Source organism: Coenobita brevimanus, chromosome 81, assembly GCF_032717465.1.
Source record: "Coenobita brevimanus isolate Jiangsu-jjx chromosome 81, ASM3271746v2, whole genome shotgun sequence".
NCBI lineage: Eukaryota > Metazoa > Arthropoda > Malacostraca > Decapoda > Coenobitidae > Coenobita > Coenobita brevimanus.
The window spans coordinates 6,386,118-6,458,206 of NC_137034.1; the positions used below are offsets into that span (position 1 = coordinate 6,386,118).

The following is a 72,089-nucleotide window of genomic DNA, read 5'->3' on the forward strand; positions in this document are numbered from 1 at the left end:
GTTTAATAATGTATCTGCTGGTATATCCGGAAATTTGTAATGCAGGGGACTGCAGGCTGGAGTAACTGATGAGTAAGATTTGTTATGAATCTTTGCCCTTTTTAGTTTATAAGTTCACTGTATATACATTGGCTGAATTTGTTGTCTGTAAGCTTTAATAATTATAAATTCACAGGAGTGGCAGACAGAGTACTGGCAGAAATTACACAAGCTTGGTTTGTGGTCGAAGGTAGTGCATGTATGAAGATCAGTCATCCAACCATCTGCACAGATTACTCCTTAGTTTCACCCAGATCACTACTGGAGGCCCCATACAGTGCCTAACCTCACCCAAGTCTCAAGCTAATGCATATGGAGGAATATCAGATACAGGTGGGCACAATTACTTTCTCTTCACAAAGTGTTTGGTGTTGCAAAAATGATGGATAGTGGGGGGCTGTTGATGTCGTCCCAGGCTCACTTGATTGAAAACTTGGTGGACTGCAGGATGATTTAACTGGATAAGGGTAATCTCTGAACTTTTTTGTTTGTTTGTTTGTTTACTATTTTTTACACCAGCTGATTCTGTTCAGCTAACGATGCAGCGGACTGCAGGCTGGAGTAACTGATGAGTAAGATTTGTTATGAATCATTTGCCCTTTTTAGTTTATAAGTTTACTGTATATACATTGATTGACTTTATTGTCTGATGAGGTGTATGCAGAGATGCTTAAATGTAGTGGAGAGAATGAAATGAAGTGCTTGTTGGAGATATGTAAGAAGGCATGGATGAGTGAAACTGTGCCTGCAGAGTGGAAAAAGGCTGTGATTGTACCCCTGTACAAAAATAAAGGTGAACGAAGTGAGTGCAAGAATTATCGTGGCATAAGCTTACTGAGTGTGGTAAGGAAGGTATATGGAAGAATTATTATAGAGAAAGTAAGAGAGATATCAGAAGTCCTAGTGAGTGATGAACAGGGTGGCTTTAGGAGTGGCAGGGGATGTGTGGACCAAATATTTGCAGTGAGACAGATAGTAGAGAAGGCTTGTGAGAAGGACCGTAAGGTGTTTATGGCATTCATGGATCTGGAAAAAGCATATGACAAAGTGGACAGAGAAGGATTGTGGAAAGTTTTGCACATGTATGGTGTAGAGAGTAAGCTGTTAGGTACAATCAAGAGTTTTTATGATGGTAGTGAAGCATGTGTCAGGGTTAATGGGCATCTAAGTGAATGGTTCAGAATCGCTGTAGGCGTGCGACAGGGTTGTGTGATGTCCCCGTGGTTGTTCAATGTATATATGGATGGGGTGATGAGAGAAGTAAAAATATGAGCAATGGAGAGAGGGATGGGATTGGTAATGAATGGTGATGGATGGAATATCTCAAATTTGTTGTATGCTGATGATGCAGTACTGCTTGCAAGTACAAGACAAGAACTTGGTAGGCTAGTGCAGAGTTTTGCTGATGTCTGTAAGCGTCGTTCCTTGAGAGTAAATGTAGAAAAGAGTAAAGTGATGGTTATTGAGAGAGAAGGTGACTACCAGTGCAATGTAACAGTGAATGGAGAGAGACTGGAATTGGTGAGAGAGTTCAAATACCTGGGTACAGTGATAGAAAAGAGAGGAAAATGTGCAAAAGAAGTTGAAAGTAGAGTGACACAAGGAAGAAAAGTAGCTGGTGCAATGAAGGCCTTGATAAGAGACAGAGGCTTGAGTATTGCAGCTGCACGAGGCTTACATGAAGGAGTGTTAGTGCCAACTTTAACATATGGATGTGAGACTATGGTGTAGCATGAAAATGAAAAGTCAAGAGTAAGAGCAGTGGAGATGGGACTGCTGAGAAATGTATGTGGAGTACAGAGGGTGGATAGGATATGAAATAATGTGATTTGTGAAAGATGCGGAGTGAGGAAGTCGGTGGACACCAGAATTGAAGAGAGTGTACTGAGATGGTATGGTCATGTGGAGAGAATGGATAACAATTGAGTGGTGAAGAAGGTATATCTGAGCGAATTCGAAGGAGGGAGGAGGCGAGGTAGGCCAAGGAGAAGGTGGAGAGATATGGTGGATGAATGTGTGAGGAAGAGAGGTTTGGAAGTCGGTGAGGCTAGGGAACTGACAGGAGATCGAGCTGGCTGGATGAATTTTGTGGGGAGATATGCATGATTAGGGATTTTTGGCACCCCTTTTTAACTTGGCAGCGTCTGGATTGACTCTGTAGGATACGATATGTGAAGCTACAGAATGTGGTGAATGTTTTTGGCATATCCGATAGAGCCAGGATTCCTGGGGCTTGAATGATGAGTGACTGGAAGCGTGACCCATTGGATTGGGCAATTTTGGGCTGTCTGGACATTGCTACTCCTCACCCTGCCCTTGGGTGGGAAAGGAGGTCTGGATGATGATGATGATGATAAAGCTTTAATAATTATAATTTCACAGGAGTGGCAGACCGAGTACTGGCAGAAATTACACAAGCTTGGTTTGTGGTCAAAGATAGTGCATGTATGAAGATCAGTCATTCAGTCACCTGCACAGACTGCTCCTTAGTTTCACCCAAATCACTACTGGAGGCCCGATACAGTGCCTAACCTCACCCAAGTCTCAGCTAATGTATACGGAGGAATATCAGATACAGGTGGGCACAATTTATTTTCGTGAACTGTAAAAGAGTAATAATGGACATAAATTTGTTCATAAACTGACATATTCTACATTACTGAAACTCAAAGACTGTTAAAAGGCCAGTTAATTGTAAATGATCATAAGTTTGTTTATAAATTAGATGATGAATAACTTTTACTCCATGAATACAATAGAATACATGGGTAATGAAGAGTGTTAGAATTCAGTATAAGAACAACATGAAAAAGGTTAATAATCATTCTTGTGGAGGGCAGCCACATGGGTATTATATTTTGACTACTACATATTTGTAAAGTGGTTAGGATGCCCTAGTCAGTGAGTCTTATATAGGTTTAATCCCCAGGAGGTGACGTTTTGATCTTGTGATACCATCTAGGGGTGTTGACTGGCTACTTACCCTTAAATATACTAGATGGTGTTAACTTAGTCTCAGACCCATACACCTCAAAGGTGGCAGTGTGGGATTGGCTGCAAATTTGTCTGCCGCCAGATGACTACAACAAATCCTCATACGTTGCCTTTTGTCTTTTATTGCATTTAAATTCACAGTAAATTATGATAGTAATGTTAATTTTAAGTTTCATGGCTATGTTTAAAGGTGATTTGTCAGTTTTTACTAATTTACAGCATGAAGTATATGGAAAATGTGAAAATTTGGTTCACCTTCCTTGACAGGTAACAACGATCATCTTTATTTAGGTTAGGGAAACCTTTGTCCTCTCAGTGGTCAACCTCAGAAACTGACACTGAAAGCTACAAACTAACTCTTAGTGCCAGTTAAGTGTGTAAGTAGGGGAGCATCTGCATTGGATGGAATTATTAATAGTTAATGTAAATGGAAAAAGGTCTTGGTAATGTCACTGCTGTTGCTCTGACATGATATGTACCTGCTTTTTCCTCAAGTTTGAATTTTATAGTAGTTTTCTGCAGCATTGTATGTTAGATTCCTTATTGTGTTAGTGATATTAGGTTAGGGAACTCAAATCGTTTCGCTGAACATTCTGTTGACAGCTTATGTATTGTGTTTTCTGTATTTTCGGGTGTCTGCTTGAAAGAGTGTAAATATAAAGTGATTATTATGATAGTTTGTATGTTAGTTATTTGATAGTGGATAATTGCAATACTATATATGATAGTGCTATGATGATGGTGTTGACAGTGGTATGGTGAGGGTGTTGATGATAGGTACATGATGGTGATAATTTTATTTTGGTGATTTTGATGTGGTGGTACTGACAGTGTTTGGTACTGACACAATATCAGTGATGATAAACTATGTTGCAGGAATGACAGAAGAGTAGATGACATCCATGAGATTCAGCTTTGCATCTGATTGACCGTCCCACCTGTTCCATGGACCATTCTTCCTTGCTGTTTAACCATCACAAGTCCTGCCCCATGGAGAGAGAGTCAAGGTATGGTAAATTCTTCACTTAACACTATGGTGTAGCTAGGAAATTGACGAGATAGAGCTGGCTGGATGAATGTTGTAAGTGCATGATCAGCAATTTGGCACCTCTTTTCAACGTAACAGCGTCCGGATTGACTCAATCGGATACGTTTATGTGAAGCTACAGAACGTGATAAATGTTTTTGGCGTATTGGATAGCGCTAGGATTCTGGGGGCTTGAATGATGAGTGAATGGAAGTGTGGCCCATTGGATTGGGCAAATTTGGGCTGTCTGGACATTGCTACTCCTTACCCTGCCCTAGGGTGGGAAAGGAGGTCTGGATGATGATGAACACTGTGGTTTATTTTTAGCTCATACAGAACTGGGCTACTCCTAATCGTGGTTGCTGTGTCATTGTTGGCAAGGATAACTCAAGTAGTCTCCATACATAAGGAAAGGTGAGGTTTGTTAATACACTGTAACACTGAATTTGTGTTAATTGGAACCAAGCCTAAAGTTAGATACATGATAATGAACCCAGACATTCTAGCACACTTCCCCTTTGTATGCTTAAAAAGAGAAACAAGTTATATAAGTGTTAGAGAAATAAAGAATGGTATTTTATGTGTTACAGTATTTTTAGAGATTGTCATGTTTTCTGTATAAGCCTACAGTACATAAAAACTGCCTGTATCATTTTTTTCTCAACCTCATGCTCATGTATGATTATTTTACTTCTGTATGCATGATTTTGTGTCCTTTTTGTACCTCATAGTGACTGCCTTTCTCTTCTGTAGGTAATGTGTCAAGTGGCAACATCTTGGTGTTGGAGCCTATGTGTCGCCACTGGTGAGTGTTGTGTTTTTTATTTATTGGGTCATACTCTGTGGCTTTGGAAATTTGTAACATGTCCTCCTAAGTGACTTACTCTGCACTTAAGACTTCATCAGTCTGTTGTGTGATATGATGGCTGTGGAGATCTGTAACTCAGGGGAGAGTTATTCTGCACATTGCACTTTAATATATTTGTTAATGATGCAGAGTTTATCCATATTACGTGTAACTTTGATAAGAAAAGTTAAGTCCTTTCTGAGTTATTCTGCACATTTCACCCTGGTATCCCATGATGTGTTATTAATGCAAACTGTTTCCATAGTATGGTGATAGAATTAACTGAGAAAGCTAAGGTCTTCCCAAGTAGTTTATTCTGTGTATTATACCTGAATGTCCTCTTGTATTTTAATGATGCAAGCTGTGATACAAGAGAAAGTTTATAGAATATTCATAATTAATTGGTAAGCCCCCTATGCCACTTGAGTATAGCCTATTAACCCCAAAACTGCAAGCCATATACAGTACAATGATACAGGTGGTTTCCTAGTTCGCTAATGGTTAGATTTGACAGGACGTGTAAGTCTGAAACAGGAACCTTGTGGACTGCAGGCTTAGGCTACCCTTCTCCTGCAGTCCTTCCTCCTTTTGGGGGATAGTAATGGAGTTGAAGGACAGTTGCACTGTACAGTATAACTATGTAGTGGAGCTGTGTGGTTATATCAGTGCCACTATAACAGATGTTTCTCTCCAGCACCATGGTTTGCCGTACAGTGATCGTGCATAAATAAGAGAATTTGTAGGTAGTGCAGAACTGAAACCCTGATTTTTTTTTTTTTCATTGGTCATGGTATAATAGAGCACATGAGATAATTGTAATATTTCAGAATCCTAATTGATCCTGCTGAATATAGTCTTCCTTGGAAATGAACAGATATGTTTTGTGACTGGCTTATAATAGTACAGAAGTAATTACGTACTAAGCTATAATAAGAAACAGTAATGCCAACATGCAAAGATAATAATGACAGGATAATGTCTTAATTTGACATAAACAAGCCTTACCATAGCTTTTACATTAGAAGAATATTAGTTTTGATTATTGCCATGATTTGAACTAAAAACTAATGCTGCAGTTTTTGGGTTAAATTTGTACATTGAACATGAATGGTTCTTTATGTTCGTGCATTGAATATTGATGTTTTTTTGTGGACAGTACAGTCAGTGGCAGAAATTTACTTCATCTCTCCCTTTATAATACAACACTGAGATCCTGTATGACATTTGGCAGGACGGACTGCTGTATAGTAATATTTTTTAATGACCTTGTGGAGTGGATGGAGGATGACAGCTGGGTGTAGAGGGTGAGAGGTGTGAATGTTGAGGGAAGAGTTGCTAGAGGCAGACCAAAAAAGGCTATGGAGACAAGGTCATAGAATGTGGCCTCAGGGATAAGGGACTGAATTGAGAGGCTTAAAGTAAATTTCTTGCGTGTTAATTAACTGCAGAGTTTAAAGTTAATAGTTACTGACTGGCTTGAAATAAGAACTTTGCTTATAACAAACAAGCTGCCCCATAACAGGGATGGTTCAAGTGAATTTGTGCTTTTGGCTGTACAGTACATTTTATTGCTATATACAGGGTGATTCTGTAGTCAGGTTACACAGGTAAGAGTATATATTATGAATACAGGCCCCTCATCTTTGGACAAGCAGTCAAGCCACTGCGAATGGGTAAGGTGAATACTGATCTTCAGATTATCTCAGGTTTGTATTCTTGTCAGGATACGAGGTTTGTGTAACACCTCATCCATAAAAAGATATATTTTGCATAGTACACCGGTATGCTTGTATGTTGTGCAGTATATATCAACACCATATAAATACAATATCCTACAGTAAGTGATTGCATAAATACTAGTATGTGTGTTCTCAGCAAAATCCACGTATACCATAGTCGTTTAAAATCTCCTCTTGGTCCTATGTTTTCATCCTCCTTCCTCACAAGCACAAATAATATCAGTCTAGCTTCAGGTTGAAAAACAAGTGACATACACGTCATCATTGGGGAGGCGGTGGCTCAATCGGTAGAGAGGTGGCCTGCAGTCCTTACGGACCGAGGTTCGAATCCCGGCTGGGGCAGGGAACAGTTTAAGGATTTGAATTTCATTAAATCAGGCTTTACTGATCTACAAGAAGACCCGCCGACATGTCGTAAAAATACCTCCGCTAATACCAATACACCAGTCCTGTATGAGACAGCCCTAGCATGTATTCAATATGGACGGTAGGTGTTAGCGCCGAAGTGGTGACATGTAGAGGTGTATGGTATGTAGGAGGACTGCTGGGCCTTGATAGCAGGCTGTGAAGCCTATGCCCAGAGTCGGACACATTAAAAAAAAAAAAAAAAAAAAAAAATCTAATATTTTGTTGCCCCATAAGGAGCGTAGGAGCCCGGGGCTAGGCAAGTTGGTCCTGACGCTTAAGATGGGTGACCATCCTTACTCATCCCTGAGTGGCATTATGTGAGCAGTAAACCCCAACCACCCCTTGGATAAAAACCTGCACTGGCTCAATCTTACTGGAGCTCCTTAAGTACCCACTAAACCACCAGGTGCCATAATTTGATTATATGGTTACCACCCAGCATTGTAAATGGTTTCTTGGTGTACAGAAAACTATTACAAGCCACATGATTTCCTGTACACCAGGAAACCATTTACTGCACCGGGTGGTAACCATATAACCAAATTATGGTGCCAGATGGTTCAGTGGGTAATTTAGGTGCTCCAATCGGATTGAGCCAGTGCAGGTTTGTATCCAGCAAGAGGTTGGGACATATTGCTCACATAATGCCACTCAGGGGTAAGTGAGGCTGGTCACTCTTAAATGTCAGGACCAACTTGCCTAGCCTGGGGCTCCTACACACGTCATGGGGCAACACAGGATTAGATGATGATGTGTATGTCACTTGTATTTTCAACAAGAAGCTAGATTGAGATTATTTGTACTTGTGAGGAAGGAGGATGAAAACACAAGACAAAGAGAAAAATTTAAGTGACCATGGAATATGTGGATTTTGGTGAGAGAACATCAAGGGAATGGTATTCAAAACACAAATTGTTGCTAATACCGAGGAAGAGGGAAGGTAGACAGATGGCTAACCCGTGGATTGCGAGCCACAGCTCATGCTGGGACGTGTCGCGTAGCAAGCCACAGCTCGGGCTGTGCTGGCTGTGCTTCACCGCTAACTACTCCATTAGGGTGTGTCATTTTGGAGTAAAATTTCATTTTCGAATTTTCTATTGATCCTTAGCAATTAAGGTGTATGATCTGATGATTTGGAATATAGCATTTTTGTGGCACAAAACCACCGTTTAGCTGACTGAAATTGAGATTGAAAATTTCTCAGATATAACTGAGATTGGTGGTAAGGCTTTCCTTTATAATAACACAAATGGCAGACAATAATACATTTTGCTGTTAAGGCTTTCTTTTGAAATAACACAAATGGCAGACAATAATACATTTCGCTGTTATTTCTAACTAAGTTTATACGTTCACTAAGCAAACAAAGAAAAACGACATCACTCAGTGTCGAGTGTTTTTCAACCCAATCAACGATATCATCACAATTGCTTCGGTTGCGTGACATGAGGCTACAACTAACGACCTGACTGAGTATATAGTCTTTTCTTCTTTGCTGAGAATAGATGTGTTGTGCTGCTTCCATCATCATCTTCACACATCTTTCAATGGATTGGGTATGTGAAGGCCAAGAAGGGACTTCATCGACTGGATGATGAACTGTTTGATCTCTTTGACGTCCAGATAGCGAGTCAATGGAGGTTCAGCTTAATCTTTGTCAAATTGGACAAGGTCTGATAATTCAGTGGCATTGGGATTTATCTTGTCTGTCTCATGTGACCTTTTTCTGACGCTGAACCTCTCCTCTTGATCTTTGTTCTCTTGAATGTGCGGTATCATATTGACCGCCATTTTTCGCTCTGTTTGGTCTGTGCTACACAGCATCGCCTGTAACACCATCTCTGAATGGGAGTACCAGGCAGATCTGAGAACTGTCGGCGTAACAACTTCGACCACGTCTTTCAGTTGTGATTTGAACAAGTTGAGCTGATTCAGAACGTGTTTTGGTGCATCCACCCATTTGGGATGTTTTGATGAAAAACCAGTTGGGTATATAGACACAGCGAATGTGACAATCTTCAGCTTCTCGTAGGTTTCACCTTCGAGTTCGTGTTGCGAAATCCATAGACGGCAAAATCTCAATGCTGTTGTCAACCATCGACTGTGATTGACAGGACCAATCTCCAGAAGTGCCAGTTTTATTGGAACTTTGCCTCCTTGTATTGCACCAACAATGTTGTACAAATAGAACGGGTCCATGCTAAGATCTTCTGCAATATCCTCGTTGATTTCAGGAAGAGGGCAACCAACATCAGTCCCAGGGAAGTCTTTTTTTATTGGCAAATCTGTGACTGTGTCTAGCATCTGTCCAAAAGGGCCAGACCAACAGTTGTTGCTGAGTGTTTTATCCATCGATGTAACAAGACTTCCGAAACTCAGCTCCCTCATATGTATATCACATACACCCCATGCCAAATTTTGCCCAAGCTCTAGTTCAACATGGTGAATGACACCACCTTGATGACTGGTGTTGGTGGCAGTGCTGTCGCCTCTGATAGCCAAGTGTGTTTGATCAGCACCTCTTTCAACCACTCCACAAACTTATCGGTGATCAGTTCAGCTGGACGCTTTGCTCCGTCAGACGTCCCTGGTGTGAAATGGTATAGATAATTACTGCCAGGCTCTTGACAGACCATGTAATGAGTTTCTTTGATGACACTTGGGAATTTTCTGTCACTGCCATCGATCTGTAAAAGCACGTTTCTTTGATCGATCCTTCCATGAACAAGTATTTTATTTTTATTTTTTATGTATCAGACTCTGGGCATAGGCTTCACAGCCTGCTCTCAAGGCCCAGTAGTTCTACATACCATACACCTCTACATGTCACCACTTTGGCGCTAACACCCACCGTCCATACTGAATACATGCTAGGGCTGTCTCAGACAGGAATGGTGTATTGGTATTAGCGGGGGTATTTTTACGACATGTCGGGGGGTCTCCTGGTAGATCAGTACAGTCTGATATCATGAAATTCAAATCCTTAAACTGTTCCCTGCCCCAGCGGGGATTTGAACCTGGGTCCGATATGACTGTAGGCCACCTCTCTACTGATTGAGCCACCGACTCCCCGTATGCCAGTGATACCTTCTTCTACAATCGGTTTCTTGTTCTCATTCTTGAACAGTTTCATCAACTTGACTTGCACCCTTTTCATTTTATTGTGATCAGTTATCTTAGATGTGTGCAGCCGTGGCTCAGTGGGTTAGAGCGCTTTGCTTTGACTGAAGGGTCAAAGGATCGAATCCACCCAAGGGTCATTGGTAGACATCAGGAAGGGCATTCGGTCATAAAATGCTACACGCTCCGGTCCAAAAGTCCTCTACCCAGGGGCAATGCCTTAGCCCTTTGGGGATACCTGGCATAAAACCAAATTATTTATTTTTATTTTTTTAGTTAGATGTATCGTTTTCCCTACTCAAACCTGCGTCGATCAACGTGGCAGTAGCTGTTTCTGCTGTTTCTCGCAAACCAGTATGATGTCTAAGACTGGCTAGAGTGGTATTTGGTATGTCCATGGTGTTGTAGATTTTGGATTCTGACTGGCTACCTGTATTTTCCAGAACTCCGTTGTCATCGATCTCACTGGAGCTGGCCTTCGATGTTTCCATATAGGTTTCACGTTTTTCTGCCCCATCAGAAGCTCCCAGTCTTTTTCCTTGTGCATGATGGCGAAGTGTTTGACGCAGTTGCCTCTTTGTTTCCACCAAATCTACGGGGCCAATCTGATGGGTGCCCTCACTACCTACTTTCAGTTGCTGCTGTCGAATGAATGGTAGCTCACTGATAGGGATCTTCAGGTCTCTCTTGCATTTGCATCTTAATAAGCACACCTGATTCACACGAGTGACAACCAGTCTCGCAGCAGCTGGTCATCAGGCATTGGCAGCTCAGAATATCTACCAGGGTGTTGAGCCTGGATATAAACACTCTTCATTGCCTTACTCGCTCTTCCATGAGCCACCTTAACAGTGTCATCCCAAATCCGTTTCATCTTTGCTTGAATTCTTCTCTCACTATTCACAGTAGGAGGTACAAACAGGGCATGTGCATTATGCCACTGATCCATCAAGGAAGGAACATTATCATGGTTTATGAGATGAGTGATGGGCTGATTCCTGTGGTCTTGAGTGCTCATGAGTTTCTTCAGTAGGGCGTATCATAGAAAGTCTGGCAGTTGGAATCTCGGCGGGTGGAAGTTCTCTCCCTGTTCCCACTAGTTCACTTAAATGACATTGAACAGTGCTTCTAGTCTTCATAACTTTGCGACTCACCTTCAGTTTAGAAAATCAAACTACCGTACTATCTGTAACATGACATGCACTGGAATTCACTGCTCAGTGGCATATTTCACTTCATTGTCACGTGTTCAGCATGCTGAACACGTGGTGGTAGGTGACATGGAAGTTCATCTACTGCGTGTGTGAAATACTTGTGCATTCACACAATCATGTAAGACACACTGCACACATACATTAAACATACAGTGGCAAAAACACATTAACATAATCATCCGACCTAGCAGATCGGATGTGTTTTGAAGCTTTCCTTCCAGTGAGATGTTCATAACACTCATGCAAAGGTTGTCAGTTCACAAAATTCTCCAGATGTTTAGCAGAATAAATGATACACGGTATTTTTTAATTTATACTGAGCCGAAACTGTTTTGAATTCAGGTTCCTTATTTGATTCTGTTTTCTACATTAATATCACATCATTTAAAGTATGGGGCTATGGGCTATCCTACTGTAGCACTTTCTCAAATTTGACACACCCTGCTACTCCACCCCTATGCAAACATATGCATGGTGCTACACAAAGATGGAGAGAGAGATTTTCATTTTCACTAGACGATGCCCTGGATGTCTATCGTCAAGTTTAATATAAAAACTAAGATTTTTTTATTGTTTATTTTTTTCATTTTTCACTACCTTACGTAAACTTATTCATGGCCCTAGGCAAAGACGGAGAGAGATTATTTTTTTCACCAGATGATGCCCTGGATGTTTATCTTCAAGTTTATAAGAAACACTTTTTTTTTTTTTTTCTCACTCCACGGGGTGGGATAAGAAAAGGTGATTGCACAATCCACGGGTTAAAACAATGAGTATGTCTGAAGCAGGAGGAATCGCTGTGATGATTTATGAATTGATATTCAAAGCTATGAATTGTTGCTATCACAGAAGGCAAGTGAAGTTAGACTGAAATTCTTTGTGAAATGAAGAGAGTTGAAACTAGAAATTGCGCATTTTGCTGAGAAAACAGATTGAAAAAATTTACTGAACAAGGATGTGTAAAATAATAAAAATTGCTGTCACTTAAGAACCATACATAATTTACAGATGGAGGTTGCTTGTCAGTGTTGATTTTGCTGCTGAGGAAATGGATTGAGACATTTTAAAAATGTTGATGCATGAAATGTGGATAATGCTGTTCTCATTGAGGAAGCAGATTGAGATACTTTGTGAAATGGGGATACTTGAAATGCAGAAAATACAGCCATCACCAAGGAAGAAAGAGAAGCAAGATTAAGATGATATTCAAAGCAATAGGAATTGCTGTGATTGTTACTGAAGTAACATTTGCTGTGATTGTTAATGAAGTAACATTTGAAACAGGAATTAATAATATGGTACACAAGATTATATTTTTGAAATGGTAGGAGTACTGCAGGCAGAGTACAAATGTTTGAAATTGTTTTCAGAGTGAGGATATTCAAAGCAGGAATTGCTGCAGTTGCTTATGAATCTATTTTCAAAGCAGTAGGAAGTCCTGCAGGTGTTTATGAAATGTATAATCTAAATAAGGAATTTCTGTGATGGTTTATGAAAGAATCCAAAATGTTTTAGTACATAATGCTGTGATTGGTTACTAAATGATATTCCAAACTAGGCACTGGTGCTGTCATTGAAAAGTCTAGAGAAGTTGGACTGAGACTACTGTACTTGTGAAGCGAATGAAATTGAAACTTTAGGCATTGCTGTTGTCGCTGATGAGACAGATTGAGATGCTTTACAAAATATGGATGTTTGAAAGAAGAATTACCATGCAGATGAAGCAGGAGGAGCTAGATAGAGACAGTTTTGACATTTGAGAAAGGAGATCCAGTGTGCAAGGCTAGGAGAGCATTGATGAGGTGGAGAGAATGATATTTGAAAGTATGAATTGCTAAAAAAATTGAAGGAGCAGGAAAATGTAGGTCAAGGGGGTTGGACATGTAATTTAGGTGATTCATTGAGTAGGGAGAGGAGAGCAACAGTGAGGTAGAGAGAAGGATATACAGTATGAAACAGAAAAAATTACTAAAGTAGGGAAGGTAGCAAGAAAAACGGGATTGAGATGGTTTGGACAAGTGCTGAGGAAAAGATCCACTGAGCAAGTCTTGGAGAGAATCAGTGAGGGGGAGAAGATGCAGGAAAAGACAACAGATGGGAAGGAACCAAATAAATTGATACTGCAGAGGAAGCAAGAGATTCTGGATTAAGATGGTATGGACATGAAGTTGGGAAAACCTGTTGAAAGGCTTTGAGAGAACCAGCGAGGAGATAATGGATGATCTGAAGAAAAAGAATAAAAAGTGGATTTGAGAAAGATGCATCTGATAGATCAGTGCAGTGAATAGGTTATCATGGTGTTGTGGCCTGAGGCTCATCTCAACATGAACCCCAGTGGACTGCAGGTGGAGGTTTCCTTGAGCATTTGTCTCTGAGTTAGATTACCCCCCAAATATTTACTATATTAGGCATTGCTGCTGTTGCTGAGATGGCTTGAGAAGTTACATTGAAGTTGCATGTGAATTGAGGACAGTTGAAACCTTGGGAATTGCTGCCATTTCTGAGGAAACATTGAGATGTCATTCAAAATAAGGATATCAGAGAGGAATTGCTAGAGAAGCAGGAGAAACTAAATTGAGACAGTTCTGACATTTGAGGAAGAAGATCCAGTGAGGAAGGTGTGGAAAGTGTCGATGAGGTGGAGAGAACGAATGATATTTGAAATTCTGAAAAGCTGATGTAAGAAGCTAGAATGGTTGTGATGGTTAGACATGTAATTAGGAAGGAGATCCATTGAACTGGTGTTTAAGGCATCAGTGAGGTAGAGAGAAAGATATACAGTATGGAACAATAGGTATTGCTGGTCATTAAGGTAGCAAGATAAATTGGATTGAGATATTTTGGACATGTGATGAGGAAGAAGATCCAGTTAGCAAGGTTTAGTGATAATGAGAAGGAGGAGATAGAGGAAAAGATAATTAATGAGGTAGGGAAGAGTGGAAATGAATTATTTAAGAGGAGCCTGTGGAGTCACATGGAGAGACAGGCTGACAAATGAGGATATAAAGGAGCGTTGTGGTGTGGATGTGGATGTGATAGGAAGCGTTAGGAGGAACACACTGAGGTGGTTTGGCCATGTGGAGAGGATGGAGGGTGAGAATCTGACAAGGAGAGTGTACGTGAGTGAGGTGGAGGGGGGGAGAGGGAGGGAGAGGCCGAGGATGAGATGGAGGGATTGAGTGGAGAGGTATACGAGGGAGGGGGATGTGAGTTCGGAGCAGAGCAATGAAATGGCGGGGGACAGGACGACGTAGAGGCAATCTGTTTGTGGCCACCCCATATGGGATTGAGGCATCTGGCAATAGATAGATAATAGATAGAAAAGAGTATGAAACTGTCAGTTGCTGTCAATGAGGATGCAAGAGATGACAGACAGATGGTTTGGTCATGGAGTTGGCAATGAGATCCATTGAGAAAGGCTTAGAGAGAATCAGTGAGGGGGAGATAACAGATGACCTGAAGGAAAATGAAAAGTGATCATGAGAAAGGTGGAACTGATAGAGTTGAACACATGGAATAGGTTTTCATGGTGGTGTGTCCCTAGGCTCATTTGAACATAAACCTCACTGGATTGCAGGTGGAAGTTGCCCTCATCCTGCAGTCCACAATCCCATCCTCTTTTTGGGGGGTCAGGAGGGGGTTGAGAAACATACGGCATATTACATCTGCCACAGTATGAAGACATCCTCCTGGGCACGTTGAGATTTGTGATTTTTTATGAAATGATAGAATACTGTAATAAAAACAGTAGGAAGTGATGCAATTGATTATGAAATGAGGATAGTCAAAGCAGAAAATGCTGTAGCTTCTTATAAAATAATATTAAAAAGAGGAACAAGGATTGCAGTTGTTCATCAAATGGGTATATTCAGAACTAGGAATTCTTACATTTGTTTGTGAAATTAGTTTTTAGAACAGTAGGGATTCCTGTGAATGCTTTTAAAATTATATTCAAAACAGAATTGCCACAGTGATTTATGAAAAGAGGATATTCAAAACAGTATGGATTGCTGCAGCTGTACCAAATAAAGACAGTCTGAGGAAACCACCCTGAGATTTGTGATTTTGTATGAAACAATAAAACACTGTACTTGAAACATATGCAGTGATGCAGTTATGAAATGATTGTAAAAGCAGGATGTGCTATAGTTTTTTATAAAATAATATTAAAAGAGGAAGAACTATTGCAAACTGAGATTTTCACCAAATGGATATGTTCAGAACAGGAGGAATTCCAGCATTTGTTTGTGAAATTATTTCCAAAGCTGTGGGGATTCCTGTGAATGTAAAATGATATTCAAAGCGGAATTGCTGCAATGATTTACAAAAAGAGGATATGCAAAACAGTACAGATTGCAGCAATTATTTACTAGATAAATATATTCAAAACAAGGCATTGTTGCTGTTGCTGAGATGGCTAGAGAAGTTACACTGGAACTGCTAGTGAATTGAGGATATTGAAACCATGGAAATTGCTGCCATTGCCGAGGAAACATTTAGATGACTTTCAAGATGAGGATGTCTGAGGGTAATTACTGGAGAAGTCACAGGAACTTGATTTGAGAGATTTCACATTTTAGGAAGGAGATCTTGTGATTATTGTGTGGAACACGTTGATGAGGTCAGAGAGAACGAATGATATTTGAAATTCTGAAAAGTGAAGCCACTAATGAAGCGAAAAAGATTGAGATGGTTGGATGTGTAATTAGGAAGGAGATCCATTGAACTGGCGTTCAAAGCATCAATGACGTAGAGAGAAGGATATGTAGAATGAAGCGGTAGGAATTGCTCGTCATTAAGCTAATAAGAAAAACTGGATTGAGATGTTTTGGACATGTGGTGAGGAAGGAGATGCTGTTAGCAAGGCATAGAGATAATTAGAGAGGAGGAGAAGATAAAGGAAAGGACAATAGTTAGGTAGAGAAAAGAATATGAAGCTGTCAGTTGCCGTCACTGAGGACACAGGAGATGCCAGACTAAGATGATATGGACATGGTGTTGCGAAGGAGATTCACTAAGGAAGGCTTAGAGAGAATCAGTGAGGGAGAGATAATGGATGGCTTGAAGAAAAAGAATAAAAAATGAACATGAGAAATGTGGAATTGATAGGGACAACCATGCAGAATAGGTTTTCATGGTGGTGTAGCCCTAGGCTTATCTGAACATAAATCCCACTGAACTGCATGTGGAAGTTGCCCTCATCTTGCAGTCCACCATCCTATCCCCCTTTTGGGGGTTAAGAAGGGAATTGAGCGAAGATTAGATAAACGCACAGTGGAGCTGCATGTTATATCTGCCACAACATGAAGACAGCATCCCACTGAAGCATCTTGAGAACTAATTAAATGACATGTTTATGATAGTTTGAAAAAGAAGGATTATATAAAAAAACTGAGTAGAGACCAGAGAAAGAGTCATATCAGAATGTTAACCATAAAATGATAATAGGGCAAGTGGTTTTAGAAAGCATTATGGCAGGGATCTGTATAGTATTAGCAGTTAAGGGAGATAATGTTATATTGTATGACCATGAAATACAGTGCAGACTCTGGAATAGTAATGTACATTGTATTGTAAAGAATTTGTTGATAAATCCATGCAAATGTGGATGTTCAGGAGCAATGTGGTGTTGTTGTGAATGTGTTGGAAATTGTTAGAAGTTCCCTAAGATGGGATAGTAATGTGAGAATGAAAAAATTTATTTGGAATGCATGTGAGATGGATAAGGGATGGGAGACCAAGGATGAGGTGGAGAGATGGTAAAGAGCCTTTTTATATATGTAGAAATGCCCTGAGAAGACAGTTTAGATAATGAAGAGAATGAAAAGGAGTGTTTGAGGTGGAGAAGTGGATACAGGATAAGTGCTGGTGTGAGGCAGAGGGAAGGTAGTGTGGTTGCTTCAAAGTGATAAGTACCGTAGATGAGGATTGGTGTAGTTAGGAGAGGAAGTAGGGAAGGATTAGTTTGGGAGGTCTTAGGAAGGATTAGTTTGAGGGAATACAACTGGGTAAACAGTAGTGTGGAAGACAACTGGGTATGGATTAGTGTGGAGGAAGACTGCTAGGTAAGTTGTGAAGGAAGACTGCTTGGTAAGATGTGGAGGAAGATTGCTGGGTAAGGATTAGTGTGGAGGAAGACTGCTGGGTAAGGACTAGTTTGGAGGAAGAGCCTGGTAAGGGTTAATTAGGAGGGGATTGTCTTAGGAAAGTCATAGGAAGATATTTGTTTGATGGAAGAGTTGGATATGAGAAAAGGATTCTGGGAAGGAATTGCAAGTAGGGAGGGGAAATTTGCAGTTTCAGGCAGTCAGGTCATTCTGATAGTCTTCTAACTAACAGCTAACTGGTTTGTTTTCACCTGATGGAGTTTGGTCATATATATAATACAGGTTTGTGGTTTCATGGAATTTAATTACTTGTGGTTTGAGATTAAGTATCCTTGTTTAATAATAAAATTAACCCTCCAGTCTAGTGCTTTTTTTTTCTTTATATAATGTATATAAAACTGGAAGGGATGAACGATCTTCATCAGGTTGAAACAAGCCTCCTGTAATCTGTATTAACTTAACTAACAAAACTAACACTCTAACTAACCTAAGTGAATGACATGAATGTCTGAAACTTCAATAATACCATAAAAGAATTATACTTTATTTGAGAAAGTTATTTCACAATCGAAGTATAGTTCCTCCCTTTTTGTGAATGGACACTGATAGCTGTAGCTGTCTCCCCAAGCTTATTGGAACATGACCCCAGTGGACTGCAGGTTGAAATCACCCCTCTCCCGTTGTCCACTGTCCTCCTTTAGGGGGATATGAAGGGAGTAAGTAATGTTAGGGTTCTGGTTGTTGTTATCCCAAGGTCATCTTAACATGGTCCCAGTGGACACATACTGAAGTTTTCCTTCTCTTGCAGTCCACCATTCTCCTTTTGGGGGATAAAGAGGATTGAGGGACAGTTGAATAACTGGCTGGTTGTATCAGTGCCACCACTTGAAGGCATCTCTCTTGAGCATCACTGTGATAGTGAAAATAATACTCATTTTCTTGGAGAAGATTGTGTAGGAAAAATAGTGGGGTAGGGTAGGCTTGTTTAGGAGAGGAAAATGAGGAAGGAAAGGTAGGGAAGAAGACTAGGAAAAGATAAGTTGAGAATAAGTGGGAAATTAAGAAGTTTTGATTCGGAGGATGACTCGGAAAGAATAGATTGGGAAAAGGTGGAGAGACTTAGTAGGGAGGGATATAGGAAATGAGTTGACTGTAGAAGGTTGGAAATAGATAACAAGCTAGTCGAGAAGAATTGGTTGAAAATGGAGACAAGAAGGAATAAATAGAGGGCAAATGAGAGTAGGATTGCTGATTTTGTGGCCCGAGGCTTGTTTGAACACAAAGATGGTGAACTACAGGCAGAACAGTTCCCTTCTCCAGGCATTGGATCGACCTGGTTAGTGTTGGTGCCACCTTGTGAAGGTGGGGGAGTGAGAGGAGGATCTTTGGGAAACAAAATGAGAAGGATTGCAGTGATTAAACGAGGAGGATTGTCTTGAAAAGATGATAAGTATTAGGGAGGGTAAAAGTATTTGTGAATGGAGATTAACTGAATGAAGGACTGGAGAGAGGGTAAGTGGTAAGAGAATTGGTGGCTGTGTGATTCTGGGCTCATTTGAATGTTGATCTGGTGATCTGCAGGCTGACAGGAGGATTGATAGGGAAAGGTGACAAGAGAATTGGTGCCTGTGTGACTTCAGGCTCATTTGAATGTTGATCTGGTGAAGTGCAGACTGATATGAGGAGGATTGATAGGGAAAGGTGGGGGGGGGGGGAGTGCATAAGAGAGAGGAACTGGTGAGAAAGGAAATGAGCAGATTTTGATGTGAGTAAATAAGAAAGACTGATTAAAGAGGATAATAAATATTGGGGAGGGTAATGGGAAGGATTGTTCTTGTGTTCCCATGCTCATTTTAATGTGACCCTGGTGAAGTTGCTCTTCCCCGCGGCAGTCCGTTATCCTTATCCTCCTTGTCGGGGATAGAGAGGGAGTTGTGAGGGACATTATAACTGAGCAGTGGATTAACTCAATTATGTTTGTGCCACCATGATAAGAGAGAAGGCTTAGCAGAGAAGGTAAATAGATGAATTCTAGGGAAAGGAGACAAGAAGGACCAGAGAGTGGGTAAATGAGATAATTGGCAGGAAAAAAGAAAACTGATGAGTAAGTTAGATTACAGGTCGAGAAAGGAGACAAAAAGGATTGGCGAGTGCACAAGCAAGATGATTGTATAGGGAAGACAAAACGAACTGGAGAGGGTAAATAAAATGATTGTTTTTGTTCCCATACTCATTTGAATGTGACCCTGGTGAGAATTCGCCATCTTTATCCTCATTTCAGTGGATAGGATTGGAGTTGAGTAACATTTGCATAACCGGGCAGTGGATGTATACAAAAATTGCCAAACATTTTAAAGGCAGAAGAAATTCTGGTACAGAGGGTAAGCAAGAAAATGACAATAGGAATGGAATCCAAAGTGATTGGAGAGAGGGAAAATGAGAGGACTGGTAGAGAAAAGAGAGAAAAAGGATTGGAAAGTGAGTAAGCAAGAGAAGGACTGATTGGGGACAGACCAGGAAAAGATGTATGGGTGTTTTGTGTGCTTTTAATTAAATCATTATGGGTACATATTTACTTAAAGTTGTGTTGCTTGATTTACAGTTTGAATAAAGCCGGCCTATTTACTATGGCGATTATTAAAAACAACTATCATACCTCATATGTTCGGTAATGAAATGATAACCATTCCCGTGGCAGCTGATTTGTTCGTTGTGTAATGTGCGTCAGATTATCAAGGGTTTGCTGCCAGTGTTTTCGTACGGATGAGGTAAATGTTTTTTGAAAATGTGACAGCTGAACAACTTTATGAGAAGTCTAATGTTGACCTACCATGTTAAGTTTGGACCTATTTAGGAATGCACTTAATATGTGTAATTTAATGCAGGAGGCATATTTTATTCGATTAGGGGATTGGGCTATAGATAGACATTTTATTCGACCTCATTTTCATTACACGGTAAGTTACTGTATAAGTTAACTTTTACCCAAAATCAAGATGAGATATTGCTAAATGTGCTGAGAAAATTAGTTTAGAATACAGGTTAGTTGTTACTTAAGTAGATTACTGGTAGTAAGATGTACACATAAAGTTAATATGAAAGACATAGTACTGTATTGTATACTGTAACAGTGGATAAGCTATGATGAAAGGATAATTTTGGAAAGATCTCCACCGTACCATGCCAGCATTGTCTTTGGTTATTGAATTCTGAGATTTTGGTTCTAGATTTTTCACAGTAAACTTAGGATAATATCTGGGGAGTTTGCAGTACTGTCTCACAGTTGCAAAGATAGTAATAAAGGGAAAAAAATAAAAGAAATATGAAATTAAGAAAATGTCAGTCATGGACCTCACTTGTAACCATTTTGATAACTGAGAGTAAGAGTTGTAAAGAAGAAGAAAAAAAAATCGGCAGCTCCACATATATAGTAAACAGTTAACTTTTGTGTCCAGATGCTGTTCACACCTCAGAACCCATACTTTTAAAGTGTGTTCACTGTTTTGTTTTCATGGAGGACAGTCATGAATAATTAAAAAGGATGAAAAGAGACTGGATATACAAACAGAATTTACCTGAAATATGCCCACATCTCACATATCACCATTGTCAGTCCAAAAACAGTGATCGTACGCTGGTAACGCTGGACATTGGACAATCAGTAGTTTCCCCAAGTCATTTGTAAAGAACATGAATTCCTACTGTTTGTATTAGTTCATTGTATTACTACATTTGGCACTGAAAAGAACATGAGATGGAAGGATGGAATGGAGAGATATATATATGAGAGAGGAATTTGAAGGAATGCAGCCAGGCCACAGCTAGTATACCACCATTGTCAGTCAGAAAACAGTGACTGTATACTGACGTTGAACAGTCAGCAGTTTTCCCCGGTCATTTGTGAAGAACATGAATTCCTTTTGCTTGTATCAGTTCATTGTATTACTGTACAACATTTGACAAAGAAAATGGCATGAAATGGAAGAATAGAGTGGAGAGGTATGTGAGAGTGAGGAAGTTGAAGGAAGGTGGCCATAGGACAGTGGACAGGGTAACATGAAGGCCACCTATTATAGGATGAAGGTATTTGGTAATAGATCGACTGAAAACAGCATGGTTTACAAAGCATAGTTTTTAAAATAAATGTTATAGAAGTGTTACTGGAGTCTGTAGATATACAGTATATCCTTAGTATATTGCGCTAATTCAAACGCTACTCAGTGCACAAAATTGAATAATGATTTAAGTCAGGAGGATCTCCATTTAAGTCACTGGTTCTTGTTTTACGCACTTTTGTATTCATGATTACATGCAAGATAACAGTAGATATGCTGTGTAATAGGTAGTAAAATGATGAAAATCTCCAAGTTATAGTGAATGAACCATGAGAATATAGGAAAATCTCAATTTTAAGAGAAATACTGAATACAAGTGTTAATCAGAATAGACTGTGAGAGAAGGACACTGGTGGTGCATTGTACTGTACTGTACAGTATATATGGTGCTTCTTCATGCAGTAACTAACATGTAAATGCTGATAATGAAAAATGTGAATATGGAAAAGAAATACAAGTAGTGTAAGAAAGGAGCCACAATGTTGCAGTGTATTCATTATATGATGCTTCAAAATGCAGAAAGTAGTGTCTGTGTGAATAATTTAAAATGGGATAAAGTAAGTGCAAATACTCAATTTCAGTCCAAGAAAGGAATCACTAGTGTATATACAATGGTCATATATGTGAAGCTATTGGGAAATGATAAATGTAGAAATGTGGAAATTATAAGTATAGTGTATGGACATGGAAATTATAAGTATAGTGTATGGAACTAGTGTGGTAAATATATATTGTGTGTCTGTATGCAGGAACTGTATAGTATGAAACTAGTGCAGTGAATATATATTGTGCATCTGTATGTAGAATAGTGTAAATAATACTAAATATGGAAAATAAGTGTAAACCAGTATAAATGTAATGTAAAAAAGGAGCCACTAGTGTATGCGGATAATGATGCCGCTGTGTGAATAAAACCTAACAGTGACTGCAGTAGAAATATAAAAAATAAGTGTATGTGGCAGGGTATATAAAAAAGCAGTTGTTGGTCAGTGTGATCATAGTTTAAGAAAAACATCATTGATGTATCAGTAAGTATTTTTGTGCTTCTGTATAGCAGACTTCTTTTCCCTGGCTTTGGTCATCTGTAAGGTTAGGGCCTAAAAAAGTGTGTAGTTGGATGAAAGTTTAACAGTGGGATGGAAACTCCCAGTGCTGCAAGATTTTCAAATGAGGAAATGGCCAACTGTGTAAATTTTATGGGTCAAGAAGAAAATTAAAAGTGAAGGACACTAAAAGCAGTAAAATGTGTGAAAATGGCAAACACATTTTCTTGGAGCAAGAGAAGGCAAAGGCCATATTAATTAGAATGGTCCTCAAAGGGTCAACCTATCAACCCTGACTGATAGAGACTGCATATGCCCAGAAATGACAGCGGATCAACAGTGGAAAACATCTTTGAAATGCAAAATAGAACCAATGGCTTGAATCATGTTCCCTTCATTTTTTGTACCAAAAATTATGCTGAAAAGTGTTGGATTGATTTTTTTGAGCCTATAGGCTTATGATGCCCCTGAAATACTTGGCTATATACTGTATGTCCAAAGCATACAGTAATGTAAAAAGGCATGGTATGAAAACTGTTATGTTAAATTGATCTAAAAAAGAAATGTACAGTTATGTGATTGAGTTGAAAATGCAGTGTTTGGGTGGGTGTGTGAGAGAGAGAGAAGAAAAATACTGTTGCCATCTCCATCATTAATACTGAGCTGTAACAAGGGATGAACACTGAGATATGATGCTCGTTAACAGGAAGTGCTGTGGATACTGACCTACAGAAAATAAACTGTAAAAGTACAAAAGTCTCTGCATAGTTGAAATGTGGGAACTATATGTGTAGAAAAGGAAAATATCAGTGAATATAGAAAAGTGTAAATCAGTTTAAGTAATGTAAGAAAGGAGCCACTACTGTTGCATTGCGTATATACCCTTATATGGTACTACAATATTCAGAAACTAAAGTGTATACAATAGATAGATCTGAAAGGTATGAGAAGAATAATAGGTTTAGCGAAACGATAGCTGTAGATAGAGGTAGATTGATGTGGTTTGGACATGTGGAGAGGATGGGGGATGATAATTGGGTGAGGAAGGTGAGAAGTGTTAATATTGGGGGTGGGGTTATGAGGGGTAGACCGAGAAAGACATGGGACGAGGTCATTAAGTGTGACCTCAGAGTTAAGGGACTGAACAGGGAGGCTGCAATGGATCGTGCAGCGTGGAGAGCTGCCATTAGGTGACCAAGGCCGACACATGCAAGCATGTTGGAGCCTTTAAAAACAAAACGAAATGAAACAAAATGAAATTAGTAGAGCTGAATGGTGCATGAAGAGAAATAAAGAGGTGAAATTTACCTTAAGAGAAGTAGGTAGAGCTGCAAGATACCTGAAGAGAAATATTGCTGACAAGTAGGTGAAGAAAAATAGGTTGAAATGAAATCCTGAAGAGAAATAATGATTGTTGGAATATGCTTGAAGAGTGCCCCATGAACAGGGTGCAGAAACATGATGGATGGGGGCAGGTTGTTCATGGGTGGTTCTGCTGTGGGTGAAAGTTCTTGGGTTGGGGATCAGTAGTTGTGAGTGGGTTCTCGATTGTCCACTTGCGTGGAAGGAGCTGATCCGAGTAACTGATGAGAAAGGTTTGGCTCCAACCCCGTGGAACCTGCGAGGTGGAAACCCCCTGGGGTTGCTCATTCACTTTTTCTGCTGTGATCCACCCTGAACTGGTCTTGCAGTTGTCCTCCTTACCTACTTTGGTTTGCTCCAAAGTAGGCTAGTTTCTTCTTCCCCCACCTACTCTGGGTTTATCCCAAAGTAGGCCTCTGTACTTCAGCTTAGCCCTGAAGTAGAATTCTTTAGCAGATTGACTATCGTAGGATCAGTTAGTAGAGAATTGGAGATTGTAAGTAACAATAATAGAGATGTTTAATTTAGAGAGGAGACAAGAAGGACTTCCCCAGGATAGAGAGAAAAGATATAGATGGTAGGATGAGTGGAGAGAGAAAGACTTGTCAGGATACAGAGATGTGGATGTGAGGGAAGATTAATTGAAGAAAATGGGGGAGAAAGGCAGGATCGGTTAGCAGATAATGGAATGTACTGTATAGTTGTTAGAGAGGAGTGACGAGAGGTAAATCGGTAAGGAGAGAGATGTCGAAGGAACTGCTTTAAGGGATGAGAGAATTGAGGAATTGATAGAAAATATGAGAACAACTGCAAAAGGGTGATGAGCGAGTTTGGATGGCTGTGAAAGGGGCAAGTAGGAATTGGTCACATACACACACGGAACCTTAACCTCTCCTGACCATGTACCGTATCATTATTGTTGATACTGTACTGAATTTTAAAGGAAAGGAAAAATTGGCAGTTGCCCTTTTTTTTTATATGTAGATACATAAAGTTTAGGCAGAATTGCCAAGATCTTCATGCTTCACAGTGAAAACATCAGGAGATAGACCTTCAGCTAGAGTATTGTAAATGACTGGAAGTGCCTGCAAATCTGCAGAGGCTCAAGATGAAACTTTATGAGCACTGGAGAGAGTGCTGGTATTTCTTCTCAATGCATCCCAGCAGAAGACCATTGTACCTTTTTACAGGAATTCCTACAGGATTACCTACCAGCCAGTACACATGATGATTATCTGTGCCTAGTTGATGCAGTCAGCAAGCTACATCAAATGCCGTTATGTATGGAAGAGTGAAAACTAGAGTTAGCAGATATGGAAATATTATTATGAATATAGAAAAATGTACATCAGTATAGGTATAGTGTCAGAAAGGAGACAGCAGTGGTGCAGTGTCGATGTTTGGTGCTAACATATGCTGAAGCTATCATAAATGCTGGTGTGAATGAAAGCAAATGTAGATAGATAAATGTACATTAGTAAAGTAATGCAAGAAAGGTGAGACTATTGGTCAAATGTGTATATATTGTTCTGTCATATGCAGAAACTAATTTATATAGAGAATTTTGGTGTCGGTGAATGTTAATGCAGAAAAGAAATGTAAATTGTGTAAGAATGGAGTCAGTAATGGCACAGTAAATTACAGTAATATTTGGTGCTGTCGTATGGTGAATCTAAAGTGGAAATGCTTTTGCAAAAAAATCTATATTTGAAAATTAAGTGTATATCAGTAAGAATATAACTGTTAGAAATCATCTAGTGATGCAGCATATAAGTATATATTTTGCTCCTGTATATAGAAAGCATTGTGAAATATTTAGTGAAAATGAAGTGATGTATGGAAAACTTCCACGTAAATATAGTGCAAGAAAACCATTGGTGGTGCAGTAGTGTGTATTTGCCGCATCTGTATTCTGAAACCGGACAGTGACTGGAAATATAAGTTTTAAGTTTTGGTGTAATTAAAGAACAATTTTAGGTAAGATGGATTAGTGTATAATAAGTGTAATCTAGTGCTTCAGTATGGGATACCTGTTTACCACAGTGTTACCTACGAGGAAAGATGGATCCTAAAGACATATTCAAGTGGATGAGAAAGTGTTTACTTACGAGGATACACCCAGGGCTGCCCAGTTTTACTAAGAAGTGGCCAATATTGTAAATTTTACAGGGAAATTAAAAGTAGCCAAATACAAAAATGGCAAGCATTCTTTCTTTGAGAAAAAGAAAGCAGAAGCTAAATGTGATTACATTGGCCCTCAATAGGATTTCCCACCTACCATGGCTGACACACTACACATGTCCAGACCTGATATCAGATCTACAGCTGAAAACATATTTGAACTGCATTAGAAATGTTTTTAATTTCCATATTAGACCTGTGGATGATATTGAGTGATAATGGCAAAACCAGCTGACACATATAGACCATCACAGAACAATGGAGGAAACTAAGAGGATTCATCCTGGGTGCCTTTGGCACCAGTGATAAGATCTGCATGGTGCTTCTGTGAGACCTGGTACTACTCAGGCTTGGGTACTGCAGCCAGTTGTGCAACCTATCAATCGAAAGAGAAATTGAGAAAGTCAAGGCCTCTCAGCAAATTTTGCTGAGCAAAATTCCCTCAACAGCAAGTAGAACTTACTGGGAATGCCTTGAAGTTCTTCAACTGTTGCTCAGTCTCAGATTGGCATATTTGTTCCTCGTCATATTTACATGCAGGACCCTTAAACCCAAGTTTCTGATACAGGTATATGGTGAGTTCCAGCTACAGGAGATCATGCTGCATCCAAGGATCCAGAGCAAATTGAGAACCTGAGGACCCAGTTTGCCATTAGCCTTACCATGACAGGGGCCAGCCTGTCCAACAGACTACCTACATGTCTGAGAAACATGTCATATGCACCTGTGGAAGCCTTCGTTGAAAGTGGATGTTCTGGAGAGTACTGAAGACAGACGTCTGCTTTGTGCATGCTACATCTGACCTTCATAAAAGATGGTAGAATACAGTATACCATTGTATTTGTGGGAACATAAGTGGATGCAGCAGCACTGCATGTAACTATGGCAGAGTGGCTGATATCTTAAACAGAGATTCTCCGGATTCAGATGATTATTCAGTTTTGACCACACGGTAGTGTCTGAATTAGCTCATTAAATCACAGCAGTTCATACTGGTTCATAAACATTTGCGCACATCCTACAGTTTTAGATATACTGTATTATTATTATACTAAATATTACCGTAATTTCTGTTTTAAGGGCTAGAGTTGTTAATGAATGGTGTTTGATGGAATGTCTTTAATTTGATGTATGCTGATGATGAGTACTACTTGCAAATATCAGACGAGAACTTGGTAAACTAGTGCAGAATTTTGTAGATGTCTGTGAGCATCATGCCCTGAGGGTAAATGTAGACAAGTAAAGAGATGGTTATTGAGAGAGAAGTGGCTCCCAGTGTTATGTTACAGTGAATGAAGAGAGACTGGAGTTGGTGAGAGAGTTCAAATACCTGGGTACAGTGATAGAAAAGAGGGGAAAATTGCAAAAGAAGTGGAAAGTAGAGGGACACAAGGAAAGAAAGTAGTTAGTGGTATGAAGGCCTTGATAAGAAACAGAGGCTCGAGTGTTGCACCTGCGTGAGACTTTGATGAAGGGTGTGAGACTAAGGTGTGGTACAAAAAAAAAAGTCAAGAGTAAGAGCAGAGGAGGTGGGACTGCTGAGGAATGTATGTGGAGTACAGAGAGTGGATAGGATACAGAATAATGTGATTTGTGAAAGATGCAGAGTGAGGAAGTCTGTAGACAGCAGAATCGAAGAGTGTACTGAGATGGTATGGTCATGCAGAGAGAATTGATGACAGTAGAGTTGTTAAAAAAGGATATCTGAGCAAATTTGAAGGAGGGAGGAGGTGAGGTAAGTCAAGAAGATGGAGAGAATTGGTGGATGAGTGTGAGAGGAAGAGCTTTATGGATTTGGTGAGGCTACGTTACTGACGATCAAGCTGGCTTCATGAAGTTTGTGTTGAAAGGCACATTATAAGGGATTTGGAACCCATTTTTAACGTTGCAACATTCGCATTGACTATCGGATAGGTATAAATGAAGCTACGGTAAGTGATGAAAACTTTTGGCCTATCAGTTGGAGCAAGGATTCCGTGGGCTTGAATGATGAGTGAGTGGAAGTGTTGCCCTTTGAAGTGGGCTGACTTTGGCTGTCTGGATGTTGCTACTCCTCACCCCACTGAGTGGGAATGGAGGTCCGGATGTTGATGATGATGAATATTACTTCATTAATAACCACAACAGTTCTTACAGCTTTGTATATAATCTTAATATAGCTTCTTTTTCTTCATCAGTAATCGCAGCATTTTGATAATTTCGAGTACAGTATCCCCATTCCGTAAACTATCTCAGTGTTCTTCCTCAGTGATATACTGCATTTTGAACATTTGAAGCATTCACATTTCGTATAGAATTGCAGTCCATTTTCAAATCTCTTCCAGTCAACAGTGAGACTCCTGGTACCTTAAGGCACTGTTCCATATTATATGTATTTCTCTTAAAACTTCACGCAAGATAGATATGCAGTGTATTAGGCAGCAAAATAATGGAAAATCCAAGTTACAATGAATAACCCATGATAACAGGAAAATCTAATTATAAGGGAAATAAAGAAAACAAGCAATTAGTGTAAGAAAGGAGCCACTGTGGTGCAGTGTGATTGGTATATGGTGCTTTGAAATGGAGAAAGTAGTGTCAATGTGATTTAATGAAAATGGGGATAAGTAAGCATAAAATCTGCTTTAATTTAGTTCAAGAACTGAGTCACTAGCATATGTGGTGGTGATGTATGTGAAAGTATTGTAAATAAATGGAAATGTAGAGGAAAAGGAAATAATAATGTAAGGAGGAACTAGTTCTGAGATTATGTAGTGCTTCTACATGTAGACATTATAGTGTAAATAATGCTAAGTATATAAAGGAAGTGTAAATTAGTATACATACATTGTAAAAAAAAGCAGCCACTATTTATGTGCATATATGGTACTCTTGTATGCACAAACTTAACAGTGACTCCAGTAAAACTCAAAGAGGAGAGTATGTGGTAGTGCATATAAATAGCTGCTGTTGGTCATTGTGAATATAATGTAAGATAGATCACACTGGTGTAGAAATAAGTGTTTGTGGTTGTGTATGGTAGACCTCTTTTCCTTGGCTTTTGTTAACCCTAAGTTTAGGGTGTAAAAGTGTGCAATTGCATGAAATATTTTAGAATGGCTTTGAAGCTCCCAGGGCTGTCAAATTTTCCATTGAAGTGGCCAACTGTGTAAATGTTATTGGTTAATAAAGGGGAAATTAACAGTGAAGGACATTAAACACAGCCAAATGTGTGAGAATGGCAACCATATTCTAGGAAGAAGTAAAGCAAAGGCCCAATGTAATTTGACTATTCATTGAGAGGCCAACCTAGCAACTCATGCTAATGCAAACTGCACAGTGGATCTATAGCTGAAAACATCTTTGAACTGCAGAATTGAAAATCATCAGTTTGAATCATGTGCCATCCAGCTTTCTTACCAAGATAATGTACCAGAAAAAACATGTTTGATTCTTGGAGCATATATGAACGTCATGCCTCTGAAATACTTTGTTACATACTTGTACTGTATGTCCAGTGTTGTGATGTGATAAGTAAGTGTTAAGTTAAATAAAGCTAGAAAAGAAACGTTATGTGATGAACTTATAAATGCCAGCGTATGAGAGGATAGTGTTGTGCAAAAAAAGAAAAAACTGTGGTAACTAAACTCTTCACTTTGGCTATTCATAAAATTGCAGTTTCTCCAGCTTTAATGCTGAACCCTAACAAGGAGTGAACACTAGAATGTGATGCTAGGTAAGAAGTGCTGTGAACAGGATGTTGATCTTTAGTATTGTCCAAGTCTGCTGCTGACCTACAGGAAAAAAGGTGTATAAGGACAAGTCTCCACGTAGTTAAAATGTGTAAACTATATGAAGTAAATATAAATGTCAGTGTGAGTATAGGAAAGTGTTATATAGTTTAAGTAGCTAAGGAACGGAGTCACTATACAGCATAGTGGTGTAATATGTGTATATATCTTATTATTGTATACAGAAACGAAACTACTCAACATGTGAATTTGGAAAATAAGTGCAAATATGCAGAGACTGAAAAAGCTGCCACAAGTGATACAATAATTGTTATAAATAAAGCTCCTACTACCAAATAAAGGAAAGTGTAAATATTAAGTACAGGTTTAAATCTTTTGAAAGTGTAAAAAAAATTTGATCGTGTTAGTGCGTACAGTACATGATGCTCTCGTATGGAGAAACCGAACAGTGCCTGAGAATATGGAAAATAAATGGGTGTAAAAAAAGGAGCCACTTGTATTTACCTATTTGTATTTACCTATTTGTAGTATACAGGAATTGAGCAATGCTCGTGTTGTCCTGTCTCCATATCCACATTTATCAAGTCTACCTTTACACACATGAATGTTTTTCTCATGCACCACCTCTTTGTCTGAGTCGTTCTAAATATTTAAGAATATACCTAATTGTGATATACACGGAATGTACTATACTCGTGGGTTTCTGTCGCTGTTTCTCAATAAGTCGAATTTAACTTTAAACTCGTTTAAGTTTTTAGACTGGACGATCTCTTTGTCCAGGCTATTCCATAAGTCTATACTTCTGTAAGGAAAGCTATATTTCTTGATATCCTTCAAGCAGCTTGACTTTTTCAATTTCATTCCATGTCCTCTTGTTGCTCTCTTATCCCATACAAACAGATCTTCTTTGTCAATTTTATCTACTCCCACCATGGTCCTGAACACCGCAATCATGTCTCTCCTCTTTCTCCTTTCCTCTAACGAAGGCAAATCCAGTTTTTCCAGCCTCTCTCTGTATGACAGGTCTGTCAGACTGGGGACCATCTTGGTTGCTGTTCTTTGTATTCTCTCAATCTTGTTTATATCTTTCTTTTTGTGTGGGCACCACACTACCGCTGCATATTCTAACCTGGGGCGGATCATGGCCACTATCAATTTTTTCATCATTTCCTCATCCATATAATGAAATGCTACTCTTATGTTAGTCAAGAGCTTATAAGTCTCTCCAACTATCTTGTTAATGTGCTTTTCTGGTGACAAACTATCTTGGACCAGCACTCCCAAATCTTTCTCTTCTCTCCTTTTTGTGATTAATTCATTACCCAAAAAATAATTCAGTGATGGTCTCCTGGTACTTTTACCCATTTCCAATATTTTACATTTCTTTACATTAAATTTCATTTCCCACGTCCGGCTCCAATTGTGTATCCTATCCAAATCCTCCTGCAGTATTTTACAATCCTCCTCAACCTCTATCTTCCTCAAGATCTTTACATCATCAGCAAACAGACTCGCGTAACTGTTCACTCCATCTACCATATCATTTACATAAATCAGGAACATTACTGGCTCCAACACTGAGCCTTGAGGGACTCCACTTGTTACTTCCCTCCATCCAGACATCTTTTCCTTTATTACTGTCCTCATTTGTCTGTCTCTCAAAAAGTCTCTCATCCATTCCAGAAGTTTCCCCTTTAGTCCTCCTATATATTCTAGTTTCCACATTAGTCTCTTATGAGGTACCTTGTCAAAGGCCTTCTCTAAGTCTAAGTACACACAATCCACCCAACCATCTCTCTCCTGTACCACATCAATTGCTCTTGAGTAAAAGCTCAACAAGTTTGAAACACATGACCTTCCACTTCTGAATCCAAACTGACATTCAGCCAAAATATTCATCTCTTCCAGATATTTTATCCATCTGTCTTTCAGGATTCTCTCACACAATTTTGCGACCATGCTGGTTAGAGACACTGGTCTATAATTCAGGGGTTCTTCCCTATTTCCTCCCTTGTAAATTGGTACCACATTTGCCCTCTTCCATTCTTTTGGCACTTTCCCCTCGTCCAGTGAGCATACAATTAAGCTGTGAATTTTATCCGCCAGTTGTTCTCTGCATTCCTTCAGTACCCAATTAGAAATTCCATCAGGTCCTGGGGCTTTCCTTACATCTTGAGTTTCCAGTAATTTATACACTTCCTGCACCTCCACTTTTATATCTTTCATCACCGGAACATTTCTAATCACTCCCTCCCCTTCCACAAGCTCCTTTTCTTTAGTGAAAACTGACTGGAAACGTTTGTTCATTATTTCTGCTTGCATTGACGCATCCTTAAAGACCTCTCCATCAACTTTCAGCTTGGTGATTCCTTCCTTTTGTTTCAGTTTGCCATTAACAAATCTATAAAACAGTTTGGGTTCATCCTTGCATTTGTCAATTATACCTTTTTCAAAATTCCTTTCTTCTTCCCTACGTATTCTTGTGTATTCGTTTCTTGTTCTTTTATATTCTTCCTTTGTTCTGTCGTTACCTCTCTTTCTCCAATTGTTCCACGCCTTATCTCTCTTTTTTTTGGCTATCATACACCTTCTATTAAACCACTCCTTTTTCCTGTTTTCTTTCCCTCTTACTCTTGGTACAAATTTTTCCACTCCCAAATTATAGAGGTCTAGAAAGACATCCCACTTCCTCTGTATCTCTCTTGTTTCTCTGAATTTTCTCCAATCCGCATTTTCAAAAAAGTTTCTCAATCCTGTAAAATTTGCTTTGCCAAAGTTGTATCTTGCCTGTCTATGAAGCTCGTCTCTTGGCTCAACGTTTCCTATTAACATCTGGAACTCAATGACCACGTGATCACTTTTTCCCAAAGGGCAGGAATATTCCAATGATTCTATTATATCGGGTTCTTTGGTGAACAGTAAATCTAACCTTGCTGGTGTGTCCTCACCTCGAAACCGTGTCTCTTCTTTGACCCACTGCGTCATCACATTATTCATTATTATATTTAATAACATAGTACCCCACGAATCCTCGCCGCCTCCCGAGTACCATTCCTCCCAGTTCACCTCTTTACAATTAAAGTCACCCACCAAAATTATATTATTGCTTTTCTCAATTATTTTTTGCAAGTAGCTAGCCATATCTGACAACATCTCATGGTATTCGTCATCCTTCCATGCTCTCGTCTTTGGGGGAACATACACTACCGCCATATCTCTCTTAACATTCTCTCCAGTTGTGATAGAGAGCATATGATGCTCCTGTAAGGAGAAACCAGAGAGGGACTAGGAATATGGAAGATAAATAGGTGTGATTGTGAATAAAGAACAGTTTGTCCGTGAAAAATATAGTGCAAGAAAACAGTTCAAGAGGAAACTAGACATACACTGGAAAGAATACTGATATTTCTTCATGGAGCATCCCAGCTGAGGAGCAGTGTACTTGTTTGGACTGGGATGCCAACAGCACTACCATTAAATATGGTGATGATGATGCATCTACTGTACTCAGTTGATGGAGTGAGCAAACTGGAACAAATGCTGGTATGGTAGAGTGAAAAGTCAGAAATAGTGATAGTACATAACATAGAAGGGGGGGGGGGGAATAAAAAAAAAATAAAATAAAAATAAAAATGTTGAAATAATTATAGATGTGTAAATGAATATAAATATAGTGTAGAAAGTGGAGAGCTAACAGTGCAGTGTGTGTAATGTGAAGATACATGAAGAGAAATATAGAGTTTAAGGATGCCTGAAGAGAAATATACACTTAAGTGAAAGGCATCTGAATAGAAACAAGAACAACTGAAAGATGTTTAAAGAGAAATAATGAGAGCTGAACAATGCCTGAAGAAATATAGTTACATGATGCGAGACACCTGTAGAGAAGTGGAGTTGAAACATTCCTCAAGAGGTAGAATGGAAATTTTCTTTAAGAGAAACGGGTGAAGCTGAAACATGCTGGAAGACAGACAGGTAGAGCTGTAATATGCCTGAAGAGAAATGGATAAAGCTGAAATGTTCCAAAAGAGCTCAAAGGTAGTCGAAGAGAAATAGGTAGAGTTGTAAGTTACCGGTGTAGAAATAGATAGAGGTGTAAGGTACTTGAAGAGGTAAGAAGTGAAAGGTACCTTAAGATAAATCTAAAATGTAACTGTACCTCAATAGGAGGAGGTAGGGTTGCAAGGTACAGGAAGAGATACAGGTAGTACTGAAAAGTACCCGCAGAGAAACAGGCACAGGTGAAAGGTACGTGAAGAGTAGAGCTGAAGGGTGGCTAAGGGAAATGAATGAAGCTGAAGAGAAATATCGATTGTTGGAATATGCCTGAAGAGCGCCTTGTCAGCAAGGTGCATAAACATGATGGATGGGGGCTGGTTGTTCTTGGGTGGTTCTGCTGTGGGTGAAAGTTCTTGGGTTGAGGATCAGTAGTTGTGAGTGGGTTCTTGATTGTCCACTTGCGTGGAAGGAGCTGATCCGAGTAACTGATGAGAAAGGTTCGGCTCCAACCCTGTGGAACCTGCGAGGTGGAAACCCCCCGGGGTTGCTCATTCACTTTTTCTGCTGTGATCCACCCTGAACTGGTCTTGCAGTTGTTCTTCCCACTTACTTTTGGTTTGCTGCAAAGTAGGCTAGTTTCTCCTTCCCCCACCTACTCTGGGTTTATCCCAAAGTAGGCCTGTGTACTTTATCATCCTTTTTCTGTGCCTGTCGTCCTCTCTTCCTATTTCTCCCATCTCTCTTGTCACTTATTGCTTTTCTTTCCTTTACAGGTGGCTTTACATTGAGTGACAAGCCAAATGGTTTCCTGTAAGCCAAGAAACCATTTACAACGCTGGGTGGTAACCATATAACCAAATCATATGTGCTCCCTACGTGTCAGCAAGTGGGTTGGTGGAGGGTTAGTGCCCCTCCCCGTAAAACAAATAACTCAAAGTCAAATGGCCACCCCTTACGGGATTATGGCATCTGGCAATAGATAGATAGATAGGCCTGTGTACTGCAGCTTTGCCATGAAGTAGAATTCTTTTAGGAGATTGACTATTGAAGAATCAGTTAGTAGAGAAATGGAGATAGATAGTATCTGTGATACAAATATTAAGTTATGGGAGGAGATAGGGAGGACCCCTCAGGAATGAAAGAAAAGGTATGGATGGAAGGATGATTAGAAAGATTTGTCAGGAGAGAGGGATGTAAATGATGGGGATGATTGGTTGAGTGGATGGCGGATGAGGCAGGATTGCTTATCAGCAAATGGAATGTATAGTCATGAGAGAACAGTGGCAACAGATTAATCTGTAAGGAGAGAGGTTTCCAAGGAACTGTTCCGAGGGATTCGAGGAGTGAGGAATTGATAGAGAATGATGACGAGAATAACTGTCAGAGGATAAGAAGCAAGTTTGGATGGATGTGAAAGGCGCAAGTAAGAAGTGGTCAGAAACATACATGGCCTCTCGGCCTCTCCAGGCAAGGTATCACTATTGTTGATACTGATTTTCCAGACAAGCTGAAATTGGCAGTTACTTGCATATTTTTGTATATGCAGATGCATAAAGTTAAGCCAAACTTGCCAAGATCTTTAAGCTCCACAATAAAAACATCAGGAGATGGACCTTCAGCTAAAGAATTGTAAATGACGAACTACCTGCCAGAGGACAAAATGAAAACTGCAAGCCTGCAAAAGATCAAGATGAAAGTAGATGAGCACTGGAGAGAGTGCTGGTATTTCTTCACAGAGCATCCCAGTAGATGACCTGTTTAACCTTGTACTAGGATTCCAACAGGAGTACCTACCAGCCACTTCACATGATTATCTGTTCCCAGCGAAAGCAGTTGACAATCTACAACGAATGCTGCCATGAATGCAGGAGTTTAAAACTAAAGTTAATTTTGATATTTTTGAGTACAGCATCCCCATTCCATAAACTGTCTCAATATTATTCCTCAGTGATATACTGCATTTTGAACATTTGAAGCATTCACATTTTGTATTGAATCGTAGTCCCATTTTCAAGTCTTCCAGTCAACAGTGAGACTCCTGGTACCTTAAGGCACTGTTCTATATTACATGTATTTGTCTCAAAAGTACATGCAAGATAGATATGCCGTGTATTAGGCAGGAAAATGATGGAAATACCAAGTTACAGTGATTGAATCATAACATAGAAAAATCAAATTTTAAGAGAAATATAGAAAACAAGCAGTTAGTGTAAGAAAGGAGCCACTGTGGTGCAGTGTTATTTGTATATGGTTCTTTGAAATAGAGAAAGTAGTGTCTGTGTGATTTAATGAAACTGGGGATAAGTAAGCATAAGATTTGCTTTGATATAGTTCAAGAATTGAGTCACTAGTATATGTGGTGGTGATGTATGTGAAAGTATTGTAAATAAATGGAAATGTAGATGAAGAGGAAATAATAATGTAAGGAGGAACTAGTTCTGAGATTATGTAGTGCTTCTACATGTAGACACTATAGTTTAAATAATGCTAAGTATATAAAGGAAGTATAAATTAGTATACATATATTGTAAAAAGCAGCCACTATTTATGTGCATATATGGTACTCCTGTGTGCAGAAAATTAACAGCGACTACAGTAAAAATCTAAGAGGAGAGTATGTGGTAGTGCATATAAATAGCTGCTGTTGGTTTCATTCATTCATTCATTGCCAGATGCCATGTATCCCAGACGGGGTGGCCAAGGACTTAGAGTTAATTGTTTTACAGGGAGGGGCACTAATCTTCCACGAACCCCACTTGACACGTAGGGATGCCAACAGCATCTGGTTTTCCCAGGCGGTCACCCATCCAAGTACTAACCAGACCCAACGTTGCTTAACTTCGCTGATCGGACGGGAAGCGGTGTACTCAACGTGGTATGGCCTTGGTCATTGTGAATATAGTGTAAGATAGATTCCACTAGTGTAGAAATAAGTATTTGTGGTTGTGTATGGTAGACCTCTTTTCCTTGGCTTTTGTTAACTCTAAGTTTAGGGTGTAAAAGAGTGCAATTGTATGAAATATTTTAGAATGGCTTTGAAGCTCCTGGGGCTGTCAAATTTTCCATTGAATTGGCCAACTGTGTAAATGTTATTGGTTAATAATGAGGAAATTGACAGTGAAGGACATTAAACACAGCCAAATATATGAGAATGGCAACCATATTCTAGGAAGAAGTAAAGCAAAGGCCCAATGTAATTTGACTATTCATCGAGAGGCCTACCTAGCAACTCTTGCTAGTGCAAACTGCACAGTGAATCTATAGCTGAAAACATCTTTGAACTGCAGAATCGAAAATCATCAGTTTGAATCATTTGCTATCCAGTTTTCGTCCCCCGAAATTTAACCAGAAAGAATAAGTTTGATTCTTGGAGCATATATGAACGTCATGCCTCTGAAATACGTTGTTACATACTTGTACTGTATGTCCATTGTTGTGATATGAAGAGTAAGTGTTAAGTTAAATAAGGCTAGAAAAGAAACGTTGTGTGATAAACTTATATATGCTAGCGTATGAGAGGATAGTGTTGTGCAAAAAAAGAAGAAACTGTGGTAACTAAACTCTTCACTTTGGCTATTCATAAAATTGCAGTTTCTCCAGCTTTAATGCTGACCACTAACAAGGAGTGAACACTAGAATGTGATGCTAGGTAAGAAGTGCTGTGAGTAGGATGTTGATCTTCAGTATTGTCCAAGTCTGCTGCTGACCTATAGAAAAAAAGGTGTATAAGGACAAGTCTCCATGTAGTTAAAATGTGTAAACTATATGAAGTAAAAATAAATATCAGTGTGAGTATAGGAAAGTGTTATATAGTTTAAGTAGCTAAAGAACGGAGTCACTATACAGCATAGTGGTGTAATATTTGTATATATCTTATTATTGTATACAGAAACTTAACTACTCTACATGTGAATTTGGAAAATAAGTGCAAATATGCAGAGACTGAAAAAGCAGCCACAAGTGATTGAATAATTGTTATACATAAACCTCCTACTACCAAATAAAGGAAAGTGTAAATATTAAGTATAGGTTTAAATCTTTTGAAAGTGTAAAAAAAAATTTGATCGTGTTAGTGCGTACAGTACATGATGCTCTCGTATGGAGAAACCAAATAGTGCCTGAGAATATGGAAAATAAATGGGTGTAAAAAAAGGAGCCACTTGTGATAGAGTGCATATGATGCTCCTGTAAGGAGAAACCAGAGAGGGACTAGGAATATGGAAGATAAATAGGTGTGATTGTGAATAAACAACAGTTTGTCCGTGTAAAATATAGTGCCAGAAAACAGTTCAAGAGGAAACTAGATATGCACTGGAAAGAATACTGATATTTCTTCATGGAGCATCCCAGCTGAGGACCAGTGTACTTGTTTGGACTGGGATGCCAACAGCACTACCATTAAATATGGTGATGATGATGCATCTACTGTACTCAGTTGATGGAGTGAGCAAACTCGAACAAATGCTGGTATGGAAGAGTGAAAAGTCAGAAATAGTGATAATACATAACATAGAAAAAAAAAAAAAAAAAGTTGAAATAATTATAGATGTGTAAATGAATATAAATATAGTGTAGAAAGTGGAGAGCTAACAGTGCAGTGTGTGTAATGTGAAGATACATGAAGAGAAATATGGAGTTTAAGGATGCCTGAAGAGAAATATACACTTAAGTGAAAGGCATCTGAATAGAAACAAGAACAACTGAAAGATGTTTAAAGAGAAGTAATGAGAGCTGAATGATGCCCGAAGAAATATAGTTACATGATGCGAGACACCTGTAGAGAAGTGGAGTTGAAACATTCCTCAAGAGGTAGAATGGAAATTTTCTTTAAGAGAAACGGGTGAAGCTGAAACATTCTGGAAGACAGACAGGTAGAACTGTAATGTGCCTGAAGAGAAATGGATAAAGCTGAAATGTTCCAAAAGAGCTCAAAGGTAGTCGAAGAGAAATAGGTAGAGTTGTAAGTTACCGGTGTAGAAATCGATAGAGGTGTAAGGTACTTGAAGAGGTAAGAAGTGAAAGGTACCTTAAGATAAATCTAAAATGTACCAGTACCTAAGGAGGAGGAGGTAGAGTTGCAAGGTACAGGAAGAGATACAGGTAGTACTGAAAGGTACCCGAAGAGAAACAGGCATAGATGAAAGGTACGTGAAGAGTAATAGGTAGAGCTGAAGGGTGGCTAAGGGAAATGAATGAAGCTGAAGAGAAATATCGATTGTTGAAATATTCCTGAAGAGCGCCTTGTCAGCAAGGTGCATAAACATGATGGATGGGGGCTGGTTGTTCTTGGGTGGTTCTGCTGTGGGTGAAAGTTCTTGGGTTGAGGATCAGTAGTTGTGAGTGGGTTCTCGATTGTCCACTTGCGTGGAAGGAGCTGATCCGAGTAACTGATGAGACAGGTTCGGCTCCAACCCCGTGGAACCTGCGAGGTGGAAACCCCCCGGGGTTGCTCATTCACTTTTTCTGCTGTGATCCACCCTGAACTGGTCTTGCAGTTGTTCTTCCCACCTACTTTTGGTTTGCTGCAAAGTAGGCTAGTTTCTTCTTCCCTCACCTACTCTGGGTTTATCCCAAAGTAGGCCTGTGTACTTCAGCTTTGCCATGAAGTAGAATTCTTCTAGGAGATTGACTATTGACGGATCAGTTAGTAGAGAAATGAAGATAGATAGTATCTGTGATACAAATATTAAGTTATGGGAGGAGATAGGGAGGACTACTCAGGAATGAAAGAAAAGGTATGGATGGAAGGATGATTAGAAAGACTTGTCAGGAGAGAGGGATGTAAATGATGGGGATGATTGGTTGAGTGGATGGCGGATGAGGTAGGATTGCTTATCAGCAAATGGAATGTATAGTCATGAGAGAACAGTGGCAACAGATTAATCTGGAAAGAGAGAGGTGTCCAAGGAACTGTTCTGAGGGATTCGAGGAGTGAGGAATTGATAGAGAATGATGATGAGAATAACTGTCAGAGGGTAAGAAGTAAGTTTGGATAAATGTGAAAGGTGCAAGTAAGAAGTGGTCAGAAACACATATGGACTCTCGGCCTCTCCAGACAAGGTATCACTATTGTTGATACTGATTTTTCAGACAAGGTGAAACTGGCAGTTACTTGCATATTTTTGTATATGCAGATGCATAAAGTTAAGCCAAACTTGCCAAGATCTTTAAGCTCCACAATGAAAACATCAGGAGATGGACCTTCAGCTAAAGAATTGTAAATGACGAACTACCTGCCAGAGGACAAAATGAGAACTGCAAGCCTGCAAAAGATCAAGATGAAAGTAGATGAGCACTGGAGAGAGTGCTGGTATTTCTTCACAGAGCATCCCAGTAGATGATCTGTGTAACCTTGTACTAGGATTCCAACAGGAGTACCTACCAGCCACTACACATGATTATCTGTTCCCAGCAAAAGCAGTCGGCAATCTACAACGAATGCTGCCATGAATGCAGGAGTTTAAAACTAAAGTTAATTTTGATAATTTTGAGTACAGTATTTCCATTCTATAAACTGTCTCAATATTCTTCCTCAGTGATATACTGCATTTTGAACATTTGAAGCATTCACATTTCGTATCGAATCGTAGTCCCATTTTCAAGTCTTCCAGTCAATAGTGAGACTCCTGGTATCTTAAGGCACTGTTCCATATTACATGTATATCTCTCAAAACTACGTGCAAGATAGATATGCAGTGTATTAGGCAGGAAAATGATGGAAATTCCAAGTTACAGTGAATGAATCATAACATAGAAAAATCAAATTTTAAGAGAAATATAGAAAACAAGCAATTAGTGTAAGAAAGGAGCCACTGTGGTGCAGTGCTATTTGTATATGATTCTTTGAAATGGAGAAAGTAGTGTCAGTGTGATTTAATGAAACTGGGGATAAGTAAGCATAAGATTTGCTTTGATATAGTTCAAGAATTGAGTCACTAGTATATGTGGTCGTGATGTATGTGAAAGTATTGTAAATAAATGGAAATGTAGAAGAAGAGGAAATAATAATGTAAGGAGGAACCAGTTCTGAGATTATGTAGTACTTCTACATGTAGACACTATAGTTTAAATAATGCTAAGTATATAAAGGAAGTGTAAATTAGTATACATATATTGTAAAAAGCAGCCACTATTTATGTGCATATATGGTACTCTTGTGTGCAGAAAATTAACAGCGACTACAGTAAAAATCTAAGAGGAGAGTATGTGGTAGTGCATATAAATAGCTGCTGTTGGTCATTGTGAATATAGTGTCAGATAGATTCCACTGGTGTAGAAATAAGTATTTGTGGTTGTGTATGGTAGACCTCTTTTCCTTGGCTTTTGTTAACCCTAAGTTTAGGGTGTAAAAGTGTGCAATTGTATGAAATATTTTGGAATGGCTTTGAAGCTCCTAGGGCTGTCAAATTTTCCACGGAATTGGCCAACTGTGTAAATATTATTGGTTAATAAGGAGGAAATTAACAGTGAAGGACATTAAACACAGCCAAATATATGAGAATGGCAACCATATTCTAGGAAGAAATAAAGCAAAGGCCCAATGTAATTTGACTATTCATCGAGAGGCCAACCTAGCAACTCTTGCTAATGCAAACTGCACAGTGGATCTATAGCTGAAAACATCTTTGAACTGCAGAATCGAAAATCATCAGTTTGAATCATTTGCCATCCAGTTTTCATCCCCCGAAATTTTACCAGAAAGAATAAGTTTGATTCTTGGAGCATATATGAACGTCATGCCTCTGAAATACGTTGTTACATGCCTGTACTGTATGTCCAGTGTTGTGATATGAAGAGTAAGTGTTAAGTTAAATATGGCTAGAAAAGAAACGTTATGTGATGAACTTACATATGCCAGCGCATGAGAGGATAGTGTTGTGCAAAAAATGAATAAACTGTGGTAACTAAACTCTTCACTTTGGCTATTCATAAAATTGCAGTTTCTCCAGCTTTAATGCTGAACCCTAAGAAGGAGTGAACACTAGAATGTGATGCTAGTTAAGAAGTGCTGTGAATAGGATGTTGATCTTTAGTATTGTCCAAGTCTGCTGCTGACCTATAGAAAAAAAGGTGTATAAGGACAAGTCTCCATGTAGTTAAAATGTGTAAACTATACGAAGTAAAAATAAGTATCAGTGTGAGTATAGGAAAGTGTTATATAGTTTAAGTAGCTAAAGAACGGAGTCACTATACAGCATAGTGGTGTAATATGTGTATATATCTTATTATTTTATACAGAAACTTAACTACTCAACATGTGAATTTGGAAAATAAGTGCAAATATGCAGAGACTGAAAAAGCAGCCACAATTGATGCAATAATTGTTATAATAAAGCTCCTACTACCAAATAAAGGAAAGTGTAAATATCAAATTCAGGTTTAAATCTTATGAAAGTGTAAAAAAAATTTGATCGTGTTAGTGCGTACAGTACATGATGCTCTCGTATGGAGAAACCAAACAGTGCCTGAGAATATGGAAAATAATTGTGCGTAAAAAAAGGAGCCACTTGTGATAGAGCGCATATGATGCTTCTGTAAGGAGAAAGCAGACAGGGACTAGGAATATGGAAGATAAATAGGTGTGATTGTGAATAAACAACAGTTTGTCCGTGTGAAATATAGTGCCAGAAAACAGTTCAAGAGGAAACTTGATTTGCACTGGAAAGAATACTGATATTTCTTCATGGAGCATCCCAGCTGAGGACCAGTGTACTTGTTTGGACTGGGATGCCAACAGCACTACCAGTAAATATGATGATGATGATGCATCTACTGTACTCAGTTGATGGAGTGAGGAAACTGCAACAAATGCTGGTATGGAAGAGTGAAAAGCCAGAAATAGTAAAAAAAAAAAAAAAAAAAAAAAAAAAAATAGATGTTTAAATGAATATAATTATAGTGTAGGAAGTGGAGAGCTAACAGTGCGGTGTCTGTAATTTGAAGATACATGAAGAGAAATATGGAGTTTAAGGATGCCTGAAGAGAAATATACACTTAAGTGAAAGGCATCTGAATAGAAACAAGAACAACTGAAAGATGTTTAAAGAGAAGTAATGAAAGCTAAACGATGGCTAAGAAATATAGTTACATGATGCGAGACACCTGTAGAGAAGTGGAGTTGAAACATTCCTCAAGAGGTAGAATGGAAATTTTCTTTAAGAGAAATGGGTGAAACTGAAACATGCTGGAAGACAGACAGGTAGAGCTGTAATATGCCTGAAGAGAAATGGATAAAGCTGAAATGTTCCAAAAGAGCTCAAAGGTAGTCGAAGAGGAATTGGTAGAGTTGTAAGTTACCTATGTAGAAATCGATAGAGGTGTAAGGTACTTGAAGAGGTAAGAAGTGAAAGGTACCTTAAGATAAATCTAAAATGTACCAGTACCTGAGGAGGAGGAGGTAGAGTTGCAAGGTACAGGAGGAGATATAGGTAGTACTGAAAGGTACCCAAAGAGAAACAGGCATAGATGAAAGGTACGTGAAGAGTAATAGGTAGAGCTGAAGGGTGGCTAAGGGAAATGAATGAAGCTGAAGAGAAATATCGATTGTTGGAATATGCCTAAAGAGCGCCTTGTCAGCAAGGTGCATAAACATGATGGATGGCGGCTGGTTGTTCTTGGGTGGTTCTGCTGTGGGTGAAAGTTCTTGGGTTGAGGATCAGTAGTTGTGAGTGGGTTCTCGATTGTCCACTTGCGTGGAAGGAGCTGATCCGAGTAACTGATGAGACAGGTTCGGCTCCAACCCCGTGGAACCTGCGAGGTGGAAACCCCCCGGTGTTGCTCATTTACTTTTTCTTCTGTAATTCACCCTGAACTGGTCTTGCAGTTGTTTTCCCCACCTACTTTTGGTTTTCTCAAAAGTAAGTTTGTTTCTCCTTCTCCCACCTACTTTGGGTTTATCCTGAAGTTGGCCTGTCTACTTCAGCTTTGCCATGAAGGAGAATTGTTTTAGATGATTGACTATTGAATGCTCAGGATCAGTTAGTAGAGAAATAGAGATAGATAGTATCTGTGATACAAATGTTCAGTTATGGGAGGAGATAGGAAGAACTCCTCAGGATTGAAAGAAATGGTATGGATCGAAGGATGATTAGAAAGACTTGTCAGGAGAGAGGGATGTAAATGATGGGGATGATTGGTTGAGTGGAAGGCGAAAGAGGCAGGATCGTTTAGCAGCAAATAGAATGTATAATCATGAGAGAACAGTGGCAATAGATTAATCAGGAAGGAGAGATGTTTCCAAGGAACTGTTCTGAGGGATTCGAGGAGTGAGGAATTGATAGAGAATGATGATGAGAATAAGTGTCAGAGGATAAGAAGCAAGTTTGGATGGATGTGAAAGGTGCAAGTAAGTAGCGGTCAGATACACACACAGACTCTCAATCTTTCCAGTCTAGGTATCACTATTGTTGGTAATGATTTTTAAGACAAGTGGAAATTGGCAGTTTCTTGCATATTTTTGTATATGCAGATACATAAAGTAATGCCAAAATTTGCAAGATCTTTAAGCTCCACAATGAAAACATCAGGAGAGGGACCTTTAGCTAGAGAATTGTAAATGACGAAGTATCTGCCAGAGGACAAAATGAAAACTGCAAGCATGGAAAAGATCATGATGAAAGTAGATGAGCAGTGGAGAGAGTGCTGGTATTTCTTCATAGAGTATTCCAGTTGATGACCTGTGTAACCTTGTACTGGGATTCCAACAGGACTACCCTCCAAGCTGTACACATGATTATCTGTTCCCAATTAAAGCAGTCAGCAAGCTTCAACAAATGCTGCCATGAATGCAGGAGTTAAAAACTGAAGTTAAGAGATATGTAAATACTGTTATGTATATAGAAAAATTTAAACAGTATACATATAGAGTACGAATGAAATCAGTTCTGGTGCAGTGTCAGTGTATGGTGGAACCATATACTGAATCTGTTTTATGTGCTCGTGTTAATAGAAGCAAACTTGGATAAATGGGTGTACCTTAGTATTAGTAGTGTAAGAAAGGATAGAATAATGTTTAAGTGTGCATATATTGTGCTGTCATTTGCAGAAACTTAATTACATTTTCAGTGTTGGTGTCAGTGATTGCTAATTTAGAAAAGAAATGTAAATAATGTAATAATGGAGTCAGGTTTGTATAGTAAAGTACAATTATATGTGGTGCTGCCATATAGTGAAACTATAGTCAAAACGTTTGTGATAATAAATCTGAAGATGGAAAAGTATGTGGAAATTGATGAGAATATAGCAGTGTCATAAATCCACTAGTGATGCAATAAGTATATGTTTTGCTCCTGTATACATAGACTGAAGTGGAATTGTTTTAAAAATGATGTGAAGTATGTTAATCTTCCTTGTAAATATAGTGAGTAAAAGACATTGGTGGTGCAGTATTGTGTATTTGGTACATCTGTTTTCTGAAACTGGACAATGACTTGAAATAGAGAGAATATGTAAGTGTTGGTGTGAATGAAGAATAATCTTGACTAAGTGAATCGTCTTAGAATGATAGGTTACAGTAGAAATAAATGTAGCCTAGTGCTTCAGTATGGGATTCCCGTTTTCCTCAGCATTACTTACGTGTAAAGATGGATCCTGAAAATGTACATAAATGGATAAAAAAGTGTTCATTTACAAGGATACACCCAGGGCAGTAAGATTATACTAGGAGGTGGCCAACATTGTAAATTTTACAAGGAAATAAAAGAGAGCCAAATACGAAAATAAGATGCATGTTTTCCATGAGAAAGTGAAGGCTAATGCTAATTGTAATTCAGTTGGCCCTCAAAAGGGCAACTTTGATGCACTGCACATATCCAGACATGTTAGCAGATCTACAGCTGAAAACATCTTTGAGCTGCATTGGAAATGTCTTTAAATCCCATATTAGGACATCAGTTGTACAAAACATTTTCCCTTAAGATTTCATTGAGAAAATTGGTTGAAAATTGAGATTTTGGGCGTATAAGTGTTCATTAAGCCTGAAGTACAGTTTTTTTTTTACTAATGCATACAGTAAACAGTTTTAGTATGAAAAGTCAGTGTTGTGTTAAATACGCCATGAAAATAAGTACTGTAGTGGAAATGCAAGATGAAAATGCTAGAGCATGTGCTGCAAATTGCATGGAAAATGCAGTGAAACAAGAAGGGTGGGGGAGTGCATAGTAACAATATTCTTCAGTTTAGCTACGCATATAAGCTGCCTTCTCCATCTTTGATGCTGAACTGAAACAAGTGATATAACATAGAATGATGCTAGTTATGAGGAAGTGCTATGGGCATTATGAATGGCCATAGTATTGTCTTAGTCTGCTATTGACCTATAGTAAATGTGCTGTAAAAAGGTAAAAATCTTGTAGTCAGAGTGTGAACTACTGTTTATTTATGTAGAAGATGCCATATGGTGTAAGTATGAAAAAAGAATAGGTAGTGTAAGAAAGAGTTGTCAGTGGTGCTGAATGTGTGTGTGTGTGGTACTACGATTTTGAGAAACAAAAAAAGGAAATGTAATTATTGGAAACCAGTGTAAATTTGATAAAACTGCAAAACAACGAGTCACAAGCAATACACTTGTGTAAAAGATTCTCTGGTTTGTAGAAACTGGGCAGTGGCTAGAAACTTGGAAAATAATTGAGTGAATAGAGAACAGTTTGTCAGTGAATATGTAGTGTCAGATAAGAACCACGAGTTTAAGTGTGGTGTTTCTGTATGAAAAGTGCTGTGTTAAGTGAGGGTAGAAAATCCATCCATCCATCCATTGCCACACGCCATGTATCCCAAACGGGGTGGTCAAGGGCTTAGAGTTAATTGTTTTACAGGGAGGGGCACTAATCCTCCACCAACCCCACTTGACATGTAGGGATGCCAACAGCATCTGGTGTTCCCAGGCGGTCACCCATCCAAGTACTAACCAGACCCAACGTTGCTTAACTTCGCTGATCGGACGGGAAGCGGTGTACTCAACGTGGAATTGAGTGTAATACATGAACAGGCCAGTGTGGAAGCGGAAACTCTAAGGAAAATGAAGTTAAGCTCATAGTAGAGAGAATTTAAGCAGATTATGAAAGAAATTAAACTTCAATAATTGATAATGAATACATGAATGTTTCTAACTACCGAAAACTATGCTTGTTTGCTTTACATTTTAAATAAAGCAACTTGTTTCCATCTTCAGCGTTAATTTGTAAGAATACAGCAATAGTAGAATATGGTAATTGTCATGAGGGATATAGAGCCGTATTACTGTCTTATTCTGCCACAGATAAATGAGAAATAAGATTCATAGGGACAAAAATCTTCTCTTAGGTAAAATGAATGAAGCACAAATGCATATACTGTATAAACTACACTTAAAAATCAATGAGTGAAAAGTGAATGTGCAAGAAAAATCGTGATCAGTGAGGACTGCTCCAGCACGAAAGGTTGGTAAAAGAAAATCTTTTTTAGGCAGCAAATATTGTAAGTCTGAAAATAGATGAAATACTGTGAGTGGATGTATCTGTGAGTATTATTTTCTTAAAGTTATGAAGCATGATACAGAAACAGTGGAGTCCCTCAAGGCTTGGTGTTGGCGCCAGTAATGTTCCTGATTTACGTAAATGATATGGTAGATGGAGTGAACAGTTATGCAAGTCTGTTTGCTGATGATGTAAAGATCTTGAGGAAGGTAGAGGTTGAGGAGGATTGTGAAATGCTGCAGGAGGATCTGGATAGGATACATGATTGGAGCCGGACGTGGGAAATGAAATTTAATGTAAAGAAATGTACAATATTGGAAATGGGTAAAAGTACCATGAGGCCGTCACTGAATTATTTGTTGGGTAATGAATTAATCTCAAAAATGAGAGAAGAGAAAGATTTGGGAGTGCTGGTCCAAGATAGTTTGTCACCAGAAAAGCACATTAACAAGGTAGTTGGAGAGACTTATAAACTCTTGACTAACATAAGAGTAGCATTTCATTATATGGATGAGAAGATGAAAAAATTGATAGTGGCCATGATCCTCCCCAGGTTAGAATATGCAGCGGTAGTGTGGTCCCCACACACACAAAAAAAAATATAAACAAGATTGAGAGAATGCAAAGAACAGCAATCAAGATGGACCCCAGTCTGGCAGACCTGTCATACAGAGAGAGGCTGGAAAAGCTGGATTTGCCTTCCTTAGAGGAAAGGAGAAAGAGGGGAGACATGATTGCAATGTTCAGGACCAGGATGGGAGTAGATAAATTGACAAAGAAGATCTGTTTTTATGGGATAAGAGAGCAACAAGAGGACACTGAATGAAATTATAAAAGTCAAGCTGCTTGAAGGATATCAAGAAATGTAGCTTTCCTTACAGAAGTATAGACTTATGGAATAGCCTGGACAAAGAGATCGTCCAGTCTAAAAACTTAAACGAGTTTAAAGCTAAATTAGACTTATTGAGAAACAGCGACGGAAACCCACGAACATAGCACATTCCGTGTATTTCACAACAGTATTATGGATATTAGGTAAATACATATGTATGTGGAATGACTTAGATGAAAAGGTGGTGCATGAGAAAAACATTCATATGTGTAAAGGTAGCCTTGATAAATGTGGATATGAAGACAGGACAACACGAGCATTGCTCAGTTCCTGTATACTACAAATAGGTAAATACCTTTGCTTGTGTAAATTTCATGAGCCCTGATCCTTGACAGCACATGCTCATAGCTTAATGGTGGACAATAGTATGTTGCGTGAAGGGTCTGTGTTGAGTAAGAGCTTTATACAGTACTGAAGAATTCATTACATGAAAATGTGTTAAACAAGAAATTACCATATGCTTGTTAGAACCTCTCAGTGTGTTAGATAGGAAATTGTGATGTGCATGTTAAAAGTATGTGGCAGTGTTTTAAGTGTGGAATTACTCTATAAATATTAACCTGAGTGGAAGTGTGTTAAATGAGAAATTATCATATACATGATAAACCTCTGTGGAAGTGTGCACGGAATTACCGTATGCATATCAGACCTCTGCAGTCCATCCATCATGGTTGCCATTTACAGGAGTGCATTTCCAGGTTCTGCATTATTTGCAAAGCACCTCTCATTCCCCATCATATGTCACTGCTCACTCCATACCTGCTTGTAGTTTTAGTATCGAGCTATACCACAAATCTCAGAAGTATTTTGCCCAGGTACAGCTTAACCTGTGAATGTTACTGAGTGATAATGCTGAATCCAGCTTATATATAAAGACCATCACAGAACCGGAGAAAGCTAACGGCATGGATCTTCTGGACCTTTGGCACTAGTGACGAGATCTGCTTGCTGACCCTGTGAAGCCTGGTACTACCCAAGCTTGGGTACTGCAGGCAGTTGTGCAACCTACCTACCATAGGTGAAAATGAGAAAATCAGGGTTTCTCCACAAACTTTGACCAGAAGAATACCCTCAGCAGCTAGTAGAATTTACTGCGAATGATTTAAGCTCTGCAACTGTTTCTCATTGAAGATACCATATTTGTTACCTCATCATATACAGGATGCATGTAGGACCCTTGAACCCAAGTTTCTGACAGCCATAAAGTGAGTCGCAGGTGCAGGAGAACGTGCTGCATTAAAGGATTTCAAAGCAAATTGCCAGAATATCAGGACTCTATGAGCCCTTGACTTCACAATGGCAGAGTCCAGCCAGCCCAGCAAACTTACTACACGTCTGAGAAACGTCATCTGCACCTGTGGAAGCCTTTGTTAAAAGTGATTGTTCTGGAGAGTATTGACACTATTGCTTCATGCATACTACATCTGACTTCCATAAAAGATGGTAGAATACAGTATACCCTTGTATTTGTGGGAACATGAGTGGATGCTGCAGCATCGTTAAGTAGCTGAAGCAGAGTGGCTGAGATCTTAATTGGACATCCTCCTGATGTAAATGATTATTTAATTTTTTGCACAGGGTAGTATCTGCATTAGTGCATTAAATCACAGCAGTTCAAACCGGTTCATAAACAATCACAGAAATCCTGCAGTTTAAAAGTACGGTATATGTAATTTTGCAAAATATTACCATGATTTTTTTTATTATTACTCCATTAATAACCACAGCAATTCCTACTGCTTTGAGTATGATCTTAACCTAGCTTGTTTTTCTTCGTCAGTAACCATGGCATTTTGTACATTTCAAGCAACTCTATTCCATAAGCTGTCCTAGTCTGCTTCCTCAGTGATACCTGCATTTTCAACATTTGACACAATCACATTTCATATGGAATCTCACTCCATTTTATCTACAACCATTTCAACATTTCAAGTCCCCTTATTTTGAAATTACAGTGGCACCTATTTCAGCCTTTGTTATGCATCTTTGTTATGTAAACTATCATTTTTCCTCAGCAGTACTGATAATTTCTATGGTTTCAACTCTCCTTTGGTGACAGTGATACTCCTGGTACCTAATTGCACTGGTCTTTATGCCTGTCCTGTCTCCTAGGGTCTTTCTTTAAATTTAGAATAATGAAAGTTGGTAGACTACCAAAAATGTAAAGATTTGTTGGCAATAGTATACATGAATGTTTGTGGCTTATTCGGTAACAGCTGTTTAGGTACTTTACCGGTACGTTAAAGATGGCCGAAAATGTAAACAATGAGGGAATGGAATTTCAAGGGTTTGATGCTAATACTAATGTCATGGACCTGGTGAAAACATTAATTATGAGGATTAGTGAACTCGAAAAAAAAGTAGAGAATCTAGTGATAAAGGATGTGTCAGGAAATACGGAAACCACCATACAGAGTCTAATCCAGTCCAACGAAACAGCCAATGAAGAGATTAAGAATTTGAAGAGGGAAAATGTTGAACTGAGGAGGAAACTTGAAGAGAGTACTAATAAAACGGAGAAGGTGAGTAATGTACTAGAAGAACACAAGGCAAAGTGGGCACACGTAAAAGAAGAACAGAAAGAAGTGGTCAGCTTAAGAGAGATCATCCAGGAAGAAAGGGAAATGAACAAGAAAGAAATGGAAGAAAATGTAGTGAAAATACTGAAGAAAAAAGAGAAAATAGTGAGAGAAACTGTAGAAAGGAACAGATGTGTGGTAGTATTTGGAAACAGGGAAGAGGAAGAAAAGGTTAGGTTCGCGAGACTCGAGAGAGACACGAACATGGTGAGAGGAATATTAGGCAAGATTGACCCCGAAGGAGACAAGTGGGTAAAAGAAATTGAGGAAGTAAGGAGGATAGGGCCTTATAAGAAAGGGGAAACAAGACCAATGAGAGTCAAGTTTACATCAGAAAGTGTAATAAATGAGATACTTAAAGTGACCTGGAAATTAAGCAAAGAGGCGGGGATGGAAAATATTATAATAAGAAAAGATCTGAATGAAGAAGAAAGAGAAGTTTTAAAATCATTAAAGGAAGAAGTAAAGGAAAAAATGATAAGAGGACAGAGGAAGAACGTAATACTTTTTTTTGGAGAGTATTGGATATGAAAGTAAGGAAATGGTATTTAAGGAAATAGAAGTGAAGGAAACTAGGGGGGATGGTTGTGAAAGATCAGAAGTTGAGGAAGTGGTACGGACAGAGAGTAGGAGAGAAGAGGGTATTAATAATGTCAAAAATAATTTGAAGGTGATATATACTAATGTTGATGGTTTCATATCGACAAGGATCGAAATTAATGATTTCTTGAGAGAACATGAACCTGATGTCATGTGCTTTGTAGAGACCAAATTAAGAGGAGATATTGATGTTCATTTGGGAGATGGTAAATACAAACTGTGGAGAAAAGACAGAAAAGAAAAAAAGGGAGGAGGAGTGATGATAGCAGTGAAGAACAACATAAATGTAGATACTGTGGAAATGGGAGAAGGCAGGGCTGAAGTGATATATATGAAATTAGAAACTGGAGAGAATGTTAAGAGAGATATGGCGGTAGTGTATGTTCCCCCAAAGACGAGAGCATGGAAGGATGACGAATACCATGAGATGTTGTCAGATATGGCTAGCTACTTGCAAAAAATAATTGAGAAAAGCAATAATATAATTTTGGTGGGTGACTTTAATTGTAAAGAGGTGAACTGGGAGGAATGGTACTCGGGAGGCGGCGAGGATTCGTGGGGTACTATGTTATTAAATATAATAATGAATAATGTGATGACGCAGTGGGTCAAAGAAGAGACACGGTTTCGAGGTGAGGACACACCAGCAAGGTTAGATTTACTGTTCACCAAAGAACCCGATGTAATAGATTCATTGGAATATCTCTGTCCTTTGGGAAAAAGTGATCATGTGGTCATTGAGTTCCAGATGTTAATAGGAAACGTTGAGACAAGAGATGAGCTTCATAGACAGGGAAGATACAACTTTGGCAAAGCAAATTTTACAGGATTGAGAAACTTTTTTGAAAATGCAGATTGGAGAAAATTCAGAGAAACAAGAGAGATACAGAGGAAGTGGGATATCTTTCTAGACCTCTATAATTTGGGAGTGGAAAAATTTGTACCAAGAGTAAGAGGGAAAGAAAACAGGAAAAAGGAGTGGTTTAATAGAAGGTGTATGATAGCCAAAAAAAAGAGAGATAAGGCGTGGAACAATTGGAGAAAGAGAGGTAACGACAGAACAAAGGAAGAATATAAAAGAACAAGAAACGAATACAGAAGAATACGTAGGGAAGAAGAAAGGAATTTTGAAAAAGGTATAATTGACAAATGCAAGGATGAACCCAAACTGTTTTATAGATTTGTTAATGGCAAACTGAAACAAAAGGAAGGAATCACCAAGCTGAAAGTAGATGGAGAGGTCTTTAAGGATGCGGCAATGCAAGCAGAAATAATGAACAAACGTTTCCAGTCAGTTTTCACTAAAGAAAAGGAGCTTGTGGAAGGGGAGGGAGTGATTAGAAATGTTCCGGTGATGAAAGATATAAAAGTGGAGGTGCAGGAAGTGTATAAATTACTGGAAACTCAAGATGTAAGGAAAGCCCCAGGACCTGATGGAATTTCTAATTGGGTACTGAAGGAATGCAGAGAACAACTGGCGGATAAAATTCACAGCTTAATTGTATGCTCACTGGACGAGGGGAAAGTGCCAAAAGAATGGAAGAGGGCAAATGTGGTACCAATTTACAAGGGAGGAAATAGGGAAGAACCCCTGAATTATAGACCAGTGTCTCTAACCAGCATGGTCGCAAAATTGTGTGAGAGAATCCTGAAAGACAGATGGATAAAATATCTGGAAGAGATGAATATTTTGGCTGAATGTCAGTTTGGATTCAGAAGTGGAAGGTCATGTGTTTCAAACTTGTTGAGCTTTTACTCAAGAGCAATTGATGTGGTACAGGAGAGAGATGGTTGGGTGGATTGTGTGTACTTAGACTTAGAGAAGGTCTTTGACAAGGTACCTCATAAGAGACTAATGTGGAAACTAGAATATATAGGAGGACTAAAGGGGATACTTCTGGAATGGATGAGAGACTTTTTGAGAGACAGACAAATGAGGACAGTAATAAAGGAAAAGATGTCTGGATGGAGGGAAGTAACAAGTGGAGTCCCTCAAGGTTCAGTGTTGGCGCCAGTAATGTTCCTGATTTACGTAATGATATGGTAGATGGAGTGAACAGTTATGCGAGTCTGTTTGCTGATGATGTAAAGATCTTGAGGAAGATAGAGGTTGAGGAGGATTGTAAAATACTGCAGGAGATTTGGATAGGATACACAATTGGAGCCGGACGTGGGAAATGAAATTTAATGTAAAGAAATGTAAAATATTGGAAATGGGTAAAAGTACCAGGAGACCATCACTGAATTATTTTTTGGGTAATGAATTAATCACAAAAAGGAGAGAAGAGAAAGATTTGGGAGTGCTGGTCCAAGATAGTTTGTCACCAGAAAAGCACATTAACAAGATAGTTGGAGAGACTTATAAGCTCTTGACTAACATAAGAGTAGCATTTCATTATATGGATGAGGAAATGATGAAAAAATTGATAGTGGCCATGATCCGCCCCAGGTTAGAATATGCAGCGGTAGTGTGGTCCCCACACAAAAAGAAAGATATAAACAAGATTGAGAGAATACAAAGAACAGCAACCAAGATGGTCCCCAGTCTGACAGACCTGTCATACAGAGAGAGGCTGGAAAAATTGGATTTGCCTTCGTTAGAGGAAAGGAGAAAGAGGGGAGACATGATTGCGTTGTTCAGGACCATGGTGGGAGTAGATAAAATTGACAAAGAAGATCTGTTTGTATGGGATAAGAGAGCAACAAGAGGATATGGAATGAAATTGAAAAAGTCAAGCTGCTTGAAGGATATCAAGAAATATAGCTTTCCTTACAGAAGTATAGACTTATGGAATAGCCTGGACAAAGAGATCGTCCAGTCTAAAACTTAAACGAGTTTAAAGTTAAATTCGACTTATTGAGAAACAGCGACGGAAACCCACGAGTATAGTACATTCCGTGTATATCACAATTAGGTATATTCTTAAATATTTAGAACGACTCAGACAAAGAGGTGGTGCATGAGAAAAACATTCATGTGTGTAGAGGTAGACTTGATAAATGTGGATATGGAGACAGGACAACACGAGCATTGCTCAATTCCTGTATACCACAAATAGGTAAATACATGTCTTAAAATTACATGCAAGATAGATACTCATTGTATTAGGCAGCAAAGTGTTGAAAATGTCCAAGTTATGAACCATGAATATATAGGAGATATAATTTTAAGAGGTATACATGGCGAGTGATGAGAAGGGTGGGTGGTGAACTGAATGAAAGGAAGGCAATGATTGATTATGTGTGTGGATGAAAGGATGCGAAGATGTGTAATGGATGCAAGAGCTTATAGAGGTTGGGGGAGTGGACTTTCTGACCATTACTTGATGGTGGCCAGAATTAGGATTCAAGTAAGATGGAGGAATAGAAGGGAAAGACGAGAGGAAGGAGTAGTTGCAAGGAGAGTGGAAAGGTTACAAGAGGATGAGAAAAAGGCAGAGTATAAGAGAGAAGTGGAGGAACGATTGGGCAAATATGAATTGGAGCAGATGGGAGACGTGGAAGGTGTGTGTAGGATATTTACAGAAGAAATATGTGCAGCATGTGATGTGGTGTGTGGAAGAAAGAGAAGACGGAGGGAGGTGCAAGGAACAGCGTGGTGGACTGAAGAGGTGAAACAGGCTGTGGCACAAAAGAAGAAAGCATACAATGAATGGATGAGAAATAGGGGCGTGGAAGAAGTTGAGAGGCAGAAGAGTTATATGTAGAAAGAAAGAGGGTAGATTACTAGTGGAGAAGGGAGAAAAAGTGAGCAGATGGAGAGAACACTTTAAGGAATTGTTGAACATAGAGGATGGAAGTAATGCAAGTATAAGTGGCTGGGGAATGGCTGGGAGAAGGAGGGAGGTGAGAAGACAGGAAGAAATCAGTAGAATAGAAGTTGTGGAAGCAATGAAGAAAGTTAAATTGGGGAAAGCCCCAGGAATTGATGGAGTGTGTGGTGAAATGCTGAAGCATGGGGGAGAGATAGTAGTAGAATGGATGTGGAAGATGTGCAGATTGGCCTGGGAGGAAGGTAGAGTCCTGGAGGATTGGAAGTCAGGTATAATTATTCCCTTGTACAAAGGAAAAGGGGAAAAAGAAGTGTGTGGTAATCATAGGGGCATTTGTCTTCTTAGTATAATAGGAAAAGTGTATGGTAGGATACTTATTGACAAAGTTAGAGAAAGAACAGAGAAATTAGTTGGAGAAGAACAGGGAGGCTTTAGGAAGGGAATAGGTTGTGTAGATCAGCTATTCATCCTTAGATCTTTAGTGGAAAAGTTTCTAGAGAAGGGAAAGAAGTTATATGCAGCTTTCATGGATTTGGAGAAAGCATATGACAGGGTGGATAGACAAGGATTGTCGAAAGTATTAAGAATATATGGAGTAGATGGGAAGTTGTTGCATGCTGTGAAGAGTATGTACGATGGTGCGAAGGCTGCAGTGCGTGTGGACGTTGAACTAAGTGAATTTTTCTCTTTGAAAGTTGGTTTGAAACAGGGATATGTCATGTTGCCGTGGTTGTTCAATCTGTATGTGGATGGGGTAATAAAAGAGGTACAAGGTAGGGTAGTGGATGTTGGAGTGGCCCTGGTGAGAGAGGATAGTGTTTGGAAACTCCCTGTACTGTTGTTTGCAGATGATACTGTGTTGTTGAGTGAAGACGAAGGGGAGCTGCAAGGCTTGGTGGATGAGTTTGGGAGAGTGTGTAATAAATGGAATCTAAAGGTGAATGTAGGGAAGAGTAAAGTGATGGTCTTTGAGAGAGGTGAAGTCAGTGAATATACAGCGAGGTTGGATGGTGAGGAATTGGAAAATGTGAGTACGTTTAAGTACTTGGGTAGTGTGATGAGTAATGATGGAGGTTTGGAGGGTGAAGTGCTTGAAAGGGTACAGCAAGGAAGAAAGGTTGCTGGTTCTTTGAAAGCAGTGATAAGAAACGGAAATGAGCATGGAAGTGAAAAAGTTACTACATGACAGTATTGTGATACCAACTCTAACGTACGGAAGTGAAGCTTGGACGTTGTTGGAAGGACACAAGTCAAGAGTGAGAGCAGTGGAAATGAGTTATTTAAGAGGAGCCTGTGGAGTCACATGGAGAGACAGGCTGACGAATGAGGATATAAAGGAGCGTTGTGGTGTGGATGTGATAGGAAGCGTTTTGAGGAACACACTGAGGTGGTTTGGCCATGTGGAGAGGATGGAGGGTGAAAGACTGACGAAGAGAGTTTATGTGAGTGAGGTGGAGGGGGGAAGAGGGTGGGGGAGGCCGAGGATGAGATGGAGGGACGGGGTGGAGAGGTATATGAGAGAGGGGGGTGTGAGTTGGGAGCAGGGCAGTGATATGGCGGGGGACAGGGCAACTTAGAGGCGATTTTTTTGTGGCCACCCCAAACGGGATTGAGGCGTCTGGCAATAGATAGATAGATAGATAATTTTAAGATAAATATAGAAAACAAACAAGTCCACATTGATGTGGTGTGTTTGCTATATGGTGCTTTGAAATGGAGAAAGGTTCAGAGTGGTTAATGAAAATAGGAAAAGTAAGCACAAATTGCTTAAATTCAATCCGAGAAAGGAGGCATCTCAAAGGCTTTCGATCGAGTCTGGCATAAATCTTTAATTTCCAAACTGCGCTCTTATGGTTTCTATCCTTCTTTCTGTGCCTTCATCTATAACTTGCTTTCTGGTCATTCTATAGCTGCTGTTGTAGACGGCCATTGTTCTTCTCCTAGATCTATCAACAGCGGTGTTCCTCAGGGCTCTGTCCTCTCACCAACTTTCTTCCTTTTATTCATCAATGACCTTCTAAGCTGTACATCTAACCCTATCCATTCGTATGCTGATGATTCCACCCTTCACCTTTCCATTTGATTCCCGCAACATCTGTCTCAGCAGTTACTTCAACAAACAAAGGATAAGGCTATGGCACACCTAATGTCTGACTTGGCTTGTATCTCTGGCTGGGGTAAAAATAATCTTGTTTTTAATGACTATGACTATCAGTAATGCAAACTGCATATTGTCAGACATGACTGGATTTACAGGTGAAAACATCTTTGAACTGCAAAATAGAACATCAAGAATTTGAATCTTGTTCTGTTCGGTGTTTGTACCCAGAAATGTGATGAAGAGGCCTCCCCACCCCCCCTCCCTCATTTAAATGCACATAAATGCCCTTGAAATTCTGGTGTATGTCCAAAGCTTGAACAAAATAGGTATATGAAATGTAAAGGTTATGTTTAATAGGACTGGAAAAATGTACAAGTGTTTGATGATCTTGACAATGCCAGAGTGGATGGGTGGGAAATGCAAGGACAGTATTATGAGAAAAAAGAAGAGATTGGTAACTACAGTATACTTCTCATATTAGCTAGGCATAAAATTGCTGTTTCTGTATTTTTAATGCTGTCGTAACAAGGGACACTAGAGTATGGTTAAGCGGAAGTGCTGTTGATAGAATGTGGAAATCTGGTATTGTCCTAATGTGATACTGACCTACAGAAATTAAGGTGTAAACAATCATAAGTTTCTACACAGTTAAAATGTGTGAACTATATATTTAGTTAATGTAGTAGCCTAAATGTAATCGTCAATGTGAATCTAGAAGTGTCAGAATAAGTAGTTCAAGAAGAAAATCAGTAGTGGTGCAGTATATGTATGTATGTTACTATCATATAAACTAAAGCATACACATAAATCTGGAAAACAAGTGTAAATTGATAGAAACTATACAAAAGGAGACAGTGGTGATAGAGTTATTGCCGTATATGATGCTCCTGTTACCCTGTACAGAATGTAAAGTGTAAATATAGAATGGAAAACCAGTGTAAATGTTTGGAAAGTGTAAGAAAAAGGAGGCACTAGTGATTCAGTGCGTACAATATGTTCTCATATGCAGAAATGAGAAAGTGAAGAGGAATATGGAAAATAAATGTATGAGTGTTAATAAAGAACGGTTCTTAGTGGAGGTAGTGCCAGACCACAAGTATAGAAATACATTGCTGTATGTTTAGATGGTGATTCTGTATGAAAAATCAGTGCTATGTAAATGAGGCTAACTGCATTTTAAGATGTTCCCAAATGCAGAAATGAGCCAGCGATGAGGAACACCGGAAATAAATGTGAGTGTTAATAAAGAACAGTTATTAGTCAGTGTAATTATAGTGCCAGAAGAGAGCCACAAGTATAAAAGTACATCACGGTATATGTAGGTGGTGATTCCATGTGATAAATCAATGCTTTGTTAAATAAGACAGGAAAATAAATTTGTTAATGTAAATTCAAGTGACTGCCAAAGGAGAAGTGAACAGTTCTTTGGATGAGAAGACTGGAAAATCAATGGTTGAGAGAAATCGTGTGAGCAGAAAGATACCAGAAGAAAAATTGTGAGAGTAGAAAGATGACTGAAGAGAAATGTACACTTAGGAAGTGAGAGATGTTTAAAGTCATATAAGAAGAGCTGAAGGACGCCTGATGAGGAGTAGACTGTAGCACCAGTCGAGCAGAGCAGTACTCACGAGGTGGATGGAAAGCTGATGACAGGGAGTGCTGGAGCTCCCGTGTCATCAGCCCTCAGGACTAGTTCCTGACCATCCCCCTTTGCTGAACTTTTTCAGTGACTCAGTTACACAGAGAGTAGGCCAGCATGCTCTCCAGTACAAATTTCTCTAACTATCTACACCAAACTACATGCACAGTACACACTACACTTCCTATTCAAAATTTAACTCAAATGGCATCTCTTTACCAAGCCTTGGAGTCCCCAGGGGGGGGACCATAAATGCCCCCACCATCCGCCCCTCTCCCGGTGATGACTCGAGGTGCCTGGAACCACTGTCTCTTCTTTCATTTCTGCAACATTCGCGGCCTTTCCTCTAACTTTCGCTCTGTTGAGCACCACCTCTCCTCCTCTAAACCTCACCTTCTTTTTCTAACGGAGACTCAGCTGTCTGAGGCAACTGACAGCAAACCCTTTTCTGTATCCTCCTACTTTCTCTATACTCATTTCAAAGCCAAAGGTGGCTGTTGTGTATATATACGCAACGACTTATCTTGCTCTCGTGTTCCTGAACTCGATTCTTCTGAATTCTCTACACTGTGGCTTCGGCTTTCCTGTCATTCTCTGACTAAATATATCTGTGCTGTTTACTTATCCCCTAATTCTACTGACTATCAAAAATTCTTCGACTATCTTACTTCTACGATGGAACACATTCTATCCATTTCTCCTTTTTCTGAAATCTCCGTTCTAGGAGATTTCAATGTTCACCACCACCTTTGGCTCTCCTCTCCTTTCACGGATCCACCTGGTGAACAAGCCTACATCTTTTCTATCCTTAATGACCTAGAGCAGCTTGTACAGCACCCTACCCGTATCCCTGACCGCCTTGGAGAGAGCTCCAACATACTTGACCTCTTCCTCACAACTAATCCTTCTGCTTACTCTGTTAATCTTTTCTCTCCGTTGGGCTCCTCCGATCACAACCTTATTACCTTAACCTGTCCCATCACTCCGGTACGGCCTGTGGACCCTCCAGGGAAACGTCGTCTGTGGCATTTTGGAGCCGCGGACTGGGAGGCCCTCAGGCAGTACTACTTTGATTTTCCCTGGAATGATTATTGCTTCCATGGCCGGGAGCCATCTGAGTGTGCCTTGCGCATTACGGAGGTTATTCTCTCGGGTATGGAAGCATACATTCCTTTCTCATATCCTTTGACTAACGCAAGAAAGCCTTGGTTTAATCACGCTTGTTCTAATGCTGTCCGCAACAAGGAGAGGGCCTACAAAAGGTACCGGAGCCAACCCACCCCTGAATCACATCATCTTTACGTTTCTGCCCTGAATTGTGCTAAGTCTGTTCTTCGCTCTACTAAAAATAATTTCATCCATACTAAATGCTCTCAACTCTCCAACTCGAATTCTTCCCGCTCCTTCTGGCACCTTGCCAAAAATCTTTCAAACAACTTTACCTCATCATCCTTCCCTCCTCTTTTCTACTCTGATGGTTCTGTAGCTATTTCTTCTACTGATAAAGCAGATCTCTTCGCACGGACTTTCTCCTTCAATTCCACCTTAGACGATTCCGGTGCCGTTCCTCCATCACTTCCCCCCTCTGACTTCCTTATGGCTGACATTAAAATTTCTTCAGTTGATGTATTTTCTGCCATCACTGGCCTCAGTACTAACAAGGCATATGGGCCTGATGGGGTCCCTCCTGTTGTTCTCAAGAACTGTGCTTCTGTGCTTACACCCTGCCTAGGCAAACTCTTTCGCCTTTGTCTGTCAACTTGTACCTTTCCTTCTTGCTGGAAGTTTGCTCTCATTCAGCCAGTCCCAAAGAAGGGTGACCACTCCCAACCCTCCAACTATCGTCCAATTGCTTTAACGTCCTGTATTTCAAAAGTTTTCGAGTCAATTCTTTATAGAAAAATTTTAAGGCATCTTTCCTATCACAACCTTCTTTCCGATCGTCAGTACAGGTTCTTTCAGGGACGCTCCACAGGCGATCTTCTCACCTACCTTTCAGACTCCTGGTCATCCTCCTTTCGGGACTTTGGCGAAAGCTTTGCCATTGCACTTGACATCTCAAAGGCTTTCGATTGAGTCTGGCATAAATCTTTAATTTCCAAATTGCCCTCCTACGGTTTCTATCCTTCTATCTGTGCCTTCATCGCTAGCTTCCTTTCTGGTCGTTCTATAGCCGCTGTTGTAGACGGCCATCGTTCTTCTCCTAGATCTATCAACAGTGGTGTTCCTCAGGGCTCTGTCCCTCAGGGCTCTGTCCCTCAGGGCTCTGTCCCTCAGGGCTCTGTCCCTCAGGGCTCTGTCCTATCACCAACTCTCTTCCTTTTATTCATCAATGATCTTCTAAGCTGTACATCTAACCCTATCCATTCATACGCTGATGACTCCACCCTTCACCTTTCCATTCGGTTCCCGCAATGCCCATCTCAACAGTTACTTCTACAAACAAGGGATGAGGCTATGGCACACCTAATGTCTGACTTGGCTCGTATCTCTGACTGGGGTAAAAATAATATGGTTGTTTTTAATGCATCAAAGACTCAGTTCCTACTCCTATCAACCCGACAAAATCTTCCACAGGTATACCCACTAATGTTTAATAATATTCAGATTAATCCTGCATCATCCTTGAACATGCTTGGGGTTTCATTTACTTTGGACTTATCTTGGAAGGATCACATTACATCTCTTGTAAAATCTGCTTCCAAGAGATTGGGTGTGCTAAGCCGACTCCGCTCTTTCTTTACCCCTGCACAATTGTTGACTCTATACAGGGGTTTTATCTGCCCCTGTGTGGAGTACAACTCTCATGTGTGGGGAGGCTCCCCACATACAGCTCTTCTCAATAGGGTGGAGTCAAAGGTTTTTCATCTCATTAACTCTCTTCCTCTTACTGACTCCCTTCAACCTCTGTCTCTTCGCCGCACTGTTGCATCTTTATCTCTTTTCTATCGCTACTTTAATGGTCACTGCTCCTCTGAACTGTCTGCTTGCATTCCTCCACCTCTACGACGGGCGCGTAACACCCGTCTGGCAGCAAACTCTCATCCCTTTTCTGTCCAACTCTCTAATGCTAGAGTTAACCGTTACTCCCAGTCTTTCATTTGTGCAACAGGTCAGCTCTGGAACTGTCTCCCTCTGTCTGTATTTCCTGCTGCTTATGATCTCCAGTCTTTCAGACGCAGTGTGTCCAGGCATCTCAAAATGATCGGATCTTGAATTTGGCTCTCTATTGTATTTTGTTTTTCTCTTGGAGGGAACTGTTACTGCGGGCTCATGGCCTTTGGTTCCTTCTTCCTCGCATTAAAAAAAAAAAAAAATATATATATATATATATATATATATAACTAATATATGCGTAAAGAGGAATAGGTAGAGCTGAAATATACCTGAAGAGAAATAGTTGGAGCTGAAATATGCTTGTAGGGAAATGGATTGAGCTGTTGCATGCCTCAGGAGAAGAAGGTAGAGATGATTGGTGACTGATGAGCAATAGGTAGGATAGGTAGAGCTGGAATGTACTTGAGGAGAGTTGGGTAACGCCAAAAGGTATTTTAGGAGAAACAGGCAGGGCTGAACAGTCCCTGAAAAGAAATAAGTAGAACTGACGGGTACCAGAGGAGAAATAGAGCTTAAATGTACCTGAAGAGAAATAGGTAGAGGTGAGTAGTACCTCAAGAGAAGTAGGTAGAGGTAAGAGGTACCTAAAAGAGACATAGGTAGAGGTGACAGGTAACTGAGGAGAAACATCGATTGTTCAAGAGCGTCCCATCAGCAGGGTGTAAAACAAAGATGGATGGGGGGCAGGTATGGCTCAGATGGTGCTGCTGTGGGTGAAATTTGGGTTGGGTATCAGTAGTTGTGAGTGGGTTCTCGATTGTCCACCTGCGTGGAAGGAGTTAATCTGAGTAACTGACGAGAAAGGTTTGGCTCCAACCCCGTGGAACCTGCGAGGTGGAAACCTTCCGGGGTTGCTCATTCACTTTTTCTACTGTGATCCACCCTGAACTGATCTTGCAGTTGTCTCCCTACCTACTCTTGGTTTACTCCAAGGTGGGGAAATTTTCCCCTCCCCCACCTACTTTGGGTTTATTCCAAAGTAAGGCCTCTGTACTTCAGCTTTTCCCTGAAGTAGAATTCATTTAGCAGATTAACCATTTAATAACTGATCAGTAGAGAGATGGAAATGGAGTGTATGGAGCATAGAGAGCTGAAGTAGAATTGTTTTAACAGATTCACTGTTTCAGTATTGATTAGTAGAGATGGAAATAGAAAGTATGGATGATAGAGTGTTTAGTTTAGGGAGGAGACAGGAAGGACTCCTCAGGATGGACAGAGAAAGAAAAGGTATGGATGATATAATGAGTAGAGAGAGAGAGATTCGTCAGGAGACAGAGAGGTAGACGATAGGGACATTTACCTAAGTGAAAAGAGGGAGAGAGGCATACTGTAATTAAGAGAGGAAGAATGATTCATCAGATATTGTAATGAGATTTACTGTCATGAGGGAACGGTGAGAGAAGATAAATTGGGACGGAAAGATATCCAAGGAACTGCTTTGAGGGATTAGAGGGCTAAGGAAGAATTGATAGGAAAATATGATGAAAAAAAGAGCAAGTTCGGATGGATGTGAAATATAAGTAAGAAATGGTTATGTACACACAGGGACCCTGAACCTCTTCTTTCCAGGCATCATTCTTGTTGATACGGATTTTTAAAGACAAGCAATATTTGCCAGTCTTTTGCATAATTTTTTAATCAGGTACATGAAGTTAAGGCAGAATTGCCAAGATCTTCAAGATTATAGTATAAACATCAGTGGATGAACCTTCAGCTAATGAATTGTTAATGACATGGACTTCCTGCCAGGGGACTTAGTGGCAACTGCAAGCCTGCAAAAGATCAAATGGAATCTATGAGCACTGGAGAGAGTGCTGGCATTTCTTGACAAACCATCATAGCAGAAGCCCAGTGTAACTGTTTGTACTAGGCTTCCAACAGAAATACCTACCACCCTGTACACATGATGATGCATGCACCCAGTTGATGCAGTTAGCAAACTACAAGCAAGGCTGGTTTTGATGAGTGAAAAAACTAGAGATAGTAGAAATGTAAAAATTATTATAGATATAGAAAAAATTAAATCGGTAAACAGTGTGAGAGGGGAACCGCTAGTGCTGTGTGTGTGTGTGTATGTTGCTCCCATATTATGAAGCTAAAATAAATGTTGGTGTGAATAAAGTGAAACTTGGAAAAATAAATGTACATCAGTATAAGTACAGTAGTGTAAGAAAAGGAGACCAGTGGTGAGATTTGTATGTAATGTATTGTGCTGCCTGTGCGGAAATAAAATTACAGCATCAGTGTTGGTGTCAGTAAATGTTAATATGAAGAAATATAAACAGCGTATGAAAGGAGTCAGTCTGGCACAGTGAATAACAGTACTACACGATGCTTCCGTATGTTGAAATTCAAAGTGGAAATGTTTGTGCAAATGAATGTAAATATGGAATTTTGTGGAAATTGGTAAGAATATAATGCATAAGAAATTCACAAGTGATACACTAAATATATACAGTATCTTGCTCCTTTATGCATAAATTAAAATGGAAATTTCTAGTGTAAATGAAGTCAAGAATAGAAAACTACCATGCAAGTATAATTGAAGGAGTCATTGGTGGTGTAGTAGTGCTGTGTATGATGTTCCTGTTTGCTGCAACTGGACAGTGACTTGAAATACAGTAAATAAGTTTAAGTGTTGATGTAAAGAGCAGTTTTAGATTAGCAGAAAATGTTGGAAAAGACTTGCTGGTGTAGAAATAAGTATGTTATAGTTCTTTTTATGGTATACCTGTTATAGTATACAGGTGGATGAGAAAGTGTTTAGTTTCAAGGATACACCCAGGACCGCCAGATTTTACAGAGGAGTGGCCAACTGGAAATTTGATAAAATTAAAAAGAGCCAAATACTGGAATGGCAAACATACCTTCTTTGAGGAGTAGAAGGCAAGAGATAAATGTGATTAAATTGGCCCTCAAAAGGCCAACCTACCAACCATGGCTGACACAAACTGCACATACCAGGACATGACAGCAGATCTACAGCTGAAAACGTTTTTGAGTTGCATTAGAAATATCTTGGAAACCCATGTTAAGACCAGTTGTTCAAATCACATTGCTCCTGTTTGCATTTAAAAAAAAAAAAAAAAAAAAAAAAAAAAAAAAAAAAAATGGGAAGTGAGATTTTTAGTGTACAAGTGTATGTTAAGCCTTAAATGCATACTGTAGTTTTGTGTGCCTAATGTGTACAGTAAACAGTTTTAGTATGATAAGTCAGTGATGTGTTAAAAGACATGAAAATAAATGAAAAATGGAAATGTGAAACATGACATTGCCTGAGTATGTGACCGCAAACTGCGTGGGGGAAAAAAAAAAAAAAAAAAAAAAAAAAAAAAATGGGAAATAAAAAAGTGGGAGAAAAACTTAGTAACTATATTCTTCTGTTACGTTAGGTGTAAAGTTGCCTTTGTCACGTTTAATGTGAATTTGTAACAAGGGATTAACGATGGAATGATGCTGGTCATGAGAAGTGCAGTGGATACCATGTGTAGCAATAATATTTTCTGTCTGCTACTGACCTTAAGGAATATGCTGTAAAACTGTGAAAATACCTTTGTAGTTAGAATATGAAGTCCTGCATATGTATGTAGAAAATTAAATGAGTGTATAGAGTTCATAGAAAAGTTACATAGTTTAAGTAGTGTAAGAAAGGAGTCACTATTAGTGCAGAATATGTGCATATGGTGTTACCATAAAAGGAAACTAATATGTAAATATGGAATAAAAGTGTTAATTCGTGGCAACTGTAAATGAGGAGCCATGAATGATGCAGTAAATGTTCATAGGATGCTCCAGTTTGCATAAGCTAGGCAGTGACTAGGAAATGGAAAATAAGTAAGGGTGAGTGAACAGGAACAGTTGTTCGTCAGTGTAAATACAGTGTCAGAAGAGAATCACGATTTTAAGTGTGGTATCTGTATGGAAAGTTAGTGTTGTGTTAAGTAGGATGAGAAAATAAGTAAAAATGTGTAATATGTGAAAATGCCAGCTTGGAAGTGGGAGCTTCAGATTATGTAAACAGTATATGGTAGAAATGTAGCTGCTGATAATTGAAATTACTTGAATATTTTTTCTGACTACCTCAGACTGTTTTCTTTGCTTTAACTAGGGAATACAGTGCCATCTGTCTGTCTTCATTATTGATCTGGTACAGAAAATGATTGAAGTATAATTGTGTATTAAACATTTAACTTATAAATTAATAAATGAAAAGTTAATATGCAAGAAAAGTCATGATAAGTGAGAACCTGCAGCAGGAAGAGTTGATAACAGAAAAGCATAATTTCGGCTGGAAACAATTATGAAAATGGAGTCAGTGTTTTGAATGGATGTACAGTATTGGTATGTATTATAGTTTTAAGGTTATCAAGCACACTATAGAAACAGTGTGATATATTGATATCTGTGCTAGTGTAAGTTGTATCATCCCTAACCTTTCACAACACATCCTACCAGGATAATGGTGAACAGTAGTGTGTTAAGTGAAAAATTGCCTTATATTGATTAACAGCTTTATATGGTACTGAAAAATGCATTACATGAAAGACTGTTGGAAACAAGGAATTACCGTATGCATATTAAACCTCTGAATGGAAGTATATTAAACAAGAAAATTTACATGCATATATAATCTCTAGGTGAAAGTGTGTTGAATAAGAAATTACCATATACATGATAAAGCTTAAGTGGGAGTGTACAAGGAATTACTGTATGTATATCAGACCTGTGTAGTCCATCCATCATGGTTGCCATTTACAGAAGGGCATTTCCTGGTTCTGCACTGTTTGTAAAACACCTGCTATTATTCCTCATCATGTGCTGCCAGTCTCTCCATACTCACTTTTATCTCAAAGATCATCACTGAATAGGGGAGGAAGCTAACAATGGATCCTATGGATCTTTAGCACCATCCCACATCTTGACATGTAGGGAGTACCTATAACCCTTAGTTATGAGGCAGGAATGAGTATCTGTGGTTACCTGTCAGGTCAACCCTCCAATTATACAACAACTGGGTATTAACTGAGTTGAAAAAGGATAGGGATCTTTGTCAAGTTAAGCGTTATGTAAAATTAAGTGACCCCTAGCTTTGAGGTAGGAATGAGTCTGGTTACTTCTCAAGTAAACCCTCCAGTTTTCTACATTTGGGCAGTTACTGAGCCGAAAAAGGATTTGAATCTTTGTCAAGTTAAATGTGCAGTGGATGTATTGTTTTTGTTTCTGGTGGTGTTTTTTTTCCTCCCAGGGTCTGGATGTGAACCCAGTTGACAGGAGGTCGAATGCAGAGACAAGAAGAACATAGAATCCCCTAGAGCTTCGTTCACCAATAGCATCAAATTTACTACGTCTAGGTTGAATGAAGGTAAAGTTAGGCATTTGCTGTTCTTTTGGCCCTAAGCTCATGTGAACATAAGCCCAGTGGACTGCAGGTTGAAGCTTCCCCTCTCTTGTAGTTTGCCATCCTCCTTTCAGGGGATAGGGTGTTGATGAGGGATGTTTGTTTAATCAGGCTTCTCCACTGTTATATCATATCAGTGCCCCCACATGATGGCAAATGGTAATGTGAACCTGGACTGTAGACTGAAATAAGCCTCCAATTCCTCCTCCATTTTTAGGGAGATAGGGAGAGGTTTGAAGGATTTTTCTATAACCAAGCAACTCCATTTTCAGGTCATTTCACAGCCATCACTGGAAAGGATTTTTCTCTATGTAAAATAAGTGAATGTTTAATTGAGGTGCTCCATATATTAAACATCTTTGTTCTTGTTTGTTGTGGAAATGGCTCTGTCAGCATCATTAATGGCTTTGGATTGATTTTTACTTGCAGTAGCCAATTTCATTATTTGTAGTGTCTTGTTTTATATTCATTGATTGCTTGGTTGATAAGTAATATTTTCCTTCCACACCAGCAAACTGAGCTCTCATCTTAAATGTCGGGACCAACTGCCTAGCCCCGGGCTTCCACGCTTCTCTTGGGGCAGTGTAGGATTGGATGATGGATGGACCAACAAACTGAGCTGTGTTTGCAAGAAAGGTAGGAGAGGACAGTTTGTGGATCACCCTGTGTATCACTAAATTGGACATTTCAGACTTCCCACACTTCAGTAATGCTGTCAGTGTGTTTCACTAGAACAGAGAAATACAGGCTTATGACATTTAATTGAGCTTGGCGTAAGATGTTACTTAACCCCAGTCTGTCTCACTGAGCTGACTGGTCATCTGCAGATAAGCAACTGCCCCTGTGGCTTGAGTAGCCATGCTGATTCATACTGTTGATTGGTTTTGAGTTTTATTAACTACTGTATGTAATATTTATGACAGTTGTTAAGTATTAACTCATTCAGTGCAGGGTATGTTTCTTACTTAATCATCCTTTTCTTTTTCCTTGTTTACTGGACCTTACCTTGCTCCATCTTTGGGTAGGAAAGGGAGGATAAGATGATGATGATGAAATTATTTTAACTTCTTCAGTTCGGAGCTATGTTTTTCAGATTATTTTTTCCATGTAAAGATGACGTTATCAAACTTAGGAAAGATCTCCAAGATCCCTCAAAGCTGAAGGAGTATTGAAGGCTGTATCTTATCCCTTCAGTTGAAAACCTATGCTGAATCACAGTTTCAAGGAGATAGGAAGATTATAATACAAAATCTTTCATTAGGTTTTTGGAGGCTAAGCTCTAATAATTTCACAGGATTGGCAAACAATGTGCCACACTCTCTTGGAAGGATTATCGAAGGCTGTATCTTATCCCTCCAGTACAAAACCTATGCTGGATCACAATTTCAAGGAGATAGGAAGATTATAATACAAAATCTGTCATTGGATTTTTGGAGGCTAAGCTCTAATAATTTCTCAGGACTGGCAAACACAATGTGCTACACTCTCTTTCTGGCTTGAGGGAGAAAGGCTGTATATGAAGAGGCTGGTGAGAAGGTGGATGGCTTCAGCGCTGATCACCTGGTTGGCATCCTGGAGGAACATTACCAGGTGAATGGTTTCAGAAGTCTGGGATTATTGCCAGAAGTTGAGGATTTTTGTCAAGAGTTGGAGATTTTTGTCAGAAGTTTTTTTTTTTTTTTTTTTTTTTTAATAGCCAGCATCAGAAAGGAGGCTGAGATAGTTTAGACAATCTAAGAGGATGAACCATGGGAGCTGGATGAGGAGGTGTAGATGTCTTGAGGTGCCAGTCCATGATGGAAAGTTAATGTAAGAAGGCATGGGATGAGGTGGTGTGTGGTGGTGGCCTCAGACCTAGGAACATTACCAGTGAGCGTGCACAGAACAGAGCAAAATAGAGGAGTGCTATGAGGTGAATCAGTATGATCCATAGTACATGAAAACGAAATTTAAAACTGAAAATGATGTTGCCTCTAACCACATAACCAGTAAATGGTTTCTTAGTGGTGGTCTGAATTGGGACCTTAGCAGAATGTTGACCTCTTGGGACTGAGTTCAAGGGTTGGTTGAGAGTAATTCCGTAAGTAGTGTCTAAAGGTACTAGCACTTGGTCATCCTCACCTTGATTGTCTAGACTGAGTAGCCTTGCCTTGGGCCCCTGTGTTCTGTCTAGGGCAGTGGTTCTTAACCTTTATTGAGTCACGGACTCCTTTGAGAATCTGGTTAAAGCTATGGACCCCTTCCTTAGAAAAATGCACATTAGCACATAAAACATTTTGTATACAATGAATATATATTGTTTTATTGAAAACTGCCTCATGCAGTGCATGACATACACAAAGTAGAAAGCAGTCTTTACAAAGAATTATGTTCGTCACTCTTTTTCTAGTAGAAACTAAAGGCCACTCAATGAAAAGGTGAAATACATCCAACTTGTGAAAATTAAATGAAACAAAACTATAATGCTGCTAAAAAGTTCATTTCAATGAGAAGGTTCCTGTTGATTGGTATGAAAAAGATGATGAAATTGTGGAGTGGTCTTTGACAAGGTAATACGTTTGACATCTTTGACATCCAATTGATTTCGACTTTTCGTTTTGATAGAAACAAACGCTGATAACCCTGACTCTCAAAGGTATGTAGTACCAAACGGAATCAGAGCACCCATAGTTCACCTTGCCAGATGAGGGTAGGCTTGTCAATGAACACCTGAATTCTTCAAGACTCAGTTTTTTTTTTTTTTTTTTTTTTTTTTTTTTTTTTTTCCCCCCCCCCCCAGCTAATGCAGCCAAATGGTATCATGCAGTATCGCTAAATTGTTCTCAGTTGTTCTGACCTTCACAGACCCCCTGAAACCCATCCATGGACCCCAGGTTAAGAACCCCTGTTTTAGAGCAATGAAGGGTAGGATGGTAAATGGAGTAATTTATTTAAACATTATTTTTTAAAAATTAAATACAACACCGGATATAGATTGTAACCTCGGTACTTGTTGCTAAGATAATTTTAACACTGTACTGTAATGTATGTCTGTAAAGTCTACCTTAATATGAAGAAAATTGGTGGACGATGACAAGAATGAAATGCGTTAACCATAGAGGCACTTGTGTTAGTGTGATAGGAAAAGTGTATGGTAGGATTCATGACAGTTAGGGCAATAACATAGGAATTAGCAAGAGAAGAATGGGGGATTTTAGGAAGGGAGGAGGTTATGTAGATAAGATATTCATCCTAAGGTCTTTAATGGAGAAGTTTCTAGAGAAGGGAAAGAAGTTGTATGTGGCCTTCATGGATTTGGAGAAGGCGTATGACAGTGGATAGACAAGGAACATGGAAAATATTAACAATATATGGAGTAAATAGGAAGCTGTTGAATGCTGTGAAGAGTATGTATGAGGGTGCAAGGGCTGCAGTGCATGTGGATGGTGAACTGAGTGAATTTTTCTGTCTGAATGTAGGATTGAAACAGGGATTTGTCTTGCCTTCATGGTTGTTCAATCTGTAAATGGATGGAGTTGTAGAAGAGATACAAGGTAGCACAGTGGATGTTGGAGCAGCCCTAGTGAGGGAGGTCAGCATTTGGAAACTTCCTGTTCTGCTGTTTGTAGATGATAGAGTATTGGTAATTGAAGACGAAGGGGAACTGCAAGGCTTAATGAATGAGTTCGAGAGGGTGTGTAAGAAGCAGAATCTAAAGATGAATGTCAGAGAGAGTAAGGTTGTGGTCTTTAACCCGCCCCATCCCGACCACTTTTCCACCACTGACTCCCCCCAATCCCGACCATTTTAGGATTTTTTTTTTTTTTGGCTCAAACCTTCGCTTTTGGTGAGAAACATCGAAAATTCATAGAGAAATCGCTCACCTGAGGTTTAAAGTACTCATTACAGGTAGGAGTACCTCCTTACCTCACTGGGTTTTCTATCAGGCTGGCACCAAAGAAAACGAGTTCTATGGGAGGATAACTATTTCACACGACTCATAAACGGTATTTATTTATTTACTTGGTACGAATTTATATGTAGTACAAGAGTATATTGGTTTTCAAGCAGTAATATAGGCATTAGAAGCATTGTTTCACTCACTAATACCTGACCTTTATTTGCCACATTACCTGATTATCATTTCTAACTGTTTCTTCCTCTAATGCTATGTAAAGTTTGTCCTCCACATTGTCATTGATTGGGGAATCACTCTGGCCCTGAATTTCGTACCGTGGCATGACATGGCTATACTAGCCAGGTCACTGATAACAGGTGAATTGCTGAGACAATGGCATGCAGGGGAGGGAAGGAGGTCATGCTGGGTAAGGGATTGTTCCTGCCTGGCATCTTGTTGAGGAAGGTGTCACGTGTATATGTACCAAAAATGACTTGCGAAAATTGAAAATTGTGCAAATTAGGGACCTTGCAATATTTTCGCGTTTATGTACGTCGATGGGATTGGTAGTGACAAAACGTGTGGACGTTAAAGAACGTTGACGGGACGCCGCGGGTTAAGAGGATTGGCCTTTGATTGATACTGCTACTGTGAGTGAGGCAATAGGCAGGATGAGGGTGGGGAAGGCAGCAGGTGCGTCTGGGTTGACTGCCGAAATGTTGAAGGCCTCAGGCGA

At 39.3% G+C, this 72,089-nt stretch overlaps 1 non-coding gene and 1 pseudogene across 1 annotated transcript; both read right to left on the reverse strand.

Moving 5' to 3' along the window:
* Positions 1–36,696: 36,696 nt before the first annotated feature.
* On the reverse strand, positions 36,697–36,815 carry LOC145409565 (5S ribosomal RNA). Its single transcript, XR_013899131.1, has one exon. It is a non-coding gene; the product is annotated as a 5S ribosomal RNA (ribosomal RNA).
* A 9,967-nt stretch (positions 36,816–46,782) lies between these two features.
* Positions 46,783–46,902, reverse strand: LOC145409582 (5S ribosomal RNA; annotated as a pseudogene).
* Positions 46,903–72,089: the final 25,187 nt, after the last annotated feature.